At 33.5% G+C, this 72,089-nt stretch overlaps 5 protein-coding genes across 13 annotated transcripts; 2 read left to right on the top strand and 3 right to left on the bottom strand.

The window, feature by feature from the left end:
- The first annotated feature begins 8,237 nt into the window (after positions 1 to 8,237).
- Positions 8,238 to 14,956, top strand: LOC111406347 (potassium transporter 6-like). 6 transcript variants are annotated; one of them, XM_023035754.1, is made up of 8 exons: positions 8,238 to 8,470; positions 9,113 to 9,383; positions 9,472 to 9,525; positions 10,933 to 11,193; positions 11,308 to 11,360; positions 12,540 to 12,663; positions 12,755 to 13,009; positions 13,823 to 14,886. In XM_023035754.1, the coding sequence occupies exons 1-8, from the start codon at positions 8,435 to 8,437 to the stop codon at positions 14,884 to 14,886; spliced, it is 2,118 nt and encodes a 705-aa protein (XP_022891522.1). In that variant the 5' UTR covers positions 8,238 to 8,434. The 6 variants fall into 6 exon arrangements, with proteins under 6 accessions (XP_022891522.1, XP_022891520.1, XP_022891521.1 ...); XM_023035752.1 differs by lacking the exon at positions 8,238 to 8,470 and adding an exon at positions 8,477 to 8,809 and having other exon boundaries at positions 8,897 to 9,383; positions 12,800 to 13,009; positions 13,823 to 14,956; XM_023035753.1 differs by lacking the exon at positions 8,238 to 8,470 and adding an exon at positions 8,477 to 8,809.
- A 10,286-nt stretch (positions 14,957 to 25,242) lies between these two features.
- On the top strand, positions 25,243 to 48,522 carry LOC111406348 (AP-1 complex subunit gamma-2-like). Of its 2 annotated transcripts, none has more exons than XM_023035758.1 (18): positions 25,243 to 25,685; positions 29,540 to 29,842; positions 30,060 to 30,201; positions 31,077 to 31,250; positions 38,354 to 38,533; positions 39,435 to 39,589; positions 40,636 to 40,726; positions 41,312 to 41,475; positions 41,809 to 41,863; positions 42,750 to 42,872; positions 42,994 to 43,089; positions 44,003 to 44,130; positions 45,414 to 45,518; positions 45,612 to 45,871; positions 46,649 to 46,897; positions 46,977 to 47,152; positions 47,430 to 47,534; positions 48,088 to 48,522. In XM_023035758.1, exons 1-18 carry the CDS (start codon positions 25,654 to 25,656, stop codon positions 48,181 to 48,183), a joined length of 2,634 nt encoding a protein of 877 aa, XP_022891526.1. In that variant the 5' UTR covers positions 25,243 to 25,653; the 3' UTR covers positions 48,184 to 48,522. The 2 variants fall into 2 exon arrangements, with proteins under 2 accessions (XP_022891526.1, XP_022891525.1); XM_023035757.1 differs by having other exon boundaries at positions 25,244 to 25,685; positions 46,971 to 47,152.
- A 3,792-nt stretch (positions 48,523 to 52,314) lies between these two features.
- LOC111406349 (RING-H2 finger protein ATL46-like) lies at positions 52,315 to 54,075 on the bottom strand. 3 transcript variants are annotated; one of them, XM_023035761.1, is made up of 2 exons: positions 53,282 to 54,075; positions 52,315 to 53,176 (listed from the first exon to the last, which is right to left on the bottom strand). In XM_023035761.1, exons 1-2 carry the CDS (start codon positions 53,505 to 53,507, stop codon positions 52,554 to 52,556), a joined length of 849 nt encoding a protein of 282 aa, XP_022891529.1. In that variant the 5' UTR covers positions 53,508 to 54,075; the 3' UTR covers positions 52,315 to 52,553. The 3 variants fall into 3 exon arrangements, with proteins under 3 accessions (XP_022891529.1, XP_022891528.1, XP_022891527.1); XM_023035760.1 differs by having other exon boundaries at positions 52,315 to 53,686; positions 53,842 to 54,074; XM_023035759.1 differs by having other exon boundaries at positions 52,315 to 53,689; positions 53,842 to 54,074.
- A 3,230-nt stretch (positions 54,076 to 57,305) lies between these two features.
- LOC111406884 lies at positions 57,306 to 58,875 on the bottom strand. The gene is made up of 4 exons (XM_023036247.1): positions 58,318 to 58,875; positions 57,993 to 58,214; positions 57,630 to 57,848; positions 57,306 to 57,485 (listed from the first exon to the last, which is right to left on the bottom strand). Exons 1-4 carry the CDS (start codon positions 58,873 to 58,875, stop codon positions 57,306 to 57,308), a joined length of 1,179 nt encoding a protein of 392 aa, XP_022892015.1.
- A 6,570-nt stretch (positions 58,876 to 65,445) lies between these two features.
- On the bottom strand, positions 65,446 to 66,146 carry LOC111407064 (transcription factor IBH1). Its single transcript, XM_023036397.1, has one exon. The coding sequence runs from the start codon at positions 66,046 to 66,048 to the stop codon at positions 65,671 to 65,673; it is 378 nt and encodes a 125-aa protein (XP_022892165.1). The 5' UTR covers positions 66,049 to 66,146; the 3' UTR covers positions 65,446 to 65,670.
- Between the last annotated feature and the right edge of the window lie 5,943 nt (positions 66,147 to 72,089).

Genomic DNA, 72,089 nt, shown 5'->3' on the forward strand with positions numbered 1-72,089 from the left:
TCTCCTTTACACGCGGATGCGGAGCTTACGCTTTCAAAAGCCATTAACATTCCCAAATTATCAATTATTTGTTTGTTACAATAAATGTTCCTTCTATAAAATTCTCAAACAAACCTAATAAACCTATCAATAATCTCATTTGTAGGTTATTACATTATAATTTATAAGTATGTAAGGTACTCCCCAGTCGAAATATTTTAAGTCATTCTATATAGACAAACGACATATTTTTTTAATTCATTTTTTTTTTTGAAATGCCTTGTTAACTTAAAGATTGGACGATCTTTTTACAACAAATTCAGTACAAAGCATGATTCTCACGAATGTTATTTTGTTTTTATTTCATGCCCTTTTGGTGTAACTAAAAATCTGATTTTTTTAAAAAGATTTTGATAAAAGCTGATAAAATGCATAATTGAAAAATTAATAAAACTTTGTGAATCTCATGAAATATATGATTAAAATTAATTGTTGAGTTTGACTTTATTTTTTAACAACTTTTTAAACTGCGCCAAATAGGGGCCATATAGCAGCTCATAGGGGTCAAACTTTGTGTTCTTCAAAGATTATATTGTATTTTTATTTTTAATAAAATCTTGCCTAACATAAATTTGATTAAAAATAATAAAAATTTAACTAAAAAACGAGAGAAAAAAAAAAAAAAGCAAGTTGTCATATCTCGAAACTAATATCTGGTGTGGTACTTGTTGGAATCAACTTTTATATTTCACTTAAAAATTATAAATGAATTTTAGACATGGCTTCAACTTATTTCTTTTCATAAAGATGAATTATAAATTCTTTAATCGTGACCATAAATAGTTCCAAGTCCTAGTTGACATTATTAACACATCGAAACCAGGGCCGAAGTTAGGTGGAAAAAAAATTACTAGACCGATAGCTTAATAACCAAGATTTTGCTACTTTTACATAAAAAATGTACATAAACGATTATCGAAAATGACGTGGAGTGAAAAAATTAGATGAAAAAAGTTATTGTATTTTAAACTGACAAATGATAGAGTATCATATGAATATTATGTAATTTCTTATATAAAATCTTATTATACATATAACAAGGTCTGAATAAAAATTGTGCTTGGGGTAGGCCTGGGCCCCTCTATTCGTCCCTGCATCTAACCGAGTTTAAATCCAAACTAAAATTTCTAAAATATATATAAAAAAAGCCTTGATTAATACAATTGAATAATTTATCAATTGTGAAAAATAATTTAAGAGAGATTTTAGAGAAGATACTTATTGACTTGAAATTGTAATCAAAAGAGGAGAAGGTAGGCAAGGCAAGGCCTAAGTTGACTTTGGTAGGTAGTTCTTCGTAAGCTATTATTAGAAGGGGCGGAGCCAGAAAATTTGTTCAGTACTGGCATAATTTAACCCACGTTGACAATTGAGTTTCGATCATGAATTTAATGATGATAAAACTATAGAACAAAATCGCTATAATACTAAAAATAACATGGTTTCATAATAAAACGCGTTCCTTACTAGTTTTCATATTTTGATATTGTTGTATAATAACGTTATGATTAAGTAATTGAAAGTAAAAACAAGGAACTGAAAGTAAAAGTAAGTGAAGTCCAAATCAACATTGCCTGAAATCAAGTTGAATCATGGAGCATTGCTAATATTTAAAAAAAAAATAAAAATAAAAAATTATTGGGTTGAGTCTAAAAGTTCAGTTTAGGCATTGGACAAAAATAATTCGAGATTTTCTGTCCCTTCAAAAAGAGCCCTATGATGCAACAGTTTTTTTCCCCATAAAAACCTAATCATGGCTTAGCCTTGACAAATATGCTATCAAGTCCTAGAAAGCCTAACAAGTCTTCAAGAAAGTAAAAAAAATGAAGTTGACGAGATGAGTTCAGTAGTCCAAGTTTGGGGATGGATGGACTGAACCTTGGTAGAACCAAGGTGGGAAGGAAGATTCATAAAAAGAGAGAAGAGGGCCATCTGATGACAAATATTCGACCTCTCTATTTTTTTAATAATTAATTTAGACAGATTTTGAACATTTCGAATTTATTTGGATCAAACTCAATTGCAGTAAGATTCATTAATCAACTCGAATGGGGATTGGTGTGTGCTAGAGGTTCATCGGCCTCATCCAAATATTTTACTAACTAAATTGAAATGTGTTTCTTGAATTTGCTCTTCCCAATATAGAGTCTGTTTGGGAGTGATTTTGAGAATTGATTTTTTGACCGTTAGGAGAAAAGTGGGGTCTACCCGTAAGAGAAGAAATCAAATATGACAGTTGGAATAATGAAATAACGGTCAAAAAATTAATTTTTTTAGGGGGAAAAAATTACTCTTAAACAAACTGATATTTTCTACACATCAATATATCACATCTTCTTAGCAGATGAAAAGACATCAAAATATTCCTTTTGACACTGACATCTTCCCACTTGCTAAGAAAAAATTATACCTCGAAAACGTCAAAATACATTGAGAGACGGCTAAGGAAACAACAAATTCGAGATATCAAAGCCGGGGCATAATTATTTATGAAAGAAGTCATGGCTCTTGGGACAAGTCACTTTCTTGTACAAATGGAAGATATACTTGCAATTTGCAAATGTACAAAGGGCGTCTCTAAGTCTACATCTAAGATTTCATTTTCATGTATGTCAGTTGACAACCCATCACAGGTTGTTAGGTACATCAAAACAATGACCAATTCGAATGATCCTCTAAATTCACAAAAAACTCCCCTCATGTCAATTCAAATGATCCTCTAAATTCACAAAAAACTCCCCTCACATGAGGGGAGTAGACCCCGGCGCATTTAATGTGCGAACCCCGCCCCTTGTGTCAGAGGCATGTACATCGAGCTGTCAAGTTCGGTCAAGCTCGGTGTACATGTAACTTGATTCATTGTGATAATATAAAGACATAATGAATTCAAACGTGCGACTATAAATAAAGATGACTTATATATAAAAAATAGATGTGTATTTATTATTTAATTTAAGTAAAACCTAACAATTATTATTTAAAGAATTGGCCAGTATGTCGAGATCAATTCCCGCCTCTTCTTATATGTTGATTATTATTAAACGTTTAAGTGACATGAGATTTGATCCATAACAATCACACGGTCCGCATAACATGATTAATATGCTGAAATGATTAGTTTAATTAAGGAAAAATTGCAATCGAAGTACCAAACATTTCGTTTATTAGCAGACTTTGCCCAAATCTTTAGTTTGTGCCACCGAAAATACCAAACATTTAAAAAATGTGTGGGGTCAATCCAAAATGACGGTTTCCGTCTGTTTGACCGCCAAAACCGTCAATTGACCCCAAGAATTTTCCCCAAATAAGTGAAGGGCAACATGGCATTGCACACATTTCCCTCCTATTATATACTTTACTGTTTATTTCACTCCATTTCTTTATCACTATATATTACCTACCTTCTCTCTCACAGGTAGTAAAAAAAATTAGCACGCACATGGAGGGGAATGCATGCAGATGTGGTTCCCCAGTGCAGATGAAGACCCCGTGGACGAACTTGAACCCAGGAAGAAGATTTCTCACTTGTCCTCAAAGCCAAGATGTGGGTGGATGCACCTTCTTTATGTGGTGTGACCCTTCGATGTGTGAGAGATCGAAGGAACTGATTCCTGGTCTATTACGAGCTAGGAGGGAAATGTAAGTTGAAATCGACACCCTTCAAACAACAAAACCAAATGTGTGGAAGATCTGACTCTTCGGCTTTATGTGTGGAGTGTTTGCAAAATGAGATTGTTCCTATGTATGTAGGGTCAGATTGTAGGATTTTAATTTTTTGTTCTAGAAATTTGAGCTTAGGGTTTCGAAATGGAGCCATGTGCTAGATGTTGTGAAATGCATATGTAAAAAGGGAAAAATTGTGTTGTACCTTTTGACTTGAAATTTAACGATATTTTCCTGGCCTCTATATAAAATGCGAAATTAAAAGAGCAGATTACACTTCAAACTTATCTGAAGAAGGTGCAGCATAGGTACCAAACCTTATAACTATTCGCAGAATCAGTACTAAACATTTTCTAATGGTTTCAGACAGAGTATCAAACCTTTAAAAACATTGTAGTAAAGATACCAAATGTTTGATAATACTTTCATAGGAAGTATCAAACATTCTCATATATTTTATAATCGCCTGCACATCAGATATTACGAATACAATTTCAGAAACCAACGACAAACAACAGAAACATAATGCAAGATATTCGACCTCAACATTATCATCACATTGAACAATTTCATCAAAAATTTCAGTTACATCTACAAAATACACAACATTGGAAGCACATATTTCCAGTTCGATTTACAAAAAATCACAGCATTTTCCCAAAAAGGTAACTATACAAGAGAAACCACATGATGTTCATGATTGCGATCCTCTATGCTTGAACTTCTTTGTCTGTGACTTGGAGGTTTGCGTTGAATGTGCTTTTCTCTTCCCGTTCGCTGATCTGGTATGTGTATCTTCTTGTGTGGTTGGTTGAGATTGTCGCTGTAAACTATCTGCACTTCTGCTTCGGCATTATGTTCAGCAGCCTGCGCCTCTCGTTCAGCAGCATGCAACTCCTGCTGAGCTTGCTGCTGTGTTCAGCGTCATGCAACTTATGTTCAAACCTCAACTGTGGTTTCTTTGGTTCAGCAGTATGCACTTCTGATTCATGTGAGTCTATTTCAGCCCCTATAAAATCAACCTCTGTATACTCATGCTCTGTTCCATGCACTGTATAAACTTCTTCTTCATCTGCTTCCATGTCATCCACTTCATCAACTACATACACGTCATCACCTTCTACTGATTCGTCATAAATCTCAATAGCATAGCATGGTTGTTGCTCATTCAATGCTTCACCAGACTTTTGAACATTCACCAACTCCTCACCGGTCTCACAATCAAACACTTGAACATCCTTCTGTTCTGTTTCATCCCAAGGCAACTCCAAAACCTCAGCTACAGGCAAGCAATACAATTCAGCTGTCCTATTATCATTAAGCCACTTCACTAAATTCATGAAATCTAAGTCTTTAACCAACCAAAATGAACCTTCACTCATTCTTTTCTTCTCCATCTTGTACAGATATTTAATTCTATCAGAATATCCCAACATCTTCACGGCATTGTCCAAAAGAAATCTATTGAAGAAATCAGGGTCAATATAATCTATATAACTTATTTTCCCATACTCATACACAAAATTTCTCATCTTCTGAAATAAAATTCCACCATGATGAAACCGTATGCTGAAGTACTTTGAATTTTCCCCTAAAAAAACACCGAAAAAAGGAAGTTAAGCCCTAGCCCTTTTCAGTTCAAGCAACGAATATGTGCAGAAAAGATAGTACACAAGCATTACGTTCTAATACATCAAATCACTTAATTTTTTTGAATTTTCCAGTACGTGAATACAATCGAACAGGGGAACTTCATAATCATACAACTTCACACCGTAAACTGAAAACAGGGGAAGACACTTACCATACACGGGTTGAGAAAGAGAGTCTCGAATGTGGGCTGCAATGTCCACTGGATGTTCGTCTTCTTCTAAGTCTGTTTCGTCTTCTTCGTGGATTTTCGCAAGTTCCATAGTGAATGGTGAGTGGAAGGAAGTTGCAACTGACGTGTTTGATGTTGAGGAGGGAAATGTGTGTAATGACCATGTTGCCCTTCACTTATTTGGGAAGAATTCTTGAAATTATCATTAAAGGGATCAACTGACGGTTTTGGCGGTCAAATAGACGGAAACTTTCATTTTGGACCGGCCCCACACATTTTTTAAAGGTTTGGTATCTCCGGTGGCACAAATTTAAAATTTGGGCAAAATCTGCTAATAAACGAAAGATTTGGTACCTCGACTGCAATTTTCCCTTTAATTAAATATAAGATACACAATTTTGTTCATTGTTTTGTCAAGTTCCTACATCTAATTACATTTGAATTTGTGTCGTATTGTGAAAATATGAAGAGAATTTGAATTTTGACGTTCGGCTACACAAAATGATCAGTTGTATCTACAAAATAAACGTGTCCTTATTATTTAAGTAAAACCTAACTATTATTATTTAAATAATTGGTCGTTATATCACACTTAATTCATACCTCTTTAAATAAATTTGAAGTAATCTATAGTTAGATACTTCAAAATAATTAGGTTGGTAATATTCACACCACATATTTTTATAAATAGACCAAATTTTAATTAAATTAAATTAAATGTCATTAATCTTTATTCATTATTACAATTATATTCTTAACTTTTTTCTTCATCATATTTTTATTTTTAACATTTCATTGATTGAAAAAAATCTTATCCTTAATCATGATTTTCATCAAAAAATATTGTTAACGTGCATTAAAATGACGGCCAAATATTTAATTGCATTTTTCATCATTATTTGTTTTGTTGATTTAAAAATGCAATGACAAATGGGAATTTTTACTCAATCTTAAAGAAAATTCTAGAGAGAAACCATAATTAAGAACAATTTATGTTAATTTGAGAATAAGAATACGATGAATAAAGTTTCAGAAATAAATGTAATAATGTATAAAAATTATGAACCTTTCATGCAATTAAAATGTCATCTATAATTATTAAAATTATGGTATGAATATATTTATCTATGAAAAATTGTAATGAATTAGTATACTTCCATAATTACGAGAAAACACTTCTCAAGCTAAAATCAAGATCAAGAAAGATTTTATTTGGAAAAATAAAATTTAAATACATTAGTCTCTCTTTATTGAAGTTGCATCATCCAAGCCGATACAAACTTTGAATTCAAATTTCTTGTTGCTTATTGATTAAAATAAATTCATGTTTTGAACGTAATAAGATAATGACTAATAGATGTGTCGTGAGGGTTTTGAATTTTCAACTTAAAACTTCAATTTTTCTTAAACTTGTTAGAATTTGCATTTTATTGACAATTCTATAAAAGGACTAGCTTGAAAAGTTGTAAAAGTCAATAAGTCAGTTCGAATACTGTTTAGATAAAATAGGTCTCTTGGGGTTCTAGTTTGGAACAAGTAGGAAAAAGCTGCCTAGTTTACACTAGCTTATCGCTCATCTGATGTTTGAGCGGAAAAAACAGTAACCTTGTACCCTGACGCTCAAGTGACGGTGTTATGTGCAAAATCACAGTTCACATTTTTCAAGAGTTTCAACCGGTTCATGCTACCTAAATGCCTTTTACTATATGTAACAAATCCCTGACACGAATTTTTGGGTGGTTGTTCATTACATTGTCTCTTCATAACATTTTCCAATATTTAAGAACACATTCAAGTTTTTGATTTGTCAATTGATTCTTGAGTTCATACAACCACATATTTAGGAAAAAAACATCAAGTTCACATAATCCAAAACACCTCCTTCTTATAAACATACAAGAAGATATTTTCTCAATAACTTTTAGAGATTGTTAAAGATTGAGGGAGGTTGAACCAGAATACACAGGAAGAGTATAAAAACAAGGTGTTTTTGATGATCCACAGGAGATAGACAAATCTAAAAGATCAGAAACATGTGTAAGTGAAATACATTCCAATGGGCCTTGGGATCGATGGAAGTAGATCGACGAGTTTAGTGAATATTTTTAAACTGGATAATATTGTAGGTTCATCATTGTCTATAGTGGAGATACTGACTTTGTCCTGAAATTTTTACCTAGTTGGGTTTCTCTATCATTAATTCTTGTGTTATTTACTGCTTTATTATATTTGTAGCAATTCAACTTAGGATAATTTCACTTGTTTGGTTAACTATCTAGAAACAATTAAAAAGTGACTTGTTGCTTTTAATTATATATTTTTGTATGTTGGGTCAAAATAAATTGTCTGAATAGAATCTTCAAGTTGAACTAATAACCTTCAACTCATATCAAAGCTTTTCAAAACTAAACACGCACTAATAGTGTCTCATTTGAGATTACCAATTTTTAAAGTCTACTGCTCGTTCAATTTTGAGATAGAACTCCGTTTTCATTTTATAACTTAACATCATTAATAAGCACAATCCAAATTTTTATATATTTATTATTATTTTTATATTTAAGTAATGCGTGAAAAATATAAATATCAATTAATAAAGTTGATAAGTAAACGCATTGAATTAATCTTTATGAACAGAATCTGAATTCCAGATTGTCAAATCAAAATGCTAATCCATAATCAATAGCATAAATTTATAGCTTAATCATCTTATTGTCTGCTTGATTTCATAGCTTACATCGAACATTCATCTATTTTTCTTTGATAAGCCAAATGGAAAAATATGGAAGAAAAACAAACATCAGAAGGAAACTTAAAAGTAACTTGCTCTCATAAACGACAAATCTCATTCTTCTAAAATATTGTAAAAATAATATCTTAAGCTGTCACTAGCAAATTATTCGAGTCAATATGCTCAGATTCCAAGTTGTTACCTTTCTTTATCAGGTTTTTTAAAGCACTGTTTTTTGGGTTTTCTTTTGCTCTTTCGCCAGAGGTTGTTCAACTTCTTTGTCATTGTGTTGTTCAACTTCTATGTCATTGTGTAACATATGGATGCTGTCCAAATAAATTATAATATTTCTGGTATTATATAACTGGAATCTGTCATTTTGTTTGTGTGTGTGTCAGTATGTGTTTTTTTCTTGAAAGCTCTTTACTGGGAGGGTAATTTGGAAAATGGGTCATAGTTGAAATTCTTGAATTTGCACTGGAAATGTTTTTTTGGGGGTTTTAAGAGCTCTCACGATGGATCTTGAAACAGGGATTCATCAGAATCATTTTAAGGTGAGTTCTGCTTGAAATCATTGATGGATTTGAGCATTTTTTGGGGGGTTTTTTCTCTGATAAATTTTGTTTTTGAGGGGATTGCAGAAAGAATCTTGGAGAACAGTTTTGACGTTAGCTTATCAGAGTTTGGGTGTTGTGTATGGGGATTTGAGTACATCACCATTATATGTATACACGAGTACTTTTGCTGATGACATTGAACATTCTGAGACTAATGAAGAAATCTATGGGATCTTATCCTTTGTGTTTTGGACATTAACCATAGTTCCTCTTCTAAAGTATGTGTTCATTGTGCTAAAGGCTGATGATAATGGTGAAGGAGGCACATTTGCACTTTATTCACTTCTATGTAGACATGCCAGAGTGAATCCTTTGCCCAGTAGCCAGGTTGTAGATGAAGATTTGTCAATGTACAAGAATGATATTATTAATCCTGCACCATCTACTTTGAGTGCAAGGCTAAAATCTGCTCTGGAAAAACATAGAGTTCTGCAAAAGTTTTTGCTATTATTGGCTCTAATTGGTGCTTGTATGGTCATTGGTGATGGTGTACTTAGTCCTGCAATTTCGGGTATTCCGTTTGTTTCTGTGGTTTTACCTAATTTTTGATATTTTGGAGTCTGTTAATTTATGTTTAATGTACCCCGTGTTTTATGCAGTTTTCTCTGCAGTTTCTGGAATCGAACTAGCAATGTCGAAAGGGCATCACCAATGTAAGATTCTTAATCTCGTAACGTTTCATTTCCAGGTGTATTATTCTTCTAGTCGCCTTTGCCAGTTCCATCACAGACAAGTTTGCAGATAATAAAAGTAATTGCAAGACTTTGAACTAAATGAGTAATGACTTGTTTCACTATAGATTGAAGGATATAACTATAAAATCAGTTTAAAAAATCTAAGATTGTGTGCTCGGTCTTTACTTTTTGTCGAATATCACCGTCATTATGCCTGTAGGTATTTGGTACTCATGATGCTTCCAAGAGAAACTGGAAGAAAATGACTTTCTCCCAAAAGATTCAATTAATTTTGCAGAAAAAATTATTAGCACACTGTTGCATTGGTAATAATTTCATTTTGTTATCTTGCATTATGCATTTGTATCTTATATCATCCAGTGCAATACTCCAGTTGTGACATAGCTCATACTGCATAGGAATTAGGGGGATGTATAAGTAAAATAAAAGATTAAAAGTTTTGGTGTATTTAACATAATGATCATGTATGTGGCTCGATGCCTAAGACTATTCAGTTTATTATTTTTGGGGAAAATACCTAATATAGTCTTGCTTCTAGTTACTGGTGCTAGTTCATACGAACTTTATGTTGTTGCAATTTTTTGCTGAACTATCATATGCTTCAGAAGGCTCGCCATCATAAGGTCTTAAAGTTTGCCATCTAAGGCTCAGAAGGAAAGAAGTCTAAGGTTTTATTGTTCTGTTCTGCATCAAGTGGGTAAAGCTTTCTTAATTTGGATCGGAGTGTGAGTATTGCCTTCATGGATGGAAAGAAAGAGAGATTTTAAAGCAATGGTGTGCAAAATTGTCGCCTTTAGGCGATTGTGAAACAATTACATCATGCACTTATTAGAAAAGAGGAAACCAGGAGAAGTTTGAACAAATGCGTATCTCTGATTTTTTTTTTTTTTTTATTTGTGCCATTTTGAAGATAATTTTATGGCCATGCGTGAGGATATACGCAGAACGGGACAATGACTAAAGCCACATGAGGAGAATAACACCTGGCTATCTATGTAATATGCTCTAATATGATTCGAAAACATACAGTAATTATAAGTATTATGGATATGATTGTCCGAAATATATGAACAGTTAATTTCTCTTGTGCAAAATACATTATGGTACTTTGAGAATAAGTTTCAAGTTTAATTATAGTGTATATGATGAAGCTTCTTTTTGTATGTTGATCGGCATCTATACTATGTTTTATTATTATAACCTCATAATACATATTTTAGCAGAATTCATTTGGTATGGATCTCACAGATAAAATTTTTGGATTAGGTGATCTATAATTTCTCGTCATGGAATTTTATTTGTGCTTATAGTACATAACAGAATACTAATCTTGTAAAATTGCTTCTTAAAATGAAAATCTTGCAGATATAGAAGTCCCATTTGCTTGTATCATATTGATAGCCTTGTTTGCCCTTCAACACTATGGCACCCACAGGGTCGGTTTCTTGTTTGCACCTGTGGTCATAACATGGCTTTTGTGCATAAGTTCTATTGGCATATATAATATTTTCCATTGGAACCCTCGCGTGTATCGAGCTCTATCTCCATACTACATGTACAAATTTCTGAAAAAAACACAGAGGGGAGGTTGGATGTCTTTGGGTGGGATTCTGTTGTGCATAACAGGCAAGTTAATGTATTCAATATTTGGACGTTAGAATTACTTGTACAAACCTTCTTCTTTTCTTTTTTTTTTCCTTTACCCTCAAGAGTAGTTAATATATGTTTCTATTCTTTCAGGTTCAGAAGCAATGTTTGCCGATCTAGGACACTTTTCCCAATTGTCAATTAAGGTACAATACTTTCATATATAATAACTGTTCTAGGACACTTTTCCCAACTGCCATTAATCATAAAGAGAAGGTCGTATAGTAGATTACTCCCCATGTTATGAACCATATATCATCATGTTAAATTTCCTTCCTCCCGAAGTCATAGTTGATTGACAATTGATTGAACTAGTCCATCAGAAAGTAATTTTTTTTTTGGTTTAATATAGCTAGTTTCTCTCTTACAAAAGATATAGATGAGAATTGACCACTTTTAATGCCTTTATGCTTTAATGTTAACATCCGTTTCGGTGTACCTGAAGTTCTTTCAAGAGGGGCCATGTGATTTTATTGTCACGAAAGACATCATAATTTCTAATTAGATATAACAAACTGAGTGCTTCTTCGAGAGGTGTTTAATTTATTATTACTGTGGTCAAACTTACTTTAAATCTACAGATTTCGTAGGATTTACAATTACCACTCACTTATTATTCACACATTCTGTGGGACCCGCTACTTTAAATTATAATTTTAACACCCCTAGACAAGCATTAAGCCTTGTTCATAATAAATTTGGGTTAGCTACATGAATAATTTTCCCACACTTTTCTTTGTTGATTGCTTGAAGATTAGTCTCATTTCTTATGTTGCAGCTATGTGGAAGCCGCGCCTGATATGGGACGAAAACAAATGAATATAGAAGTAAAAAATGTAGCTTTCCATGTTTAAATCAAATAAAATAGGATGCTCCTATCATCTTCAGAATTTGGAAATTGGAGTCGTAGGGGTTTAGTTCAAGAATCTTGGTAACATCCAAAGATTTTTGTGGGCCATTTTAGGACCTGTTTACATTTTATACTGCTTTTATAGGAATTCCGAAGTTCTTCGACAAATTTCATGATATTTTACAATTCAAGTTGGCACCTGAATTGTGCACCTTGTGTATGCAAAATCGATATTTTTTCCATTTATAAATCAGCTGGTCTTCCTCCAGCAGTTTATAAGCTTATGGAAATTATTCCCTCATGCAATCTTAAATCAAGTTTTGCTAAAGTCAAGCTGTTAATCCCATCTGGTACTAAGAGACCCTCGACTCATAATTTTTCCACATCCATCACGGGATCAATCGATATGACAACTGTTCATTTCTTGATATCTAATGAAGCAGCACATTCATTTTATATACTTATTCTTTTGCAGATAGCCTTCACTTCTATTGTCTATCCGTCATTGATCCTTGCATATATGGGGCAGGCTGCTTACCTTTCCCAGAACCACGTTGTCGATAATAATTATCGTATTGGATTTTATGTTTCAGTACCTGGTATGTGTTTTCAATTGTTGTTTTTTAGATAGGAAGAATGCGAATTATTGGCAAATTAACACTCAACGGAAGAAATATTTGCTTGTGTCAGAGAGATTAAGATGGCCAGTTCTGATTCTTGCCATACTGGCTGCAGTAGTTGGAAGCCAAGCTATCATTACTGGAACTTTTTCTATTATAAAACAATGCTCTGCTCTGGGGTGCTTTCCTAGAGTCAAAATAGTACACATATCCTCAAAAACCCACGGCCAAATTTACATACCCGAGATCAACTGGATTTTGATGCTTTTATGTTTGGCCGTCACTATTGGTTTCAGAGACACCAAAAGCATGGGAAATGCCGCAGGTAATCCCCTCCCTCCCAACCAAAAAAAGGGAAGGAAGGAAGAAAAAATATCAATAATATAAAATAAAGGATTAAACTATTTGTACACAAAGATTTACACAATCTTTTACACACACAACACATGACGGCCCCCTATTGGAGGGGTGGCTGGTGGGCCATCCGCCCCTCCAATAGGGAGCCGCCATGTGTTGTGTGTGTAAAAGATTGTGTAAATCATTAGGTGAATGTAGCATGATCCTAAAATAAATCATGCATATACAGAAAATACTCAATATTAGTATTGCATTGGGCCATTGGTATGTTTGGGCTAAGCTTAAAAGTGTAAAGGTACTTAATTGAAAAGTAAGCAAAAACTTTCTTTTAAAGAAGCAAGCTTTTGAACTAAGAGTGTGTTTGATCGGTATGAAAAATATCATTTAGAGAAGAAAATGTTTTCCTTCTTTTGTGGAAAATAAAAATTACCTTCAACTAAGGAAAATGTTTTCTTTAAAAACAAGGAAGATTAGGCAAATTTTTAAAAGTTGGAAAATGTTTTCCATGGAAAAAATTAGCAATAAAACACCTCAAGTAGAAATTTGGATGAAAAACTGATATTTTTAATGGAAAATAAATATAATCAAACACACCCAAATGTGAATCAGAAAAAATAGCTCCTAAAAAGCTCCAGAATTCTAATTAATGCCTGTCCATGATATTTGAAGAATCTAATGTAGTTCTCAAGTAATCCCAATCGTCGAATTATGATGACATTTACTAACGCAAAGTTTGTTCTTCTTAATAATAATAATAATTATTATTATTATTATTTTTCAGGTTTGGTAGTTATTACCGTTATGTTGGTCACGACTTGCTTAATGTCCCTAGTTATTGTTTTATGCTGGCACCAGAGTGTCATCCTTGCAATTTGCTTCATCTTATTCTTTGGGACGCTTGAAGTGCTATATTTGTCTGCTGCTTTAATCAAGTTTTTGGAAGGAGCGTGGGTACCAATTGCCCTTTCATTCTTCTTCATGTCAGTGATGTGTGTTTGGCACTATGGTACATTGAGACAGTATGAGTTCGATCTCCAAAATACGGTTTCTGTTGACCGACTACTTAGCCTCGGTCCCGGTTTGGGCATTGTACGGGTCGGTGGCATTGGCCTCATTCACACAGACCTTGTATCTGGTATACCGTCAATTTTTTCCCACTTTGTCACCAATATTCCGGCCTTCCACCAGGTTCTTGTCTTTCTCTGTGTTAAAACAGTTTCAATCGCTCATGTTAAACATGAAGAACGGTTCCTCGTGGGACATATTGGTCTGAGGGAGCATCATATATATAGATGCGTTGTTCGCTATGGTTATCGTGATGCTCGTGTGGATGATGTGAAATTTGAGAATGATCTCATATGCAGTATAGCCGAATATATACGCACAGGAAGAGAAGGTTTAGACAATGCTGGTGAGGATTCTGTAAAGCAACGCGAGGAAATGATGGTGGTGGGAACGCCTTCGACACATTTAGACGGAATCCAAGTCTGCGAGGACAATGATGTGGCAAATACAGAATTGGCTAGCACTTCGGAGCTTAGAGAAATACAATCTCCACCTGTGATCAAACCGCGGAAAAGGGTTCGGTTTGTCATTCCCAAGAGCCCAGAGATCGACCGAAATGTTCAGGACGAGTTGCGAGCACTGATGGAAGCTAGGGTAGCTGGTGTGGCTTACATAATGGGACACTCATATGTGAGGGCAAAGCAGGGATCAAGTCTAATGAAGAAGATGGTTATAAATTTTGGATATGATTTTTTGAGAAGAAACTGTAGAACAAACACATATGTACTAAATGTGCCTCCAGCATCTACTTTAGAGGTGGGAATGGTGTGTCATATATGATGTTTATGATATGTGAAAATTATGTATTTTGTACATGTGTTGGTAATTTTACATAATAGAGTTTGATTGATTGATTTATTTTTTATTTTTGGCGTGACACTATGGAATTTTAATAATAGATGATGGTGGACCCAAACCCAACAAATGTAAGCACGAGCAAGCTTCAAGCGTAGGTGATGTATGGATGTGGCATTTCATAAAATTTAATTTTTACTTGTTTTCCAACATTTGATATCATAGTGGTCTAATTAATTACTTTTCCCGTTATAATTAATATGAAATATTTGATTGCATGGTTTTGTAGTCGGACATAATTCTTGAATCTTCTATATAATTTTCAGTAAGACAAATTATTTATCGAAGATGGATAAATATATGAACTCTTAGTTGTATACGATTTTTGATCTTGAACAAAAGCAATTATAAATAATTTACACAAAATTATAAAATCTGATAACAAGAATTTCTAAACATAAAAAATTGGTTAAATTCAGTGGAGGTCACCAAACTTTGTTTTCTTTGTGCCAAGTTAGTCCTCCTTGTCTAATATATGTTAATGGACGATCACATCAATTTTTTGGGGATTATATCAATTTTTTTAATATATAAAAGTTGATATTAAAAAGTTAAACCTTTAGCAAAATTTAATCAAACAAGCAATTAAAAACTTGTGTTTCTCAAAACAAGCACAACTATTTTATGTGTTTGGTAATTTTTGCACTATTTGACAAAAATTTTTGAGAAACATCAAGATGATAACTTTTCAGATTTTGCATTTAGCTTCCTTAATTATCCATTTTTACAATAATCAATTTTAATCCATGTGAATAAAATTAATTTATTTCTAATCCTTAATTTATTGTCGTTCTATATTTATTGATATTCTATTCTAGAATAACATAATCTCATCCATTCATTCACATTAAGGGTCTGTTCGATAGTAATTATGAAAATTGTTTTATTATAGTTAGAGAAAAAAATGGGTCTTATATGTCAGTGAAGAAATAAAAAATAACTGTCAAAAAATTAATTTTTCGGATGAAAAATTGCTATCTGATAAGTGTATTTTATACCCTTGTTCGGAGCTTCAAAATAGCAATATTTCATAATTCTTTTGACAAATTATATTCTCAATTGTCATATTTTATGTTTTATACGTAAACTCTATAAATGAAAAGAAATTGAAGGAAAGAAGCAAACAATGATGAAAAATGGTAAAATCCAAAGTATGGGAATTAAATTAACTATTGAATGCAAAGTTTGGAGATCAAAGTTTACACTAGAAATTGAAGAACTCAATGACTAAATTGCATTATTTTGAAAAGATAAAGTCTAGGTAAAAATATTATTTTGCTTGGGCCATGGAATTGCGATCAGAGTGGATTTCCTTTTTGGTGGACTAGGTTAATATGCATATATATACTTACTCATGCTGGAGAAAAGGAGATTATCGTATACATATACACATTAGACGGCAGAAATGAGAGTTTGGCTGGAGTAAAAAGGGAGGCTGCTGATTGCTGAAATATATATGTGATATACAAAAAGAGACGGGCAGCTGGGAGTCGAAAAATACAGGCAGAAAAGTTAGCCGACTGAAATTGAATTCTGGGAATTAACAGTAACAGAAATTTGGGCAGCTGCTTGGGGCTGAATTGATACATTCTATCAATAAAAAACGGAGAGAAAAAGAGGAGAAAACGAACTGCCTGCTGGAAATAGATAAAAATAGGAAACGACAGCTGTTGTTGTGCATTAGAATCCATGTAGGAGTAAAAATTGGGCTGAAAAGATTGTATACATACATGCACAAGCAAGTTGGCAGTCGAAAATTGTAAATAAGGAAAAGACGCACACGCTGAGAAAGCAGACACTGGATGGGGTACGCATAGGAAAATTTATTATGTTTCCTCAATTTTTTGTGATGTTTTTTATCCTTTATTTGTTTAATTTTAACATTATATTAGGCTAATTTTTCATATTTGCTAGGATGTGATGAACCTTTATTATGAATTTTTAATTTGAACAATTTAATAAACGTTAATTTGTTTAATTATTTGGATGTTTATTATCATTTTCATGCTTTTCAATTAATTGGCCACTAGTTGAATTGTTTGTGAATTTTGTTGTTATCGAGAGAGACAATAGGATCATTAGCACAAAATAATAAATATTGTGAGGTTCGATAGAAAACAGAGATATACCTCTATGCTTCATATGATTTTTATAAGATATTCTAGTTCGTTTAATGCATTTATAATGTTCGCATCTTTCATCGAGGGATAAGAATGTCGCATGAAGGGAATATATTTGATAATTATTGTGAGAGGTTTTCAATTAAAATAGGAACATTGATCAACAAGCATGATTTCAAATTGTCAATTTAAATTGTTGAACTAAAAATGGATTAGCAAGGGGGATTCCACATCTTAGCATTACTTCTCGCGAATTTGATAAATTTTTACTTTACTTTCAATTTAGTCGCCAGATTTAATATTGTTCAGTCACAACTTGATTTTGTTATTTGACTAAGGGTATTATTAATTTTAACTGTATCAAATACATAGTTTTCATGGGTTCGACACTCTATACATTGCTATATTACTTGTTTACGATCCAGTTCACTTGCGGGTAATCAAACGATCAAGTTTTTTGTGCCGTTGCCGGGGACTATAGTTTTGATAAGTTTTAACTAATTTACCTTTAATCTGAATTTTATTTTACTTTTTTTATTATTTATTTTTTAAGTTTAGTTCACTAATTTAGAAAAATACTACAGTGTTTTCTATTTTTCCTTTTTAGGACTTTGTATGCAAAGTTCAAGAACCAGAGATCTTGTTCAATTTAATCCGAAAATCAAGCAAACGTTCAAGTCAAGGAGAAGAGAACAATTATAAGCACACCAAAAACGACAAGTAGAGCTCATGGCAGAACAAAATCTGAATCAAATAGCCATCGAGGCTAATCTGCGTGTAGCGCAACCAAATGAAGTTGCAGCTAATGAACACGTTATGTTGATGGGAGAGTATATGGTTCCACCAAATGAAGTTGCAGCCAATGAACACGTGGAGAGCCAATCCAGTATAGTATATTCGGGATTTGGTCAACCAAATTCTCACTTGAGGAAAGAAGTGATCAACATATTCCAAAATGCACTACAATTTTTCGGGAAACCTACTGAAAATCCAAATGCTCATATCTCAAGATTCTTGGACATGCGTGCAACAATCGATTATCCAGGTGTTTCAAGCGAAGCAATTTGGCTGAGGCTTTTTCTTTACATTTTGAGAGATTCGGCTAGGGAATGGTTGGATACTTTTCCTCCACACGTCATCACCAATTGGAATAGTCTGAGTCAGAAGTTCTTGAACAAATATTTTCCACCTAAAAGGATTGCCAGGTTGAGGGACGAAGTCACCACATTCTCTCATCTTGACTCGGAATACTATTATGAAGCTTGGAAAAGGTACAAGGGGCTGCTCCGTCAGTGTCCACAGCATGGATTGCAAAAATCGCTCCAAGTACAATGTTTCTATATGGGGCTAAATCCTGACGAGCAGGGCTAATGTTGACCCGCATGCGATGGTTCCATCAAAAAGAGAATAGCGAATCAAGTTTATCAAATCATGGAGGATTTAGCATTTACTAGTGCACTGTGGCCTATGAAAAGAACGATTGTAAAGAAGGTAGATGGGATACATGAGATAGATCCAGCAATCTCAGCACAGTTGATAGCTTTAGCTAAAAAGGTGGATAAGATGAATGCCATTCAAACAGTCGGACAAAAATGCAAGCACTGTGGAGGAAATCATGAAAGTGTTGATTGCACCGTCGGTAGTCCTTTTGCACAATCACTAAAGGATGTAAATTATGCTCAAAATTTTCAAAGACAGCAACACAATCAGAATCCTAACACCTACTACCTAGGCTAGAGAAATCACCCAAATTTTCAATGAAGCAACAATCAAGGAGCTCAGATTGTGCCGTAGTAAACTACACCACCAGGTTTTCAGCAGGCTGAAAATAAGTCTTCATTGGAAGATCTTGTTACTAAATTGGCAGAGTTCTCTACTCAACATATGCAAAGAATAGATAAGACTTTACAAGTTTAGGGAGTTGCTATCAAGAATTTAGAAAATCAGATGGGACAAATAGCAAAAGCACTCTCAGAAAGACAGCAAGGAGAATTGGCAAGCGACACTGAGATAAATCCTAAGCAGCAAGTAATGGCAGTAAAAGTTGTAGAGAATGAGGAGGTTGGGACAATCACTATATGCAGCAGGGTTTAACTTCTAGAAATTACAGTTGAGAGACGGTTGACTGAATAAAAATGCACCTTTTATAGCTGAGGAGTAGGTGGATAAATCTGAACAACTAGACAAAGTAGTTCCATCTCAAGAGCTAGAAAATCTACAAGTCAAGGCAACCGTTCCTATCAAACCTTATGTGCCTCTGGTCACATTTCCACAGAGATTACAAAATAGGAAGTTGGAAGATCAATTTGCAAGGTTCTTAGACATCTTCAAGAAGCTTCATGTTAACATCCCACTGATTGAAGCTATATCTCAAATACCGAACGATGCAAAGTTTTTGAAGGAGATCCTATCCAAAAAGAGAAGGCTTATAGATTTTGAGACCATCAAGTTAAATACGAACTACACATCTTGCAGAATAAATTACCTCCTCAGCTACAAGATCTAAGGAGTCTCAAAATACCTTACTTAATAGGGAATGATTCGAATTTTAATTGTTTATGTGACTCAGGAGCAAGTATAAACCTAACGCATTTTTCAGGAAATTAGGATTGGAAGAGCTAAAGAACATATCCATCTCCCTTTAATTGGTAGACAGATCAATCAAATACCCGTGAGGAATGGTTGAGATCTTGCTCATTAAAGTGGGCAAATTCATAGTCCCCATTGATTTTGTTGTCCTAGATATAGAAGAGCCATGGGATACAGTGTTACTTATCTTGAGCAGATCCTTCCTATCAACAAGCTGCGCTGTCATGAACTTTGAAAGTGGTGAACTGACATTTACAGTGGAAGATAAGTAAGAGAAGTTCAATATCTATACTCATATCGAGAATCCAGTACATAGATAGATCAATAAAAAGGCTAAAGAAGAGTGCAAGTATATTACTGAGACAGAGTAATAAGGATCGAGGGAGTCAAAACCTAAAAACTTAAGAAGCCTTGGACGAGAGAGGAACGGAGGGTTCAAGGTTTGGAAGGCAAAACGAGGATGCAAAGTCGAAAATTGCAAAGAGTGCAAAAGCTCAAGATACATGTTTAAACCACCCTAATCAATTCCTCCGTACAGTCTAGCTAAAGACTATAAATTAAGGGCTTATTGGGAGGCAACCCAATCTTCTAATCCTTTTATTTATTTTGCTTTTTGTATCGCATAGATTGGGAGACAACCCAATCTTCTAACCTATTATTTATTTTACTTTTTGTATTGCATAGAATGTAGTTTTGTTTTGTTTACTAGGTTGTATTACATTTAGGCACATTTCAATTAGTAGGGTATCACCATCCTTAATGTTCCCCTTATGCCATTGAATTTATTGTTGGTACTTTGATTGTTTGGGCTAAGTAACACAAGTTCTAAGTTATTTGATTTTTAATGTTTGATTTGAATCGCTATATGCAAGAACATGATGTCGCGAAACACTCAAACCAACATAGACCAAGGAAAAAGCATAATTAAAAAAATTGCCTAGTCATCACACATTCAACAAAAAATTTGGGGAGTACGTTATTCCTTTTCTTCCCTACCATGTTATGTGCTTATTTGTACTTTATGATATTGAGGACTGTAGTGGTAAAAATTAATTGACTAGTCCAAGTGGCCCAAACATAGAACATGGTCAACATACGATTCAATCGCGCCATCATCAACCATACTCATTATAACAATCAACCCGAATACACAATCCATGACCTACATGTCAATTCGAAATCTCCGATAATCTATCTTCTAGATAGATCACGTTACGATCTATCCAGATCTGGTGAGAGTTATCTACAAACGGATCTAATATCTCAACTGAACAAATCAGATTAAATTTGGCTCTACCCAACCACGAAATCTCGGAGAATCCTCGCCAATCCCTCCTAGACAGTTATTCCACTCCTATAAATTCAGCAGTCGGTTAAGCATTCTGGTATCAGAATCTACTAGACTCTAATTCATTTCTTTTTTCTTCCATCTGGCATTTATCAAACTGTCAACAAGATTTACTGACTTGACCGTCGGAGGGTCTTCGGCCGACACCACATCGGTGTCTTTTTAAGATCTTTTTACGGTCATTTTTCTTTGTTCTATTTTTCTTGAGTTCCACAGGATTGCTGGTGGTCCAGTTGATCCGATTTCTTGACTGCAGAACCTAATATCTACAAGGACAATGTTGATTTTAAGTTTGGGGGTGAAAAAACTTTGAGCTTTTGGTTTTCGTGTGCTTATGTGTTTCCTTAAAAATAAGATAATTTAGGTTGTGTGCTTGTCTGGTTTAGACAGTTTGACTGACAATACTGATTTGAAATTGAGTTTAGGTAATAATTTATAAATAGTGGATAGGTTGCACGCTAGATTGATTGAAACTTAAACTTGCAAAACTTGATATTATACGCGCACAAGAATTAAGTTTGACATGGTGATGAAATGAGTTGTTTCATGCTCTTAATAGGTCGATGTAGTTGGACATAGAAACTTTACCTAAACCATACTAAACTAATTATTCTTAGACCAAATTTAACACGGTTTAGAGTGATTTTACTATTGTAGGTAGATGCGGATGTGACCAGGGATTCCTTGTGTGGAAAAAAAAAAGAAATTCTCTTTTGTGTGGATTGTCTGAGATGAACATTATAAATTTTGGTGAAAGTCTTGAGTTGGAGGTCAGTTTCGTTGAATATGTGTATGATAAGGGGCATTGTACTAATCAAGGTATATATTTTAAAATTTAAAAGTTTTATTTGAAGCCTTTATGATTAGAACAATTAAGCCTGTAAGTGTATCTTAAAACTTGATGCCCTAAAGTCGTTTGGTTTGGTAGTCATCGACCTAAAGTTTGCTACATGGGTAATTTAGAAAGCAATTAGAGATGAAGTTGCCCTTGAAAGTAAAAATAATAATTATTATCTTCGAAACCTTTTTGACTTGGGTTATTAAGTCTGTAAGGGTATTCAAAAATCTGGTGTCCTAAAGTCATCTGACTTGTAACTCATTGGCCTAAAGCTTGCTACATAGGCCATCTAAAACGTTTAAGGGAGAGTCAAAAAAACAAAAAAAAGGGAAAAAAAGCACTAAATGCCTTGTTAAGTCCCAACACTTGTTTGAGGAAATTTGACTTTCGATGAAGGATAATTAGTTTACTTGAGTACTGGCGGTCGAAGTAATCAAATAATTGGAAAATTCTTGTTCATTGATGTGTTTACTTGCAACTAGTGACGTCCACCTAAATTGGAGAGGGTAATGATGGTAATAAAAAAATTCAACTTTAGATTATACGTTGGGAAAAGAGTAAAAAAAGAATAAGTTTGGGGGTGTGTGAATCTTACGAGAGAATGTAAGGATAAATTTGACCATAGAGGGCTGGGAATGTGAACAACTTGTGAGATCATTAATGTCTACTTAATTCTTCACACACACATCGATCTTGCATTGAAAAAGTGGATATTGGTTCGATTTTGTAATTTTGAAGTGGTTTGTAAATTTAATATGATGATCTCCATCCCCGATATAAAAAGCTAGACTATCAAACCAAATATTTTTGCATGCTTGTGTATTTGTTACTATTTAGATTATAATTTTGTTTGAAGACAAACAAATGTTTAAGTTTGAGTGTGTTTGATAAGTGTATTTTATATACTTGTTCGGGGCCTTAAAATAACAATATTTGATAATTCTTTTGGCAAATTATATCCTAAATTGTCGTATTTTATGTTTTATAGGTAAACTCTATAAATGAAAAGGAATTGAAGAAAAGAAGCAAACAATGACGAAAAATGACAAAATCCGAAGTATGGGAATTAAATTGGCTATTGGATGCAAAGTTTGGAGATCAGAGTTTACACTACAGAAATTGAAGAACTCAATGACTAAATTGCATTATTTTGAAAAGATAAGGTCTAGGTAAAAATATTATTTTATTTGGGCTATGGAATTGCAATTAGAGTGGATTTCAAAGAAAAGAACTTTATTCCACATTTCAAAATTAATAAAACAAATTTCAAATTTCAAAAATAAGATTTTTATTAAAATTTATTTATGATTTAATTAAATATACTTAAGTTATAGATCTGTACAATTTGATCACAAATTAACGATTTAGTTAGTCACTTATTATTTTTTGGTCACAAAGTAGAAATTTTATGACTTTTTTTTTGGTGGGCTAGGTTAAATATGTATATATATACTTACAAATGCTGGAGGAGAGGAGATTATCATATACATATACACATTAGACAGCAGAAAAGAGAGTTTGGCTGGAGTAAAAAGGAAGGCTGCTGGTTGCTAAAATATATGCCCTTGTTTGAGCCCCATTTTGAAAGAGAAAATGAATTTTTGGATAGTATATTGATAGAAAATATATGGTTAAAAAATAAGAATTTTTTTATTTGCATATAATATTATTTTATTGAAAAATATGTGATCAAAATAATGTCAAATCACTGTTGAAAAATGTATTTTGGTGAAAAAGGGGTTCAAACAAGGGATACACACACACAAAGAGACGGGTCGCTGGGAGTCAAAAAATATAGGCAAAAAAGTTAGCCGTCTGAAATTGAATTATGGGAATTAAATTAACAGAAAATTGGGCAGCTGCTTGGGGCTGAATTGATACATTCTTTCAATAAAAAGCAGAGAGAAAAAGAAGAGAAAACGAGCTGCTTGCTGGAAATAGAATGAGCTGCCTATTGGAATTATATAAAAATAGGAAACGGCGGTGGTTGTTGTGCATTAGAATCCCTCTTGGAGTAAAAATTGGGCTAAAAAGATTATATACGCATACAAGCAAGTTGGCAGTCAAAAATTGTAAAAAAGGAAAAGACGCACACACAGAGAAAGCAGACACTAGACGACGCACACATAGGAAAATTTATTACGTTTCGTCAATTTTTGATGATGTCTTTTATCCTTGATTTGTTTAATTCCAACATTATGTTGGCTCATTTTTCATATTTGCTAGGATGTGATGAACCATTGTTATGAATTTTTAATTTGAATAATTCAATTGATGTTAATTTGTTTAATTGTTTAGATATTTATTATCGTTTTCATACTTTTCAATTAATTAGCCACTAGTTGAATTGTTTGTGAATTTTGTTGTTATCGAGAGAGATAATAGGATCATTAGCACAAAATAATAAATTTTGTGAGATTCGATAGAGGATAGATGTATACCTCTATACTTCATATGATTTTTATAATATGTTCTAGCTCATTTAATACATTTATCATGTTCGCATCTTTTATTGAGGGATATGATGATCGCATAAGGGGAATAGATTTGATAACTATCGAGAGAGGTTTTTAATAAAATAGGAATATTGACCAATGAGCATAATTTCAAATTGTCAATTTAAATTATCGAACTAAAAATGGATTAGCAAAGAGGATTCCACATTTTCGCAATACTTTTCGCGAATTTGATAAATTTTTACTTTGCTTTCAATTTAGTTGCCAGATTTAATATTGTTTAGTCATAACTTAATTTTGTTATTCGATTAAAGGTATTATTAATTTTAACTGGATCAAACACAAAGTACTTGTGGATTCGACACTCTATACACTACTATATTATTTGCTCACGATCATGTTCACTTGCGGGTAATCAAACGATCACTATCAAATGGGGGCTAAAAATATTCTTTTAATTTTTGTTTTTAGCTCTTACCCCTCAAGTTTATTTTCTAATTTAAAAAAAATTGAAATTTGATAAATATTAATTTTTTCCTTCCAAAAATAACTATGCTAAATATATTATAATAATTAAATATTTAATAGTATTAAGCATTTTCAAAGAGTAAAAATAATTTTTTATATTTATTTAATGGTATTACACTTTTTTATAAATTTGAAAATATATAACAATAATATTACATAAGACAACAATAAAACACTTTTGTGAGACGTACATTAATTTTGAAATAAAAGTTAACCAAAAACTTAATTAATTATTTTGCAACATTTTATTTTCCCAAAATAATAATATCAAACCTAAGCTGACTAGTCGTAATGTTCAAATTGAAACAAATGTTTTAAAGAATGAAGTTATTTCCATCTTAAAAAAAAAAAAAAAAAAACTTTAAAAAGTGAGTTAAAAATTGAAAATTTGGCCCAATTAGAAAATCTCCCGTGAGAAAAATTTCAGTTTGCGATCTCGCGTTTCATTTCGTAATCCATTGAATTACACGAATTTCACCATAAGTCGAATGAAAACCCAGAAAAAATTCTCACAAAATGATATAAGTGGAAATTGAATTGGTTACTTTTGAATTCTTGTTAGATGGAGCACCATCATCATTATAGAAATCGAGCCATTTTATTTTCCTACTACATATTCCAAGCCCAACTCTTCCTGTAAAATTTTGGACGCTTCCAAATTTTCCAACCCAGATCTCAGTTTCTTTGTCTTTTCACTTGATTATTCTATCTGGGTTTTGAATTTCGCAGTAAGTTATCATCTCAGCGTGAGCAAAATTGTCGTGACAGCTGGATCTAGTAGAGCTATCCCGGAGTTTCAAGACTGATCCAATCATGAATCCCTTTTCCTCTGGCACCCGCCTAAGGTAAGTCTTATTGCATCATTATGAATTATGCTTTTCGTAATTTTTTGATCATTTATTGAATCAAGTATTGGAATTTCCAATAGGGTTGTTTTGATTTCACGTATATGTGGTGATTCTGCTGGAATTTCGTATATAGTCCAAATATATAAGATAATGTGGCACTTGAATGTAGCTTTAGGTGGATTTATATCATTTCTACAGCCAAATTAAAAAAAAAAAAGAAAAAAAAAGACGAGAAAATTTATGTTCTTTGGGATTATGGAATGTACTGATGAAAGCCTGGAGCATTTACTCAGTGATTTAGTGGCTCAGTTTGTAGTTTTGCGAATATATTGATCTGGAGAATTAATTTTACAAGTGAGTGAATCAATTTACAAGTAAATTGAGGAGAATATAAACTGATATTGATCCAAGATTTCTGTAGTGTGAGAATACATCATAGTTAGAGGTTTTTGTTTTTCTATTTTATGACACAAAGTTGGAATGTTTAGAATGGTTGTATGCTCAATGCTATAAGCTGTGCATTTGAATTTGACCTACACAGTAATGTAGCGTTACTAGCTATTTTATAAATCAATTGGCAACTTAACATCAAGTGAAAAAGCATCCTATTTGTTCCTAAGCCCACAATGATGTATCCTTGGCTTCCATATAATTTCATCTCCAATTTAAATATAATTGGCTAGATTTAGCTTGCTTTGGTTGCCGGTGAGCAATTTGCCTTCTATGGATATCTAATAGGATTTTGACTTAGCTGAGTATTCAAACCTTTTATAGTTGCCTATCTTTTGGAGTTAACTTTCAAGGGTCATTTGAAAAGGACAGAAGGGCACGAATGAAGTGCTGTGATCATTCTTGCACTTATATTAATGTTTACATGCAATTTCTTAGCTTCCATTAACAGTGGCTTCCCTCGTCAAAATACAACTATACTTGCTTGATATGTCAATTTTTTCATTTAAGCATCCTGACCGTGAAGATTTTTGTTTTTACCGTTTAATTACACGTCGAGTCCTCCATTGGATGAGATTTGTTCAACTGTTTGTTATAAAGACTTCTATACTTGTGAATGATGGCCTTCATGGTAAAGTAAAGGATGTAAATATTTGTGCTCCACAATATTCATGGATTTTGATTTGTTCTTGAAAAGTACCATGAAAATGACTTGTGTGAATGACCATATATGAATGTCAACTTGTAAGGTATACTATGGACATAAATAACAAATTGAAGATTCAAAAAAGTGGCTTTATTTATGAGCTCTTCTATGTATATAATACATGAATAACTATTATTTGTCTTACAATATTTTCCGATAGATTATCACTAAATTGATATTACGACAATGATCATAATTTCCATGTTATTAATAGTTTAAGGAATCATGGAGATGGGGAACTTAGTTACATCACAATTATTTATTAGACACGTTACTTTTCTTTATCGTATTGTACTTTTTTCTGATTTAAATTTTTAGATCTTTAGATATGCACAAATATACCCAAGGAAAATAATATAACATTTCATTTCTACTAAAGTAGTCTTATTTATCAGATACAAATCTAGTAACTGCATTAATATCAAAATAATTCATAATTATTTGCTTTCATAGAAGAAGAAATTTACATTCTGAAGGAAATTTGAACTTAGCTTTTCCGCAGTAAATTACAGCTTATCGAATCCAAGATATGGTATATACATATAATATGTGCCTAAAATTCAATAAAACATTAAAAAATAATATCTTTTGTGTATGCTTGGGAGGTGTATGGTAAACTCTTTTTTTTTATTTTTTTCGTGTATTGTACATGCACAAAAGAAATAGACTTAGTTCCCATCTTCCATCTTAATCATCAACTTTACCCTCAGTTGAAATGATAAGCGGAAAAAAAAGAAAAAACTATTACGATCAAAGCTTCAAGAAAATATAGGGACATTGTTGGATTCAATGTTCATAATATGCAGTTAAAAGAATGTCACATGGTGAAANCGAACTAATATTTACAATGGAATACCTAATAATTGATGAAGTTTGAGAAAATTATCGAAGTTTTATGTAAAATAATCAAATCCATCTGACAATAAACTCTAGTCTTGGTATAAAGAGATCCTACAGCCCTAACTCTATATTATTATTAGGTATTACAAAGTGATGGCATAATGAACTGTTGACCTATTTTAATTATTCTAGACCATTACTTACATGAATGATGTATCATGTGTACCTTGGAAATTTATAAAAACTTCATAAATTCAAGCTTTCAACAAAAACACAATTCTCAAAATCATGAATAATAAAATTACTTAGTAATTAATTCCTACAATTAGGTTAGATATAACATAGCTTAAACCTTGCCCATGGCGGATCACAAGTCGAAAAAGATTTGGAACATAAACTGGGCTGAAAAACAAGACGAAGAAGGATGAATGCTTTGAATTATTATTTTTTTAATAAAATCGTGAGTGCTCTAATATGGAACATAAATGAGATGGAGTTTGGAACTGTTTTTGTGGCTATGTTGGGTTTTTTTGGCATATTTCTTTACTAAGTGTTAACAATGGTTGGGCTTTTGTAGAGCTAGACTTAAAAACAAAAAAACACTATCTGCCAAACGAAAGGCATGTATTTTTTTGCCTAGGTGTGTCGTAGGCTTTGGTGTTTTCTCTGATTCATGAGTCTAGGTGTGCCTTTTTAGAACGTCGAATATAATGCAAGACTCTACTTCACTAAAATAAGCAAAAGGCAAGACTGTAGGCTTAGGCCCAAACTATGTTCCATCTTCATAAATAGCCTTCTCTGTCTTGTATAAAAGCCAAGAAAACAATGTGTGCCCATGGCAAATTAATTTTCTCACATAGTATATTATTATGAAATTATTTCTTTTTCTTTCTAGATCTTCTACCTCCTCCCTAGGCCTAGGCATGGTTCGGGTTGGGTTGGTTTTGAGTCCAACCTGAAATCAACTTGATTGGTTTGGATAAATTCCAATCCAAACTGACCAATCCAGTTGTTGAAATCGAACCAAAGCAAACAAATCGGTTTGAGTCGGTTTGGTTTGGCTAATCAGTTTGGAATTTTTGCGAGTAAATAAAAAAAATTGTTCACCTATATTGGGTTAAAACATTGTTTTTTTATACATATAAATTTTTTTCTTATGTGATGCATATCAATAATATATATAATGTAAATGGTAAAGAATCGATTTTTCCAAAATCATCATATATATATAAATTCGATAGTTGCCAACAACCAATTACATCAAAATGAAAGTAAGGCTACGATCTAAATCCAAAGTTTACATTAAATGCTTCTTCTTCTTCTTGCTTTCTTTTTTTTAGACATTTAGAGTTTTGGTAGAAAAATATAGACAGTAAATAAATTATTTGAGATAAAATAACTTTTTTTTATTATTTCGTTTTTACGGTTTAAAAAGATGAATTAAAAAAAAAAATGTATTTGCGGTTTGGATCTGTTAATATATAGGTTGGTTGCTTTTTAATGGTCAAAATTAACCGAACCAAACTAATTTTTTGGTTCAAACCAACCCAAACTGACCCGACCCGGTTTGGTCGGTTTTTTGGTTCTTTGCCCAACCCTACTCCTCCCTCTAAAGGTCTGTCCTTGTTTGGTAGAATTTTGTGCTCACTTCAATTCTCAAGCAACTATAACGTCATACTTCATTATCTTTTCTCACAGTGCTGTTCATCACATCCTGATGTCTTCCATCAAATGCTCCTATTGATTGTAGCTTTATTATGATCCCTTTCGTGGTGTGCAATCTCTTTATTATCATCTGTTACTGCTAATTTTTGATTTAGCTTGAAGATATTATTGATTGTACCTACTGCTTCAGGGACATGATTCGGGCTATACGTGCTTGCAAAACTGCTGCAGAGGAGCGTGCTGTTGTGAGAAAAGAATGTGCTGCTATTCGTGCCGCAATTAGTGAAAATGACCAAGATTATAGGCATCGCAATCTTGCGAAACTCATGTTCATTCACATGCTTGGTTACCCCACACATTTTGGTCAAATGGAATGCCTGAAGTTAATTGCATCTCCTGGATTCCCTGAGAAGAGAATAGGATATCTTGGCCTCATGTTGCTACTAGATGAGAGACAGGAAGTTCTGATGTTAGTTACCAACTCAATAAAGCAGTATCCACTCTAAACTTAATTTTAGTTCTCTTTATGTTGTGTTCTTGAAATAATTAATGCTATTGGTACCCCCCATTCAACTAGAGCAAAAGAAGCAGTAAGTTAAAATAGAAAGGATGAGGTTACTGATCCTAACTATTCTATATAGATAGCTTGCTTTTTTAATGTAAAAAATTGAAGTTCATATATTCAATTGGATGCCTTAACTTGTGCAAAGAGATCTGATTCACACCAACCAATATATCGTTGGTCTGGCTCTTTGTGCATTGGGGAATATCTGTTCTGCAGAAATGGCACGTGATCTTGCACCAGAAGTTGAGCGATTACTTCAATTTAGGGATCCAAATATCAGGAAGAAAGTAAGCTTTCATAACATTGCTTGAATGCTTTTATAGAATTTTCTGATGTAACTAGTTATGGTTCAGTTAATGCTTCATGTTTTGAATTTCTACAAGATTATGCCATTCTATTTTTTATTTTTGTTGTCAGCAAATTAGAATTATAATGTAACTGTCGCAATATCACATTCCTCACTATTGGACTAAATCACGGTGTAAATTATATTATTTGTAAAAGCCATTATTTATATTAGCTGTAGTATCCCTGAGCCAGACATAACTTTAGCGAAATATGCATGCTTCTTACCATATTTCCCTTTCCTGGCAATAGTTGGATCTTGATGACGAGTTTCATTGGTGCTTCAAGCTATTATTTGCAGTACACATGATTTGACACTATGTCAACTTTTGCCCCTCTTTTTGGGAGACTTGCAAATTAATGTCCCCTTTGAGGAAATAAACAGCTATATAAAATATGGGACAGGAGTATATTCAAGCACTCCTTAGATCTATTTTTGTATGCTTTTTATGACACATTCTTTATCCTTTATGAGTAACATCTATGAAGTGCATTTTTTTTTGCCCTTTTTGGCAGTGATTTTTATGGTGCTTATTACTGATAGATACTACTAAAAAACTTATCAACAAGATTGAAAAAGGAATTCTGTTTTGACCTCCCACTTTTATTGTTATTAGGATATCAGTTTCAGCTTTGACCTATTTTTCTTTGATATTTTCTGTTCAGAACAGAAATATCCACGTAAAGTTTGGGGTTCTTAAAATGTCTAAAGCATCAGTAATACATCTTTCTATAATCAATTAATCTTATTTTCCTTTTTCTAAATGTTCCACTAGAGACGTGAAACTAATCTTGTTGACTATATTGTGTACTGTAGGCAGCATTGTGCTCTATAAGGATTATAAAGAAAGTTCCAGAACTGGCAGAAAACTTTATAAATCCTGCCGCTTCTTTATTGAAAGAAAAGCACCATGGAGTCTTAATAACAGGTATTCAGCTTTGTACAGATCTATGTAAAATCAGCACAGAGGCTCTTGAGTATTACAGAAAGGTAAATTGACAATCACATTCTCTATTATTTATTTTTATTTTTTTCAAAATATATTTCTGAAAACCAGAAGACAAAAAAATAGTGTCTAACTTAACTAGAAGACAATATTCCTCTGAAGTGTAAATAAGATGAAGATAACTTCTTGTTTCCATCAAATGTATTAGTTGTGTATCTAAATCATTTTCTAGTGCTGTTTACTTGTGTTAATTTCATACTCCTCATGATGATCTATGGGTAAATCATAAATAGCTGGAAAATTTTCATAGCTATGCCTGATGCTATAGAGGTTCAATCAATCATCTGATTTCTGTGCTAGTCATGGGAAATAATGGTTCATGGACTATAAACTAACCAGGCTGTTCACATCTTTCCCATCTTCTGTAGCTTATATAAGCTTATCAATTGGAACTGGAAATAGGGAACATCTTGCCCTGTCTTTAGCAAACTAACATAATCAAGATACCAAATGATAACCAGGCTCTCCTGAAACTGTATTCCTTGCTGTTGAGACAAGGGTTAGTGTAAACATTGTAGATAAGAAGGTATATTCTTCCTCACCTATACTTTCATTATATAGGGAAAATCAAGAGTACACATACAGAAGTAGACTACAAATATAGAAACACAATAAACCTATTGCAGTATTGCCTAATCTATATTATTCTAATTTATTTATTTCCTTGACACTCACTCTCAAGCTAGAACATATATATCATATAAGTCGAGTTTGGAATAAAGAAATCTCAATCGATTACCATTCAAAGACTTTGTAAACATATTAGCTGGTCTCTTGTTTTTACAAATGCTGTACATATATCACGGCTAACTATTTTGTCTGGAACAAAGTAACGATCTTCTTCTATGTGCCTGGTCCTCTCATGAAAGATTGGATTAGATGTAATATGTAGAGCAACATGATTATCACAAAACATCGGAATAGGGTTAAAAGGTTACATTGATATCTTGAAGAAAGTGCTGCAACCATTTCAACTCACTAGCAGTATGAGCCATGACCCTATGTTCTGCATCTGCAGTTGACCTTCTTGCTATAGTTTGTTTCTTACTTTTTCAAGAGACAAGATAACCACCGAGAAAACTATATAAACCAGTAGTGGATCATCTATTTGATGGAGATCCTGCCCAATCTGTATCTGTATCTATTTTGATATGCCCATTTGGTTTATACAATAATTTAATGCCTGTAGCCCTTTTCAAATATTGAACAATATGTATCACAACTTTAAAACTGGAGGAACATTTAAGAGTTGACTAATGACGCTAATTGCATAGGAAATATCTAGTTGGGTGATGGTAAGATAAATCAATTTTCCAATTAAATGACGATATTTTCATGGTTCTCCAAACAGTTCTCCTTCATCCTTCAAAAGCTTCACATCAGAATCCATGGTAGTATCAATTCGACGAGTTCCAATAAGACCTGTCTCATCTAATAGATCAAGTACATATTCTTTGAGATAAAGTGATACTCGTCTGAGAGTTAGCAACTTCAATACCTAAGAAATATCGGAGCTTGTCTGGATCTTTGGTCTGAAAATATTTTTTTGTAGAAACTTTGTTAATCAGGCAATCTTTTTTGCATTATCATCAATGATTACAATATCATCTACATAAACTATTAAGGATAACATAACCTATACCAGTTTGTAGATGAAATATTAAATGATCCGTCCGACACCTTTGAAGACCAAATTTCATAACATCCTCAGAAAATTTCTCAATCGATACCCTTGGTGATTGCTTTAACCCATATGAAGCTTTTTTTAACTTACAAACATGATTCCGGTACCCTCGTGAGCAACAAACTCCGGTGGTTGCTCCATCTAAACCTTTTCGTGCAAGTCATCATGAAGGAAGACATTTTTAATATCCAATTGAAACAATGTCCAACTAAGATTAGTAGCAATAGAAATTAAAATGGGAATAGAAGAGATCTTAGCAATCGAAGAGAATGCTTCATCATAATCTGTATTATAGGTCTGTGTGTAACCTTTAGCAACCAGTTAAGCTTTCAATCGATGAATAGTTCTATCAGAATTGAATTTTGGAACATAAATCCATCTGTTATCACCAGTATGTATTCCAGGATGGGAAGGAATGAGTTTCCAAGTCTTATTCTCGTGCAAGATTGTCATTTCTAATTCTATATCCTTACGCCCCTCCGTATCAAGTAAATCTCCTGTAACTGTCTTAGGTACAAAAACACTAGAAAGTTGACATGTGATATAGGAAAACGAAGGCGATAGCGAATCAAATGTGACATAGTAGCTGATAGGGTGTTTAGTTACACAAGTACGTTTATCTTTACGGAGAGTAGTGAACAATGATTCAGGATTAGAACAAATGACGTATGTGGGATCCATAGACATCGGGGTGATTGATGATGCCACATGCATTGGTAGCTTAAATCGTTGAGTATAACTTGTAAAGGAGGAGGTGGTTCCTTATGGGAACGGGACAACTCCGGTGCAGTAGATGGTGATGAGTTTAGTTCAAGAGAAATACCAATAAATAAATATGGTACGGGTAAGCTATCAGGGTCTTGAGTGGATTTGAGGGAAGTACTATGATCAAAGAAATAGGGTGTGAACTCATCGAAAGTGACATCTGCACTTACAAAGTAGCGTTGCACTTACAAAGTAGCGTTGTGAAGAAGAATTATAGCATCGATACCCCTTCTGTGTTTGAGAGTAACCAAGGAAAATACATTTCATAGAGCGAAAATCAAGTTTGTCACGATCAGGACCAAAGTGATGAACATAACAAATACACTCCAAAATCTTGAGAGGTAACGAGTACAATGGAGATGAGGAAAACAAAATAAAAAAAGGAGATGCATCGTTCAAAATAGAGGGTGTATGCGATTAATGAGATAGCATGTAGTGAGGATAATATCACTCCAAAAATATTTAGGGACATGCATATGTCAAAGAAGAGCACGGGTAACATCTAACAAATAACGATTTTTGCGTTAGGTGACTACATTTTGTTGTGGAGTATATGCTCAAGATGTTTAATGAATAGTACTTTTGGAAGAGACAGGATGCAAAAGAAACAGGCATATTCTTTACCATTATCAAATCGCAAAATATGATTTTTTTATTAAAGTACGAAAGACTCGAAAGATAGAAAGTAACTCTGAACTATTTTTCATTAAGAACAGCCAAGTCATATGAGAATAATTATCCACAAATGACAAAATATTGAAGTTTATTAGAGTTAATATTGATTGGTTCCCATAAATCAAAATGAATCATTTCAAATAAATTAGAAACACGTCTAATAGTTCTTAAACGAAAAGACACGGTGATGTTTTTTAAGCTGACAAGCTTCACATTAAGTGGAAAGTGAAGGGTGATCAATATGATAATGCAACTGTATGGGTGAAATAGAAAACTGGAGAGCTCGAGGAGAAGAGACAAGTGAAAGATCAAGATAATACAAGCTACCAACTTCATGCCTCTTCGTCTTGAGATCCTGAAAAACGTACAAGGAAGGATAAAAGTTTAAAGAACGATGAAGAGTTGTGGTAATTTTACTAATAGATAATAAACTAAAGGGAAAGTTAAGAACATGAAAGATAGCCGGCAAGTCAATATTAGGATTAAGATGGGCATTGCCCGAGTTTGCAACACTAGCTCAAGAACCGTTACCATGAATGACACATTTGGAAGAAATAACAAGATGATAATCAAGGAGAGAAGTAGACGAACCAGTCATGTGTTCAGTTGCTTCGGAATCTATAATTCATGGATTGTGAGAGGATGACAATAGACAGTGAGCAGATGTAGTATTTGATTGAGTGAGAGTGGTCTAGAAGTGGAAGTAGCCTGTTTATGAGCTAAAGACTCAACATACTCATTCTGTGGTACGGATAAGAAATCAGATTATGGTGTTGAATTAGAGTTAGCCACTGGTCCAGATAAATGGTTATGTGTCTCATCATATGAGACTTGATTGGCCAATTCAGATGGTTTGCCATGTAAGTCCCAACAATAATCAATGGAGTGACTTGTATGACTTCCTGAATGACCATGGCCTCTAGTGTCTTGTCTACCCCGAGGACTAAAACCAATCCACTCTGACTGCTACATCCCTAAATGAGCCACTCGAGCAACAAAAGTAGAACGATCTCCGTTAGGTGTACTTTTTGATAAAGTAGAACACTGAATATGAGAGAATGTCTCTATAACAGTAGGAAGCTCTTTTCCATATAATATTTGTTCCCGATTTGTCTCAAACTTTGGCAGAAGACCAATAAGGAATTTAACGTATCAATGTCTTCTCGTTGTTTTTCCATGAACTTTCAAATCTATAAGAGAGGTTGATGCACATTTTTATCCTGACACACAATCAAACGCTTATTATATTATTGAACGAGACTGAAGTAGCCCTTTTTAAGTCCAAAGTATTGTATACACGTCTCGTTGATTTGAGTAACCTTTCCAGTTCCAGAATGTATATGTTTGAGATGTTTCCAAATTTGCTTAGGCGTAGACATATAGAGAGATGAAGACCCAATATGAGGCTCAATACTACTGAACATAAATTCAATGTTTGCATTATACTCTTGATCCTATCGATTGTTGAGAGTATTATCAATCTTTTCAGAATCACTTTCTGAGGGCTTGTCCAAAATCAAGTATTTAAATAAATCATTGCCTCGCAAGATGACCTCGATACACCTAGCCTAGTAAGTGTAATTTCTTTCATTCAATTTTTCAGATACCATAGATCCTGTTAGATTGAACATCTCCATCTTGGATGACATGATATTGTCCACATAAATGACTACCATAATTCGAGGAACACAAATAGACCTACAAATAAAGTGACCAGCCTAACAATGAAACCGGAAATTAAACCAACCTTAATAGGGCCAAAATTAAAGAAGCCAATAAACCGACATAGCAACCAACAATAAAATCAATTGTAATTGAATCAACACCAATAGGCCCAACATCAACTGACCTAAAACTAAAGGGGCCTATAGAAAAAACAAAACAAAAATCAAATCAATCGGAACCGAAACCGAAACCGAAACCGAAACCACAGATGCTGCCAGAATCTAAAAATCCTGACTCCGAACAACTGCAGAACAAGTGCACACTCACGTCACAGTAAACCGCTATCAACACGCAAAATCACTAAACCATAGACCAAACCAACCAGTGCAGGCACATGCAATAGACGCAACCTCGATCGACACTAGTGAATATATTTTTGAAAGAAACCACACTCCTTACAATTGAAGATGAAGGAACGTGGTAAGAAAAAAAGAAAAGAAAAAGAAAAAAAGGAAACTAAAGAAGGAAAAAAGAAGGTAGCTTGCGTTGAAGACAAAGGTAGACTACCAAACCTTAGGAAAGATGCTCTGATACCAAGTTGAGACAAGGTTTGGGTAAACATTGTAGAGAGGAAGGTATATTTTTCATCTCCTACACTTTCATTATATAGGGAAGATCAGGATTACTCCTATGGAAGAAGACTACAAATATGGAATCATAATAAACCCATTGCACTCTTGCCTAATCTATATAATACTAATTTATTTATTTCCTTAACACTTGCATTATTGATGGGTTGTGTAAAATTGACAATATTATTGTTGGATTTTATGCCCAATATTAAAGAGATGAATGCCTACATCCACGAGAGTGAAGCGGAGATTTCTTTATTCAGCTAATAAAAATAGGGTTACAACATATTATTTATACTAACCCTAGCCTGGGTCCATATAAGACTTTAAGGCCCATACAGAAAATACCCCTGTATTGACGTCGGCCCATTTGATCCAGGGCCTGTGTTCTACTCTATATGAGTCATATGCACAACAATTATATTCAATGTGTAACCTATCTTTATATATTTTTCTGTTGATCTATAAATCAGCAGGATACACTTTCACCCTGAAGCGATAAAACTAAGATCAATGAATAATCTTGTCGCTTGATTAGATTAGATAAGTCAAAGAATTAAGCTTTGTACCTTTGCCAAAGATTTGATGTCTATGGACTATGATAATTCTATGGAGACTAAAACATGTAATTTCCTTGCTTTGATGTGTTAGAATTGGATTAGGGTAGATCATGCTGAATAGTATTACGATTATCTTTGATAATCCTACATTTTCTATTCCTCAGAAATTTACTAAGAAAACTGATTGTCTTTGTCCTCTGTGTAACAGTTGGAAAGGGTTAATGCTGATGAAAACGTAGTAATAGTTCACCATCTGGTAACTAGAAAAAAAATGCTAGTTATCAATACAGGAAGCCTAGGAGATCTCGGTTAACAAACCTCAGCACTACAGACCTGAGTTCATATTGATTTCAACATATCTTGGTTTGGTGTCTATAATCTTTAAAAAGATGTAAACGGGTACTAAATCGTTTTTCCTTCATGAGACCAGGCATTTTGACGTGTAAGCCTCACAATAAACCCAAAAAAATGTCAAAATTTTATTTAGAACACGAAGCAAGCTCGATAATACATCATAAAATTTTTCAAAACTCATAATAGAAGTAACTGTTATTTTAATTGTTGGGGACAATGGACTATTCCCAAAGGAGATCTATGAGAAACATAATTTTATAATATTTTAGTGGCAGCTCAAAATGGGTCGATTATGTTCTGTGGGGGCACAAGTCTTGAGGCGAACGCCTCAAAAAGTTGCCTCACAATCAGCGTCCTGAGACCTTTTCTGCACGCCTCACTCTAAGGCCGGCCTTAAGGTGGATTTCAATTGGGTTTTTTAAACCATGGGTGTCTACTGATGGATCTAGTTTTGTCTTATACAGCTATATATCTGATGTAATGGTTCAATTACAGCGATTCATTGTATTTTTGAGCAATTTACATCTAGGGTGCAGTCCCTTCGAACTGCAGCGTTTCTTATCTGTAACTCTGTTGCATATTAAACTTCTGAACTTGAAATAAGCATGGAGTTACTTTTCTAATTTCTTGATAAAATGATTTTTTTATTTTAATATATATTTAACATTGGATTTAAATGATTTGAAATGCGGTTTTCATTTTGACAAGATTTTCATCTTTTTCCCCCCTTCTCTTTTCCTCTATGATTCTAGAAATGTACAGATGGTCTAGTCAAAGTTCTAAAGGATGTTGCAAACAGTCCATATGCACCTGAGTACGATGTTTCGGGGATTGCAGATCCTTTTCTTCATATTAGATTGCTCAAGCTTTTGCGTGTGTTGGGCCAGGGAGATGCTGATGCCAGTGATAGTATGAATGATATTCTTGCTCAGGTAAGTTAATGTTTTCATGTTTATTAACTTGCTTTCTCTGATATGACAGGTAATTTTTTTTAATTTGTTTTCTTGTGTTTTGCAAAATCTAATGTTTGTTTCAATTCTTCTAACTATATTATTAGAGATCATTAACTTTTTAGATACTAATTACAGGTAATCTTTCTGTAGTCAACTCTTTGTATTCGAGATGGAATGGATTTCTTCTGTTTTTCTAATCTTAGATAGGAAATGATCTGCTATTTTATTTATTCATTTGGATTCTCTAGAAGTGTGTTTTCATAACTATCAAAAGATATTGCTACTTAGTGTTTCCCTTGTTGATATGAATTCAAGTGATACTGCAAGAATGAAAGGGACGAGAGTAATGAACTCTATCCTTGAAAAAATATAGCATTAGATGAAGAGCATGTTTGGAAAAGTCAAACATAGTTTTTATCCACATATTTTGTAGGATCCACAATTACTATCCACTTGTATTTCCATATTCCATAAGACCTACAACTCATAAGCACTAACGTACAAGCATGAAACTAAATTGTAACATATGGTAAAATAATTTTTCCAGAACCTGGTCTTAAAGACACACCTTGTATATCATTAATTTCTTATCTAGAACTGTCTTTTAAGGATGATTGGTGTCAATAATAGTACGAATTCGGCGATCAACATTCAAATTCTGTGAATTCATTTCAGTACTAGGGATACTATTTTTAGGAAAAGTCTTGGTGTACAAAATTTATGTACATAGGGGTGTCCAAACCCTTCACATGTGGTGGGACCCACCTTGTGTTGGCCCCACCCTATGTGATCCCTATATTATGTACACCAAGCACAACTCCTATTTTTATTGTAACCATTACTTGTTCTGTTTGCCTGATATGCTATATGCATTTTGCAGGTGGCAACCAAAACTGAGTCAAACAAAAATGCGGGGAATGCAATTCTCTATGAATGTGTTTCAACAATCATGACCATTGAAGAGAGCGGTGGTTTAAGAGTGCTAGCTGTCAATATATTGGGAAGATTTTTGTCCAGCCGTGATAACAATATCAGGTCGCCTTCATTGATTTGGCTTGAACAATTTCCTAGGTTGCAAGGGCATGTTTTGTTGTGGCTATGCCACTTGGGTTCTGGTCCATTGACTCCATTTGGATATAAATTCAGTCAAAGTGATTTTAACCACAAATTCATGACTACTAATCATTACTATTCACATATTTCGTGGGATCCGCTAGTATTCCTCATTATAAACCAATTATAAATTTGCCAAATGGAATCCTTTTTTGTATAGGATGTCATATGCTTAATTGTCGGATCCATCATGATTAAGGATTGAGTACATCAAAATCCCATCTTCAATAGTTGCCTCTAATGATTAAGGACATTGTTAAAAAAATTTTGACAACCACCTTGTAAAACTTATTTTTCTCTTATGTTTCACATCTAATTCTTGTGGATTGTGTTGTGTTTGTCTGGATATTGCCACTTCCCTCTAATGCTGAAAGCTGCTACATCTGTTTTCATAATGTATTTTCTGAACACTATCTAATTGGTGATCTAATGCTTTTATTATGGAGGAAAGAATTCTTGACATGCTTGTTGATGCTTGAGATGCATATTTGTTCTGTCAGATTCTAGCACCCATCAGATGGTTAACCTGCACTATTTACTTGAAATTTTAATAAAAGAAACTGATAATAGTGACAAGATCTTATGATATACGGTTGTGGCCACCCTTTCATATTCAATAGACTGAATTGCTTACTCAATGAGAAGGGCTGCTTAGCTTGGACTTAAGAGTGACTATATGAATTTTCAAGTTCTTGGAGTATGTACATATTATTAACTTGACCCCATGAACTAGATATTTACATGTTTTTCACTCTCCATCAATTTGCTGTCTAGACATTTTTTAGAACTTGAAATTGATAGTTGAACTTCTTATGTCTTTGTTTTGTTGCATAATTAATCCTTGCAGTTCCTTTCTCGCTGTTTACTGTAGTTTTCGTAGTCGTTACATTTGAATCCTACATGGTAAAAATTTAGTAGCTACTATCTCTTGCCTTTTCATCTTGTCGAGTTGAAATCCGTTGTGTCAGATATGTTGCGTTGAACATGCTGATGAAGGCTATTTCTCTAGACCGTCAAGCAGTGCAGAGGCATCTAACTACTATATTGGAATGTGTAAAGGTACCATGTGACCATATCTAATTCTTCCATCCCTGATATTAGAAAGATTCTAAATATTTGTGAAGTGTATCTTGTTTAATAGTCCATTTTTGGCATCTTTGAAGTCATAGATTTCTGAGCTGTTAGAATGTCGTGGTCTTTGATGGAGGAAAAAATAAGGGTGTTGGGTAAATTAGATCTTGGTAAAAAAATTGCTTATAAAATTATTGCTAACAAAAACTTTTAAGCGAGTGATCAGGTGTAATTTTTTCCCCTTCAACACAATAGGGCATCACTGGTGTTTTGTGTATAGTTCATTATCAGATTGTTCTAGCAACTTAATAGTGTTCATGGCTTCTAACCGTTGCTGCAATATTATTGAATTTGGGCCTTCTAGATTTAAGTTCTCTGATGAAATATGTGTAATAATTTAGTTGGGCTGTAGTTTAAAAATGCTATTTAATTTGCTCTCGGTTTAGGTAAGATGTTTGATTGGAATCTCATTTTTATGTGTTTCTCTCCCCCTTTCCCCCGTGGTAACATCTATATTAGTGAATAAATCTGCAGTAGCATCTTATAAATTCATGACTGCTATTTTGTTGTTAGGATTTAGATGCTTCTATCCGGAAAAGGGCCCTTGAGCTTGTATATCTTCTGGTGAATGAAAGCAATGTGAAGTCTTTGACGAAGGAGCTAATTGACTTTCTTGAGATAAGTGACCCAGAGTTTAAGGGAGATCTCACCGCCAAAATTTGCTCCATTGTGGAGAAGTAAGTTGAGTGGGATTATGTGTATCCAGAATTTTTCAATTCCTTGGTTCAAGAATTGCAGGGTAGTATTGCTTGTAGTATAATTGTGTTAGGCATATGATCTATGGAGTATGTGGCACTTATAATGCTCGACTGAATCCGTCCTAAATGTTCCATGGGGTTTGATCATCCTTTTCTTTGTCTCTTGTTTCTGTGCCCATCATATCAGTGATTAAATCCTCCGAGTGCAATATGATAAAGTTGAGAATGACAAAATCTTTATCAAACTATAATTAATATGTGTCTTCCAATTTATTTTGTGATTTACATCCCATCCTCTGTTGTGTGATGCAGATTTTCTCCTGAGAAAATATGGTACATTGATCAGATGCTTAAAGTTCTGCCCAAGGTATACGTCATGTTTTTTTGAAGTTTCAAACATATTGTTTGTCGGCTGTAATTTTGAGGCTTCTCTTGATAAATGTGTAGATCATTTTTAAATGCCAAAGACATTAATCATTTTTGTTACGCGAACACAGTATTTATCTTGTTCAATTAATCTGTTCTTGAAAAGGAACAACTGTCAGCTTTTTTATTTTTGTGTCATGGTGCTTTTGATTGAGACAACTTTGCCTCTTAAATTAGTGTTATATAAAGAACATGAGTGCTTTTATGGGGGAGATGGAAATGTGAGTGCAGTACGTCAGTAAGTCTATAAATTCATAACTGGAGGGAAGATTATTTTAAATATCTTAAAGCAAATGAGATGATCACTGTATCATGATGTGAAGGAGGATATTTATTTCTTCAACATGGTTACTATAACATATGCTTAATTGCACGAACATCCTGTGTGAGAATCTATCATTCATTATGAAATGGTTAACCCTGCCAAATCCTATAAGAGGATGTTGAATCTTTTGACGGTTATGCACATTTATTATTTCAGATTAATAATTCAAAATCTTTGTTTGACGTCAGTACATGCCGGCACATGTTATAAATGCTGTTTTCTTATTGTTCTTTATATATTCTTCTGGACTAGTTTTTTGGTACAAATGGCTTGTTTACCCCCCTTTTAATTGTTTACCACTCAGACTCACAAGTATCTGTATGTTTTCAATCAACTATATAAATTGCACTCATTTATTTCCTATGTCAGGATCTGTGAATGTTTGTTAAATGTCATATTCAAATTGAGCTCGACCAGACTTATTTTTCCATTAGTCCTTTTCGAATGTAATCGATCTTCTCTTTTTCTCATGGAGAGAATTGATTTTTACTGCATGATGCAGGCTGGAAATTACATGAAGGATGAAGTCTGGCATGCCCTTATTGTCGTGATTACCAATGCTTCAGACCTCCATGGATATACTGTTCGGTCTCTGTATAGAGAGCTACAAACAGCAGGTGAACAGGTACCATGTAGCTACACTATTATCCTAAATTGACGGCCTTCAGTCGGCAGAAGTAGTCTGATTTTGATTGGTATTTTTGCCTTCATTTATCCACATCTTGAAATTCTGTTGTTTCCTCCAGGAAACTCTTGTTAGAGTTTCTGTTTGGTGCATTGGAGAATATGGTGAGATGCTGGTTGGTAATGGTGGAATGCTCAATCAAGAGGATCCAATAACTGTGCGTTCTTGCCTCTTAAATTTCATATCTGTTTAATTTGTCATTAAATTTCCGTCAGATATTCATATGACTTGGGCACATCAGTGCAGTAGTGGAGTTCTTATTGTTATATTAATGTAATAAAAATGAAGAAGTTGGTTCTCTGATGAGTTATTACGAATTATGATTTATTTCTCTCCAGTAGTGACATTAGTTATTGTGAAACAACCAACTTATCATGCTACAGAACTAATATTGAGCGTTAACTGCATAAGAAAATCACCTTTGACGTGCCAATTCAAAATCTGAGGTTCTCTCTTCCTCTCTGCTTCTTCTCCCGCCGGTCTATTTCCTTTTCTACAATTTCTTTCATCTAGCATGCTCCCACTAGTGCAATGCTGTACTCAATTAGTGAAAAAAAAGGTCTAGTGACATATCTTCCACATGTCCCCTCTCTTGAGCTTGTCTTTAAGAGTTAAATATTGTTCCTTATGTTTTAGTGCTGCTACTACAATCTGTTTGACTCGAGCTTTAACCAGTTTGTCTCCTTTGAGTTGGATCAGTGGAAGATCAGAAATCAATAATCTGAATTTAGCTTTTTTCTTACTCTACAGCAGGATGCTTAAGGTATCTAGTTGCTAATAATGACATGGACCTTGGTCTTTCCTCGTGCTCTCTGCAACACTTAATAAATCAACATAGGTTGGGAATGAGGACATCTAATGAGTATATGACCGTGTCATTGGGCAGATTGATAATCTATCTTACAATTGATGAAATACCACATAACTCCATACGCATAATAAGTAATAACTAAGTTGCCAAGCAATAGCTGAATGATTGAGAGTAACAGTCAAATATCAGCATCATGAATCTCGTGATCTTTTTGAGCTTAATTATGGTGATAATCTTGAAAATATGTTGTCTGGAGCAGGTAACTGAGTCTGATGCTGTGGATGTTGTAGAAACTGCCATTAGACGCCATTCTTCAGACCTCACTACTCGGGCAATGTGTCTGATTGCTTTGTTAAAGCTGTCAAGCCGTTTCCCTTCCTGTTCGCAGTATGTTTTCATTGATTTTCTTTTCTTGCAAGTTGCAAATGTTAATAAACTTTGTTATGGGGAGCATATGGTTGTGCATTTCTGCAGTGGGCTTATGCTTTGCATCTTTGAAAATAGTTCTTTCTTCTACTGCTAATGTTTCTTTTGCTTATACCATTTAATTTTTTCTCAGCAAGGTGATATTATGTCTTCGTGGTGCTTCAAGAAAGCATTTTCACTCTCTACTTTTTAGTTGTCTCAAACAGATTCTAGCCATCACTTCATTCAGGATTGTTGTGCAACTTATTATAATCCAATTTTTCTAATCTTAGCATCTGTATGGTTCCAGTTCTAGTTTTTGCTCCAAAAAATTGTATCCCTGGATTCTTGAACAGCTTCTAGCCATCACTTCCCTCAGGATTGTTGTGCAACTTATTTTTAACCATTTATCTAATCTTAGCATCTATAGGGTTCCAGTTCTAGTTTTTGTTATAAAAACTTGTATTACTGGAATATTGATTCTCTTTTCTGAGGTTATTTCATCGTATCATTGGAATAATAAGATTAAACCATCACGTTTTACTTCCTGATCTGAACCATTGTACCGCATTAAGTGAATTACAGAGTTTGTTTATGATATAGACTATTTTATTGTATGTAATCCTTTAATAAAATTGCCAAACTTCCACTTGTCGCAGAGCGTCGATTTTATCTGTGTTTCTTTTGATAAACTAGTGTCTTTCTCTGTCCTTTCTGAATATGTCAGAATTTTGCACTTCTCCACGAGAAAACCAGCTGCTCTTCCTGTTGTGTTTGACCGTGTTTCTATTGTCTCATGGGAGAGGATTTTTTCTATTTATTTTTCCTTTCTGGACCTGCATACATAGCCCCTGTTTTGGGCTCCATCAAAAATAAATTTTGGGGAAAATGTTTTTTGAATAGTGTTTTTTTGGGAGAATATGTGGTTGAAAAATAAGGAAAAGTTTTAGGTTTATGTGTAGTATTATTTTATTGGAGAATGTGTGGTTGAAAATAAAAAAGAGAAAAATGCATTTTTTTCAAAAATGGAGCCCAGACAGGGGCATAATGTTATGTTGGAGTTCTTTATTTATTGTTTGTTTAAATTGGAAGTTGTTAGTTGTTTGCCTATATCTGCCTTCGGTAAATGTAATCCTTATCACTGCCAAGACCTGCAATTCGAACCTTTTTGTTTTATTTCTATTACATGACAACACGGTTGAATGTTTTCTTTACTAAAATTGTTTAAGTGAATCTGGTGCAATTTAATATCAAACTTACTACAGGAGGATAAATGATATTGTCATTCATTACAAAGGAAGCTTTGTACTTGAACTGCAACAGAGAGCCATGGAATTTAATTCTATTATCGAGAAGCACCAGAATATTAGGTATGAAAAGGGAGAAATACACTAAGCTTTTTAATTGTGCAGTTTTTATGTTATTTATATAGGTTAAAAAGCTGCTGGATTGCATTTGTTCAGGTCAGCATTGGTTGAAAGAATGCCGGTCCTTGATGAGGCAACCTATAGTGGAAGGAGGGCTGGTTCTGTGCCAGCAGCTGTTTCAACTTCCCAAGGAGCTCCATTGAATTTTCCAAATGGAGTTGCTAAACCCACTTCAACTCCACTTGTCGATTTGCTTGATTTTAGTTCAGACGATGTTCCGGAACCTGGCTCGTCTGGTGGAGATTTTCTTCAGGATCTTCTTGGTGTTGATCCATCGCCAGCTTCTTCACAACCAGGTTGATTTTGTTTATGCACAGATCTGAAATTATCTCATGTCTTCAGTTGTTAAAGACACAGTTGATCACTGAACTGTTAGAATTTGCTTTGGTCACTGAATCCTTTTTAGTGTTTCAAAAACTTTTGTTTTGTTTCAATTTAGGCACTCCATTTACCTCCATTTTTAAAAAGAAATAAATTGTTGACTTGTACAACGGAAATGACGATGTGTCTCTAAAGGTCCGTTAACGAATTGATTTTGATCCAGATTGCCAAAAATGCTCATTCTTCTTAGAAGTTGTGCTTCCTAAATTCATTGGTTTTTAGAAGAATAAATGTTTTTTCAATTTTGACAACAAATGAATGCTTTAATGGACTTTTAAAGCTGCATCGACATTTCCGTCATATGAGTAAGCAATTACATTTCTTTTAACATTGGTAGACGGAGTGCTTAAATTGAAAAAAATTACCAAAATGAAACAACACTAGGAATTTAGTGTCTAACAATGTTTTTAACCTGTTTATATTATATCAATGCGTCTCTGAAATAAAGGCTGCAAATGATTCTGATCCCTTGTACTTTTTATTATTGATGATCTGTTTGAAAAATTTATGAATAAATAAGAAATGACATTCATATGTACAGCACTTGGTTTAATTCTCTCTTAGGACATGAATCTTTGGTTGGATTGTTCTACGGTAGAGAGTCTCTATTGGATAGAAGAATAACATCTAAATTTTTACTCTATAAAACATGAATATTTAAGCATTCTGTTTTCCTGTATTATATATCTTAGGAGGTAATCAGGCTCAAAAGAGTGGTAACGACGTCTTACTTGATCTTTTATCAATTGGAACACCTCCGGCTCCAAGTAGCCCTTCCACAGTTGACATGTTATCTTCCGTTCAAGATGACAAAAGTCCGGTGGATATGTTAGACAAATTGGGTTCCGCTTCTGTGCCTCGCACACAAGCCTCTCCTATGGTTGGAAGTTCTTCTATGATGGATTTGTTGGATGAAGTTGGACCCATCTCATCAGCGCCTGGTACGTGTCATCAGTCTATCTACCTAGTCGGCACCATTATTTTCTCTCTGAAGTAATGTACCTTTGCTTTCAGTTGCAGAAAACAATGGCTCAACCTATCCATCTCTTGTAGCATTTGAAAGCGGCTCCTTAAGAGTCACGTTTAACTTCTCAAAGCAGCCCGGAAACCCACAGACAACACTTGTTGAGGCTCAATTTGTGAACAAGTCACCTAATGCATACTCAAATTTCATTTTCCAGGCAGCTGTCCCAAAGGTAATATCTGTAGTTTTTGATGTTTGTGGACATGAAAGTTACAACAAAAACGTCATATCTTGTCCCCAATTCAAGTTTCTTTTCATTGTTTTTTATTCTTTCTTACGTAAACATTAATTTCTTATTGTTCTGGCCATTCCTAATTTAATTGAGAACTATGACTAGTTATTATCATGGGGTTTTGCTAGCTTGTACAGACCCCCTCACAAGATGGTGGGGGGCGTTTTACACTTCCTTTCCAGGGCTTTTAAGATTATTTTGTTCTTTCAATCCACAGTTTCTTCAACTGCACTTGGATCCAGCTAGTAGTAATACTCTTCCTGCAAGTGGTAATGGATCAATCACACAGAAGCTTCAACTTACAAACAGCCAGCACGGGAAGGTGTGTGGATTCTTCTTGCAATTCATTTCACTTGATTTGGTGTGTTGATTAGTATATCATCTTTTGTTGTTCTTGTAGTAAACTATATAGATTATGCTTCAGATAAGCCAACCACCTTTGCGCTACCATTTCTCGGGAATATCATTTAAATGTTCCTTGGAATAGGTGCGTGAAAAAAAAAAAAAAGTGCCAACAGTTGAGCTTGTTATTACTCTATGAGCATGTTAGGCTAAGCTTGTAAGTTTTTGTTTCCATCATGCTTGGATGTGTTGATTTTTTCTCAGAAGTAAAAAAGTTACTTATTTTTGAAGTAATTCTTACTCGTCAAAGAAAGTAGTAATTATATTTATTTTGTAACTTATTTACTTAGAAATGAACATTTTAAGCTTAGCCTAACATACTCACACAGAAAAACATGCGCTCCAATATTTTTTCCCCTGATCAGAAGTGTGTATTATGTGAAGGCACGAAATTGGTACTTGCAGCTTTTGCTCAATCTGTTTACCTGATTGCTTGCTAGTTAAAGACTAAACATTAATTTCTCTCCTTTCAGAAATCCCTTGTAATGCGCATACGGATAGGTTATAAAATAAACGGCAAAGATGTTCTTGAAGAAGGGCAAGTCAATAACTTCCCTCGTGATTTGTGAGATCGAAGGCTCCCTTAAAATGTACGATCTCTTTTTCCTTTTTTTCACAAAAGAGAAGCATTTCCCGGCTGTTTGTAGATTCAGGTAAAATTTCATTTTATTGTCTCGTCGACTTGTGGTAGTTGGGGTTTCGAGCAGCAGCAGTATATCTCAGGATTACCCCTTTTTTCTTCTCTCCCTTAAAAGGGTGGTTGAATGTATATTTTGATGTTAGAAATTCATGAAAGTGGAATGAAATTTTGCCTTTGAAGCACATATATAGAATGAATTGGCGTGTCAAATTTTCCATTGTTGAGAACATTTGGTTTTTTGATTTTATAAGCTTCATTGGTTCTAGAATTTGAGGTATTTGTTAATCACGTGTTTAGTAAGGTGCATTGTACAATACTGAATAATATAAAATAAGAAGTTAAAATGTTATAATTTATTCTGTTCAGTACAATCTAGATTTTCAGCTTGTTTGGGAGCGATTTTTTGCCCCAAAAAATTGATTTTTTGACTGTTATTCACTATTCCAGTCGTTATATTTGACTTCTTCTCTCACAGGTGGACTTCATTTTTCTTCTAATGGTCAAAAAATCAATTCTCAAAATCACTCCCAAACAGACATTTTAATACATATATTAGCTTTAATTGCTAAAAGCTATTATATTAGCTTGCTAATTTTTGTTGATTTTTCCACCCTGATGAGGTGCAGTAAGTCTACCCTTTAAGGAATGTACTGACCACTATAAAATTTTGGAAAATTGGCACAGGAGGTGATTTCCCAGCTGGATGGAGAGGACCTATAATTAATTTCATACTTATTATTTACATATATTCTATATGATTCATAGTTTATAAGTACTATCAACAAACACGGGTATGTTTTATATATTAGATTGTAAGATTAGACAGTAGAAAGCAATTTACTTGAGTTCAATTTTCTATTGATGGTAACAAGGTGGGGCGAGGTCGGGACTGTGGTGGGTGTGGGTTCGACGGGAAATTTTGTCATCTGGGGATTTTGCTCCAGTGGAAACTATGCGAATAATGAAGTGTTTCAACGTGCATGACAAGACGTTATATGCTTACCAAAAATACAAATTTTGTACTATAAAAAATACGAAAAACCTTAGAACTTACTTTTTGTTCTTCTGTCTAGATTATAGTTTATAACTCAGAATTCAAGTTGTCGCTCAATTATATTGATGAATTCAAGTTTGATGAAACAATTGTTCAATGTTGTTAATAATGTGCACGCCACCCCAAGATCTAAACGAACATTTGAATTGTCCTAATTTTTCTTGTCAGTTTTCAATCTGTTCCATTTGGAAATTGCTGCTCAAACAGGGATAAAATCCCGAGTTTGGAGCCAGGGGTTGAGCTTTTGCCACCTCGGCCCCCGATGTGAATCGCTCGGGCTTCGCGCTTGGATTGAAATCTAAGGTTTAATCTCGGGTTCTGAAGCACTCATTGTCCCATATTTGGCAACGCATGACATGCGTGAACCTGTCACTTCCAAGTATTTTTTACCCCTTGAAATGCTTAGTATTTGTCCAAAAATTACCCACAAAATTGTACATTGATTAGACTTGAGTAACATGTGACATGCATGAACTTGTCACTTCCTAGTATTTTTTACTCCTTGAAATGCTAGTATTTGTCCAAAAATTAGACATGAGCAACATGTAACATGCATGAACTTGTCACTTCCAAGTATTTTTTACCCCTTGAAATGCTTAGTATTTGTCCAAAAATTAACCACAAAATTGTACATTGATTAGACATGAGCAACATGTGACATGCATGAACTTGTCAATTCCAAGTATTTTTTACTCTTTGAAATGCTTAGTATTTGTCCAAAAATTACCCACAAATGTATATTAAAAGGTTGAACTCCAATCTTAAGGGTCCCCCAGCGCCTTGCCTCTGGAATATCATGAGAATGGTTAATCACGGGATGTGCTCCAACAGGTCAGGGAACAAGAGCTGCCTGTACACTGGTGCCCACAAAAGTCTCAATCCATATTTCAAGAATTGAACCCTCACACTGCGACTGCTAGCAAAGTTGAATATACCTCACCCTTATTCTTTGCAACACTGAGATATGCTCCGGGGGCACCACAAAATTGTATATTGATTAGACATGAGATAGTAAGTAGATAAGAAGTTGAAATACTTTACTTAATAAACGATTTTTTATTTTTTGTGATGAAACTCGTAACAAGCGATATTATTACATGAACACTACGTCTAGATCTTATAGTATTTTTGTTAGGTGTCTTATAGTATTTTTGTTAGGTCCCACCTACTATTCTTTAGTACGATATGGTTGAAAAATGAACTGGCATGTGCGTGAAATATGGCTAAAGCATGTTGAACCATTAGGATCTAGACAACTTGACTCATTTTTACTCGATTGCCCATGCCCCGTGACATGAAATTTACATAAAAATTTTCCACCAAATTGCTTTCAATTAATGCTGCAGCAAAGAGTATATTTGTATGGGACATGATAAGGTAGAGAGAAACACTCCATGGCCCCATGCCCACTAACTTATAAGTCAACTTTTCAAATCAAAATTTCTCATCATAGCAAGAGTAACTTTTCACTCATCCCACCATTCTCATTTTCAACCCTCAAGCATGCTACCCAACTGGTTGGTGATTTTTCATATATACAAAAGTAGGATCCCATTTCCCTCTTTCACTTTTTCGTCTCCATGTACTACATATTAGTGATATTTCTATTGGTTAGTACAAGCCACCGGGACCCTTTTGCCCCGAGCCTTGATCAGATAAAGCTGCCCGCATTATGAACTATAGCTTAATGAGCCTCGCGACGAGACACAAACATTTTCCACGCTACAGTTCCTCAGATATTTTCCTAGGTTGGGTTAGGAAAACATCCTAGCGACCTTTAGTGTAGAAGTTCTCATGCTTCATGACATTGTAGAATAGACACCCCTTAACACACTAAAACATTAAAAACACCTCCAATCAGAAACCGAAACCTTAATTTGCATCAGAATCCATAAAAGCTAAAAGTTAGAGAATAAATTGCAATTTGAGCAAATTGCATCTTAGGCCATCTTCAATCCATGGCACCAATTTGATGTAACTTTCATGTCAATCTGATGCAGCTTTCGAACCATTTTGCAAAGTCATTTGCAACACGTTACACCATTTCATCAAGTGAACAGTTTTTGTTTATTTTCTTATTTTTTAATTCTCAATTCTCAATTTATTTTTTTAAAATTATTTAATCACAATTTATACTACTACAAATTAAAAATAAAAATTCACTAAAGAAACATATGATATTGTCATTTAATTATTAAATTGTAACTTTCGAATTTTAATGAATTATTTTATTTTAATATATTCAATAATTATTAGTTATATGTTGATTATGATTTGTGATAAATATTAATAAACTAAAATTAAATTATTCTTTAATAAAATAATATAATGAAAATTAAAATTTGTTGCCGTCTAAAATGTAGGCAAAAGGAGAATATGAAAGGGGATTTTTTGTACCAATTTGGTCCAAAAGTTCATCCTAATACAGCAAATTTCAGTTCCCAAGATTGATGTGGGAAAATTTGAGAACTGATATTTGCTGTATTAGGTTGAACTTTTGGACTTAAAGCATTTTAATTCACTATTTTGTGGGCTTGAGCGAGCAGAGTTATGACAATATTACACTTGTATATATTGACATCTCCCACAAAGTGTGGAGAAAAGAAGAATCATTCACTGTAAATTGCATAAAAATACTACAAGATTAAGCCAACCATGATATAATAAAATGGAAAACTCAAGTACGAAATCTTTTTGACAGATTTGTTACAAGACGACAACTGTTTGCTTTTGATTTATTGTTGCCAAAAACAGTTTTTCGCAATAGCCAATTACACGAAGATAGCTGTACTTGTAGCATTGTTCTAATAGAAATGACAAATTAAGTCTTGTTTCTTGTAAATTTGCACTTTGGCTAAGTAAATTTTATTTCTCCACTTTGTTCGCTTCATTGCTATTTCCACCAAAAGATCCAAAACTGAAAGCATCAACAGAAAAAAGGGGAAAAAGAAAGAAACAAAGAAGCCCTTTAACAATCGAATGGCTTTCCACAAATGAACAAAAGTATATGGCAAAAAAAAACTTTAAAAGGTTCGTCTGATAGACAATTTCTCCATCCACTCCTCTCCATTCGATTTATTGTAAGATCTTCAAAGAGAAAACAATTTGCATATAAAAGAAGAAGTCCTTTAGCTCTAAGAATTGAAGAACAAAACTAAGTAGAAGACAAAAAAAAGAAAAAAAAAAGGAACTTGTACTACAATTGCTATAACTAAATTGTCATCGTGTTGTATATCTGAACATAATCATCTCATGGCAAATTCACAGTCAGTACAAGGAGTACCTGTGGAACCGGGGAATTTACCTTTCTTGGACCACAGCCATATCTTAGAAACAGAAAAACTTTCACCTTTACTTTTAGTGTTAATTTTCTTCCCATCAAAAGCATCCTCATCAGTTGTGAAATTCCCACTTTCCCCTCCTTTCCCTTTCACAGGAGGGCACAGGGCCACTTGCAGGTCTGAATCAGCAACCACATATTGGAATGAACCCATTGAGAAACACCTCCTAGCATCAATATTGCTGTTGCTAGTCTCTCCCACTTCTCTTTTTTCACATTCTTGACTATAATTTGTGTTCTTGAATTTGCCAAGTCTCACTGAGAAAACCCTTCTGTCACTAATAATGCGACTATCTTCTTGATTTGTCTTTGGACCACAAGATACACTAATAAAACTTGAATTCCCTGAATTTCCATCTTCATCTTTTGAATCATTGAAGGTGAAAATGGGGTTCTCAAAAGAAAACCCAGGTTCCAAAATTACCCCTCTACAAAGTGGACATGTTGAGTTTGAGAGTAACCATGTGTCTATACAATCAATGTGAAAAGCATGGCTGCATAAGGGCAGAAGCCTCAAGTTGTCTTGTTCTGAGAATTCACACAAACAAACCGCACAATCAAATGGCTCTTTTGAGCCCACAATATCCTTGTATGGAAAAACAGGGAGTGCATCAATATAAGCTTGATCTAGACCTGAATCATGTAAATGGAAGAGGTGTTGTAACTCCCTTCGAAAAGCACCAGAAGTGGACATCTCTGGGTATGCATTAGACTGTGATGATGAATTTCTTTGCTTCATGAGAAATTTAACAAGCAGGTGGACAGCACCAGAGATGAAGAATATAGCAGCTAATATTACTATAATGAAAAGGATTATTGGGCTGATTTTACTTCCAAATGCTGACTGAATCCAAGACATTTTTGCACTTAGGCTGCATAATAAAGCACCATCTACTCAACTTGACAGAATCAAACAGGGAATCATAAGTTAATAATCCCAAGAACCCAATTTCTTTTGCTTGCTATGAGAACAAATCCAGCTCATAAATTGAGGTGCACAAGCAATAGGCAGATTCCTTCTTGTAGTTTCAAAGAGCCCTACTAATAAATTGGAAAAAAATCAAATCTTAAAGCATATTTGTGATGCACAAAGATCATGAATTGCTTCAAGATCATTCTTAGTGCAAAAAAAATGCTTGGACATAAATGGAGAAACCCAACAAACAGCTGTCTAAATGTCAATAGTAATGTACCTTATAGTTTGAACATTCGCCATAGCTTCTGCACTGCTATGCCAAAGTAGTGAAAAATGATAAGCAGTTTTACTTGATGATTTAGCCTAGGGAACCGTGCAATTTTACTGGGTTAGGGAAGAAAGGGAAATTCTTTTCGAGGGGGCATAAATTTCAGTGTGTGGGCGTGCACTTGAGAACTAGCATTTAGGATTTGTAGCTGCCTGAGGCTTTCATCTAGGGGCAAAGGTCAAGGTCCAAAGTCGCAAAAAGAGGAAAAAGAAAATATAATTTTTTTTTTTTAAATTTTTATTGAAAAGATAGTTTTGGTCATCTTAGATCATAAAGTCCATTAGAAGTTTCTTAAAGACGGAACAAATTAGAGAAATTGAAACAATAATTTCTTTTACTAACTTTTAAATTAAAAGACAATAGTAGATTATGCAGAATTTGTAGTTAAGATGATTGATACTGGCGGACTTACACTTGGTCGCGGTGTGTCATGTGACCCACCGACAAAAATGGATTATATATATATATATATATATATATAAAATAGAAAATGATGAAAATGGAGCGATAAAAAATTCCTTCTGGCTCCAATTCAAAGTACTCCAAACCGTCAAATTCCAATCCAAAGAATGCCATTACCAAATTGAAATTCAACGCAAGAAACCGTTCCACTCCCAATTCAATTCCATTTCCCAGCTCGACAGCTCCCAATTCCAAACATTGAAGCAAAACCAGCAATTCCATCCACCCTTGCTCACCGTTCCTAACCAAAAATTCCTTCTGGCTCCAACTCAAAGTATTCCAAACCGTCCAAATTCCAATCCAAAGAATGCCATTACCAAATTGAAATTCAACGCAAGAAACCGTTCCACTCCCAATTCAATTCCGCTTCCCAGCTCGACGGCTCCCAATTCCAAACATTGAAGCAAAACCCAGCAAGTCCATCCACCCTTACTGACCGTTCCTAACCCGACTCCCCCGTTGACGATTCAACGACCACAAACAGCAAAACTAGACATCAATACACCTGAGCATGTAAGGCGATTTTTCTTGTTTTGTGCAATTTTATATCGGGATTCAATTTCTTATTTCTGTTTTGTTTGTAGCTTCTTAAATTGGAATTATGGCATATATGCCTGGGCGTTTTCCACTATTGCTGCCTTTTGGTAATTTCATTCTTGGTCACTGCTATTTCTTGAAAGTTTCATTGTTATTTTCCTATGTTTTTGGTTTCAGAAATTATATGTGTGGGGATTGGAAAATATATCTGTGACTAATACCGTTATTTCATTCAAAAATGCAAATAATTGTTTCTATTAGTTGAAATATATATTTGACAGTATTGAAAATGATGTAATTATGGAACATTATCAAAGTATGAAAACGCGTTGAGAACAATTGTGATAAGATATTGAATATATAAAATTTTTCGTAACTTCTGTATAAGCTATATTGTATTTCACTAACTCCAAATGTTTACGTCTACCACTGCTCACTAGTAGCAAGGAAGATGGTGAAATCGGGAAAGGGCAAGTAAGGCATGAGCTGGGTAGGGACTAGGAAGAAGGTTATTAGGAATAAAAAATTATTCTTTGGAATTAAAATTAGTAAAAAAATTATACAAAATTTTATATTATTGAGTTATTTTGCCTTAACCATTAAAATAGGGTAATTGAAAATAATTCACCTTCAATTAGGGATGTCAATTTGATTCGTTGACTTGGGCTGCTCGTGACTCGACTCAAAAAAAGCTCGAGCCTCAAGGCTTTGTAGGCTCGTATAAAAAAAAAACTAGAAAAAAAATGAAGTTGCAAGTAACTACACAGTTGCCTATGTTTTATTAATGGGAAAAAATGTGAGCAGGCTCAACTCGAATTTTTTGTTGAGCAAAAGCTTGACTCAGCTCTGGTCTAAAAAAATCTCGCACCATTTTACTTGAGCTGAGTTTGAGCCTCGAGTTTTGGCTGGCGAGCTAGCTCGATTCGTTGATATTCCTAAATTTAATTGGCTTGTAAAATTAAAGAATTATATTCTATTTAATATTTTAGTTTTAACATGTCATCTCACGTTTTTTATTGACAATATAAGAATTTAAAAAATAAATAAATTATATCTTAGTTTATTTATAAATTATCTACAACTAAATTATATCTTAGTTTATTTATTCGCCGATTTAGTTCTAGATTTCTGGTTCTTTTATTGATAAGATCTTCCATTTTCTTGAATGAAAGCTGGCTGAGTTCCAGTAAAAAGGTAAAGCAAAAGAGAACATAAAAAGTAAAAGCAAAGAATAAATTCTCTTACCTTTTACTTTTTATTTACTTCCAATATACAAAACGTGTCAAAAAATCAAGAAAAGCAAAAAATCTCAAGCCCATTAAAGGAGCCTAATCAGTTGAATTAAGACCCTATTAGAAATTTAAAATGAAACTGAAAAAAGGAACCTTATTGGCTATCGAGGAATGTATATATATTTATTTATTTGTTCATTTAAGCCGTTAAATTAGATAGTTCGATACTAATATTTCTAGATTCAGAGCCGGCCCTGATATTTTGGGGGCCTTATGCCAATTTCAAATATGAAGCCCCTATATATATATATATATGTGTGTGTGTGTGTGTGTGTTCAAAATTGCAAAAACAATAATTTAAAACTTCCAAATGTCTAAATTAAATTTACTCTTCTAGAATTTTTTAATAGAAAGTCAGCAATTATACTATTACAATCAATTTGTTTTAGAACTTCTTTTTCAATAGATACCATGGCCAAGCCATTCAATCTTTCTTGTGACATTGTTGATCGAAGATAGGATTTTATCAATTTCAACTTTGAGAAGCTCCTTTTCGCAGATGCAACCGTAACTGGTATAGTCAATAATATTCTGTAAGCAATCCATACGTTTGGAAAACAATCCATCATTTTTATGTAGTCCAACACTTCAATCACCTTTTTTGTCTCTTCTGGCAAACTATTTCTCACAATTTGTAGCTCAGAAAATAACTCTGATCCATCAATGTCAGAATCCATGTCGTGTTTCAAAAATTCTTCAAGCTTATAACACCAACACTTTCAAACAACTATTATCTGCATTCTGCAATTTTTTTAAATCAAACAAAAACCCAAAAGTATTTTCATATTTTTGAAATTGTTCAAATCTTAACTTAAGCGAAGAAAGAGCTTGATCAACTATGTACAAGAAATAATCAACTTTTAATGATTCTTCAGGTGAATGTGTTATCTCATCATTAACATTTTCATCGAAGTGCTTCTTTCTATGAATAATACGTTTTTCATGAAATGTGGGTTCAACTTCCATTTGATCAACAATTTCTTTAGCAGTAATTTTGTTGGATTCAAATCCAGTTTCTCCATATGCTTCAAAAAATGAAATAAGTGCTTTCATGTGACTAATCGCAGCATCAATAGACATGTCTTCACTTTACAATATTTTGCTTACTCTATTAATAGCAGACTATGTATTGTACCATGTAACCATGCCAAACAAGAATTCAAAATCCATAATGTCAAAAAGTAAGCTTTGAGCATCTCTATATGTCTTATGAGCATCACATGTTTCCACCAAGTGTTTTAAAGCAGCGTTTATTTCTAGTGCTTGAAATCTTATTGCTTTAACACTTTCAACTTGACTTTCCTAACGTGTTTGTGATAGTGGCTTAAGCGTCAGACCCTTCACATTGTCTTGAAAAATTTTCTATCGCTTCGTAGAAGATGAAAACAATATATATATGCATTGTATAATTCCAAAAAAAGATTTAGCCTTTATACAAGAATTTACCATATCACAAAGTGCAAGATTAAGGCTATGACAACCACATGGTGTGTAAAATGCCCTTGGATTTATTTCTAATACTTTTTTTTGTAAACCTTTATGCTTCCCTTTCATGTTAGAACCATTATCATAACCCTGTCCTCTTAGATCCCCAATATTCAGTTCAAGTTTTTTCAAAATATCTAATAATTCAACAAATAGTCCTTGCCCCGAAGTATCATCCACCTTAAGGAATCCCAAAAAATACTCTTGTACTTTCACTGGAGTTGCTATGACATCTACATACCGTATTATGAGAGACATTTGTTCTTCATGACTCATATCTGGTGTACAATCAATTATAATTGAAAAATATTTTGCTTCTCTAACGTTTTTAATAATTTCAGTTTTGATTTCTCCAGCCAACATGAATATGAATTCATTTTGAATTTTGTGACTAAGGTAATGATAATGAATTTCTTTTTCTTGAATACGACGAATGTGTTCTCTCAAAATTGGATCGAACTCTGCAATCATTTCAATTAAACCTAAAAAATTCCCATTATCTTTTTCGTAAATTTTCTCATTAGTCCCCTGAAATGCTAGATTGTTCTTACATAAAAAGCTAACAATAGAAACTATCCTCACAAAAACTTCTCTCCAATGTTCTCTATCTTTGTTTGATTAGATCTTGCACAGCTTTATCAATAGTTACATTCTGTTGCAATCTCCTTTCTAACTCAATCCATCTTCTCATGTTATGACTAGTTTCATGACTTTTAAGCCTAAAACTAAGATTTTTCCAATCATTGATCCCTTCATTGGCTAATTGAATATTGTTTCCTTCTTGCTTAAACAACTTACAACAAAAGCAAAATACTTTATCCAACGAAATTGAGTAGACCAACCATTTTCTATCACTCTTCTCACCATTTGCCAAATGTTGAATATAATATGTAGAAGAGAAATGTCTATTTTTTGAATCTTTCGAAAAAGTAAAACTATCCTCCCTAAGTGGACCTCTTTTCACTAACAAATCTATCAAGTTTTGATCAACATTTTTCCAATTCCCTGGATCACTAATGTTGTAATGCAACGGTACACATTTTTCAAATTCCTCCATATTTTCTTGCTCATGATCCACTAAAATTTCCTGCTCTTTGGTCATATTATCTTCACTTTGAACCTTTTCATTTTCAAATTCCTCAACAACCAAATCTTTCATCAGACTTTCTCTTTTATTATTAATATTACTACCAAAAAACTTGTCCATAGCTCCTACTTGAGATCGAATAAATTCTTCAGTTTTATTTTTCTTTTTTCATGTCCAGACAAATACTTTCTAGTAGACATATTAAAGCAATACAAAACACAAAATCAATACAAGATTAAATTTTAAATTAGTAGAGGAACAATAAAACCTGGTGAGAGGTTTTCACTTAGAGGAAGTATAAGAACTCCATTTATTTCAAGTTTTCGGTTTTCCACGCCATTTTTGCTAAGTACTTGACTGCTTGTACGAGCATCAAAGTATTGCTGACTGCAAAATAATGTTGAGTTGAAGAATGTTAATATGATTATAAACCAATAATAATGATGACTTATGAGAAGCTAAATTAAATATGGGGGACTACAAGTCTACAAACCGTAATTAAATATGTTCAAATCGAGAACGGGGTACTGAGGCTACTGCTGCACAAACAACCTATAAACCACTAATCCACTATGTCAGTTTTTTGGTTTCGGTCCTCCTTCCTTTGGTTTGTAAACAATAAAACAAATAGCAGTGAAAGATTTTTTTTATTTTTTTTTATTTTTTTGTCTTTTTATGCATCATTGGCCAAATAGCGGTTAAATATTTGACCGGCAAAAGAGGCAAAAAAAACAGATGCAAACTTGCGAACTTCCCGCTCGTGGCTCGTCCCCGATCATAATTTTTCAAACCCACTTTCCGGTCATATCGTTCTTAGTTGGGTTCACTCGGCTGGGATGGTCAAGCTCAAGCAATTGTCTGACAGACTCAACAAATCTAACAAAAAAAAAAAAAATAATAAAACTAAATATAATAGCCTACCTTTGGATTGTCATGTGATCTATTATAGGACCCGATTCTTTGAAGATAATGGAATTGGAGAAGAAAACATGTCAAGCAATGCCATGGCAGACTGACAGTGAGTCCAGCGACTGAGTGTGAGAAAACTGAACAGTCAAGAGACTTGTTTGCCAATTGTTATTTTCATCCTTCCAAAAGTTTACTTCAAAGAAAGAGAAAATTTATTTTGTGTTGGGTTTAACAAAAAAATAATGGTAGGTGACAGTTGAAGTGGAATTTGAAGAGACAAAAAAAATCCAAGATTTTTTGTTTGATTAACAAAAAGAAAAATGATGTTTGAAAGATGAATAAATATAAATTTTATGTCATTTGTAAATTTTTTTTAAGATTTTTGTATTCTTAATTTTTATTAATATCTTTTATTTGCATATGACAATTCTCTTTTAAATAATTTCATTAATATAATTTTCATTTTTTTTTTCTATTAGCTAATTAATTTTATAGAATTCGGGGCCCTCGTCAAAATGGGGTCTTAGGCGATCGCCTACCTCGCCTATAGTTAGGGTCACCTCTGTCTAGATTATTATCCAAATACATTCAAAAATAGTTCTTTAATATCAAAAGTAGCTTTTGATTGTTCAAAAGCCCTGTCAATTGGGCCAATAAAGTCTTTGGTGGGTCAAATGTACTTGATAAGCAAATATACATTTGAAACTCTACTATTTTTTTCGCATCGTATAATTGATCAATTATATTTAACTCATTCATTTATGTCATGCCAACTACTGAGACATTTATTTTACTTATTAGCCTAACAAATTTAGATAGATTTGATATGTCAAAAGAAAATAATAAATTGGTTTAATGACTCGACTTTGACAAAATGAATACAAATGAAAATTTTCAAATTGAAATTAACGTTGCTAAAAGAAGACATTGAGTATCATGTTTCATTATTTTCATGTTTTTGTTTACTCTATTAATGAATGCATCTTTTTATTGGTATATAAGCAAATGAAAGAAAAATAATGGTTTAATTTAAAGCTATTTGTACGTCAAAATGGAATTTTATTTTTCGTCTTTGTAACGCTCACCTGTTAAGAGGTGCATAAAAGTGAGCCATTTTATCCTAATCTGACCTGTAGAGGCCAATCTCATTGCTAGTTCTGCTACTACACGGTTCAGACATGGTTGTTAAAAGTCGAGATAGTGGCACGACATGTGCCATGGTTAACTCATGCCTTGAGCCGGGGAGTACTAGCCCTGCTCTAGGGACCTTATACTTGCCCAGATCGTAGTGTTTGGTACTGGTCCATATGACAACATGATGTGGAAGTGTTGAAAATATGATATGATGTGCTCATTATCTAATAACTCGAATTAAACAAAAAAATATGAATTTATTAATTGGACATATCATTTAATGCCATGTTGACCCAGAAAAGTGGAAGTGTTGAAAATGTTCGAAAGGTTCCATCGAACTCTATTATGCCAATTGGCCCAATTTTGCATTTTGCATTGGACTTTGCACTAATGAGTCTAAAACACTTCCACATTGGCCCATCTCAAGCTAGGGCTTTAGACAACTTTCTTTACACTCCTACACATGGATGTGTTCTTTCTCAAGTTTGTTGACTTGAATAGGAAAATTAGCCCTTGTTTAAGCCACATTATTGGAATGAAAATGTATTTTTGAATGGTATATCAATAAAAAATATGTGGTTAATAAATAAGAAAATGTTTTGAATTTGCGTGTAATACTATTTTATTAAAGAATGTGGGGGTTGAAATAATATCAAACCACTTTTGAAGAATGTTTTTTTTTTTTTCAAATAATGTGGCTCAAACAAAGCATTAATTTTTTTTTTATTAAAATATAGATTCTATATATTTAAAAAATAGCTTGTGCATGGCTGGTGAAGAAGAAAATGGCACAATGAAACTCTAGGATTCATTTATTTCAATCAAAGTTTTCTCCTTGTTAAATATTGTTTCAAAAATAAATAAAGGTTTTCATGGTTATTATGAAAAGAGAAAAAATAGAAGAAAATAGAGAGAAGTCAATAGATTTCTGTGTATTTTATTAAGAACCAAGCTCCTATATTTATAAGGCAGAATCATGGATACGACGGTAATATTTTCTAAGGTTGTAGGAGTATTATTGTCATTTACTAATAAACTTATCTTTTATAACACTCCCCTTTAAAATCTTGTTTTATAAAGATATCTGTTACATTAAAACTTTATTTGATAAAAATTCAATGGGACAAAATAATCAAATGAAAGAAAAGGAGTACATTTATTTTGATGTTGATCACTGAAAATTTTTGAGTCGGTACATTCCAATATTGTGAACCAATTTCTTGAATGTAGATATTGGTAGTGATTTTGTGAATAAATCGGTTATATTGTCATTTGAAACTTATGTGTATGAAAGAATTTTGGAGAAATATGCTTTGTCCTGTCACCTTTAAGTTTTGCAATACAAGCTGTATTGTCTTCATACAGAATTGTTGAACAATCCTTTGTTGGAGTTAATCGGCATGATGCTTGGATATGATGGGTCATGTCCTCAACCATACACATTCTCGGTCTATTTCATGGATTACAATAATTTCATAATGGTTTGAGGAAGTTGCTGTCAAATACTACTTCACAGATCTCCATAATATAATTGTTCATCTACGTGTAAACACATATCCTTTTGTGATTTAGCTTATATGGGCCAGAGAGATAACATGCATATGCACATCCTACTAAAGCGGATCTCAACTTTTGAGAATAAAATAATCTCAAATCAGTAGTACCGTTTAGGTAACGAAAAATGTGTTTAACATCATTCCAATTTCTTTGAGTTGGTGTAGAGTTATATTTAGTAAGGAATTTTACAAAAAAAGTTACATCGAGTGCAATTTGCAAGATAAGTTAGTGTTCCAATTGCATTAAAATATGATACTTCAGGACCAAGAACATTTTCTCCATCTTCAAGTGGATGAATTTTTTTTTATTTTTTATTTTTGCATTAAGTGATCGAACAACCATAGGTGATGCCAATAGATGTGCATTATCTATAAAAATATTTTAAGACTTTTTTATATATATATAGATTGATGAACAAATAATTATTCTACGAAATGTTCATCTGCAACCCGAGACAAAATTTGTTTTTTCCCAAATCTTTCATTTCAAGTTTATTTTCTAAATAATCAGCAGTTTTGTTAAACTCTTTAGGAGTTTCAATTAAATTTAAATTATAAACATAAACTGTCATAATTGCAAATCCAATATTTGTTTTCTTTATAAAAACATATGAGAAGATATCATCATTTCTATAGCATTCATTCAACAACTATTTTTTTAGTCGATTATACCACATGCATTTGGATTATTTCAATCAATATAATCATATGAGAAAATGGTTCTCAGGCATGTATCTTTGAGTTATGCTTCGAACATATTAAGGCCCCGTTTGATACACATTAATGTAAAAATGAGAATGAAAAATATAACCGTTACGGACCCCACACAAGAAATGAAAAGTCAAATATGGTGACTTGATGTGATGGATAATGGTCATATTTTTCATTTTAATGGGCAAACAATGGGAAACAAACGAGAGCTAAATTTTTCAAAGATAACATTAATAGTCATGCTAGATGAGCTGACTATCACAAATTTTAAATCTCATGTATCGTCAAGATAATATGATATAGACTTGTTATTTCATCCACGACGATCTTTGCAAAATTCACTTTGTTGAAAGTCCTGCACTACACATTATGACTTCATTTTTCTCATTTTCTTTTCGTATAAGTATATACCTTCTGATTTTTGGACTACAAGTTCAAAAATTTCATGTTTTTCTAGTAAATTCAATTTAGGATTGTGTCCATTTTATTTGGCCAAACATTACTTCGATCAATATATTTTGACGCATTTATTTTGATTCTTCGCTATTTATAATATGATGCAGTACATCAGGTGTAAAAATGTTGTCGGCAATTTTTTTATTTTCCTATTCGATTCTATTTCTTTTTCCATATTGACATAACTTATTTAGATATCTTAATTTTCAACATATCGGGCACCCGAAACTCTTCTGAAATTTTATAATTTGTTATGTCTAAATACTCATCAAAATGTATATGTATATCAAAAGAATTCACATGCCACCAAATTAATTTTGGTATACATGATAAATATTTATACTTACAAAAAAATTACTAAATTTACTAAACTTTGAAAAATTAAGCTATCGTGCTAATAACTTATTATGAAAAGAGAAAAAATAATAGAAAATAGAGAGAAATCAATAAACTTTTGTGTATTTTATTAAAAACCAAACCCCTATAATTCATAGGGTTGAATTAAGGATACAACGATAATATTTTCTAGGATTGCGGGGCATTATTGTCATTCACTAATAAACTCTAATAAACTTACATTTTAGAGCAATGATAACCTCTTTTCTCATTATTTCTAATAATTCAATATCGTATAAACTAATTTGTCATTATTTTTGCAATTTATAAAAAGAAAAGTTATATATGTGTTCTTTTAACGGTTTCAGTATCTGCGGGATTATTAACATCACCTTTTTTTAGAGAATGCTAATAAATTCCAAAATTCATTTCATCGTCCAATAGCGACAATCATTTTTTTGATTGGAACTGCAGCCACTCTTTGGTTGGGTATTAGCGTACCATTACCTATTGATAAGTCCCTAAGTTTAGGGTTTGTTTTTATTCATTTGTGAAATAACACGACTTGTGTATCTAGAGAATAGTTGCTTGAAAGCGAATTCTCTCTAGATACATCTATTTAATTTTGAATTTCTTTCAAATATATGATTAGTACTAAATATTCAAAATTTATTTTCATCTTAATGAAAAAAGAAGACGAAAAAAATCCAATAGATTGGAAACTTTTTTTGGTAAATCAATTGCGAAATGTTTTTCTAGAATGGCCAATGTCTATTTTATATCTTCTAGACACAAATGTTCATTTTTCATGAGCTTCTTGACTACTATTCAAAAGGTCCAATAATATATATATATATATATATATATATATATGTATATATATATATATATATATTGGACCTCTTGAGGCAATTATAGACCTTGGGAGAGAACTTTGATTGGGCATACAAATCGATTTCGATGCTACTTTTTTTTTTGTTTTGTTTTTTTTCTAAGTTGACTAGGTACTCTTATTTTTTGTGACTTATAAAAGTTATTTTTGTAATTTATAAAAGAAAAGTTATTTTTGTAGTCTCTTATTCTTTTTTCACCTTTTCTATCTTGTTTATATATGACTAATTTAAGTTGAAACGTGATTTTTTTGAAGAACGTATAGTTAAAATATAAGAAAAAGTTACTTGAATAATGTGTGATTGAAAATGGATTTTAAAAGAATAAGTTTCGTAGAATCTTTATCAAACAGAGACTTAGTGCTTTACTATAGTGTAACGATGGATGATTAAAAATCAAACATACATGGGTCTAGTCGAGAAGTCAAATATCAATAGCAAATCCCTTTTACTTTGTGAGAATAAGAATTCAGTTCTACAAAAATGAAAGAGTTTCGCATCGTCTTAATAAGGAATATCCAACTTTTGGGGTCAGCTTCGATCAAGAGGAGAGAAGAGAGAACCATTGAAAGTCTCAATTCTTATCTGCCCACAACCATCTCAACATAATTTAGGTCATAAAGTACATTGTAGATAATGAAAGTGAAAGAAAATATACATGTATGCATCAATAAATGTAACTATATATTTAGTGCTCGTAAACTCAAATAATATCAACACCATTTTATTGAAACATAATAAAAAATACTTGAAAAGAATAGATCCGGTCGAGAAGACAAATCAATAGAAAATGCCATTTGGTCCACGAGAATAAAAATTCACTTCTATCAAACAAAAGAGTTTCACGAGAATTGTCTCGATATAGAACTAATTAGACAATATAATAATCACCCTTATAGGAAAATGTAAGTAGTAATGCATGGTCAAGGTGTATACACCTTTGAAAGACATTGCAACATATTAATTTGCAACCTCAAAAACAAGATATAATCAGCTGTCCTGAGTAAAAGGTTGTCTGGTTTCAAGCCTTGTCCTCCAGGAATAATTTTCTGCAACTTCTTCACCTTCTTATGAACCAACCCACCTCCCATTTCCCTTTTTCCTTCTCTCATCTTCTTCTTTCCATGCATAATTTCGCTTCTTCTGCAAACCATTTTACTCCACCGAAGAAATATAAAGAGACTCGATATGCCAGAGAAGAAAAGCTGAATTCGATTAATACGTTTGAAGTTTTGAGCTGTATGCATATAGAATGAGAGGTGAGGAGTAGGGGTGAGGTGGGGGTGGTGGACACGGGCCATGTGAGTTAGACAGAGGTGGTTTTGGGGGGTTTTGGACACTTGAGCTGTTGAAATTAATGAAGGGATTTGTCGTTTTTTGAAGCCGCCCGTGTTGTGCTGTGACAGCTCTTACGATAGCCATAACTACGAGTAGTTTCTACTGTTTCAAACTGTAATATATATCTCTTCTTAGTATTTTGCAAATCCCGCCAGTTGCTGTCTCGCACGTGCTCAGGTTAGATTTTATTACGTCATAAAATTTTTCTGATGAAATCGAAAACAGAAAGAAATTTCATGTATCAGTCTGCAGAGTTAATATATATATTTTTTAAACTACGTAATAGCAATAAAATATTTCAATACTTTACTTTGAAAAAATCATATAATTCTTTTATCTGTGTCAAAAATAGTCAGGTTGGCAGTGACTCTATGCTTGCAAAAGTCGTGGGTAGAAGAGATGTGACCTCGACTCTGATGGTTGAAAATTTGTGGTTGATGCTGATGCCAATGTCAACGAATGGGAAAATGTTAGATTTTGGTGGCATTAGCAAAGTCCTAGAAGATATTAGGGAGGAATGTGAAATTAATTCGTGATTCGAGCCTTTGAGGGAAAATCCGTGGAGTAATTAAAAAAAAATGGAATTGAAATGACCTAATGTGACTCCACCATTGTAAGTAACGATCATCCATTGTAAACTTATTGAATTATAAGAGCAATACATTTCAAAATTTATCAGTTATCTTGTCGAATTTAATTCATTGTACCAATAAACCCATCAATGTCTAAATCAACTAGGTATGAATGTAACTGATGGCTTGAATTCAAAAAGGGGCCAATCATTCTGCATGGGTGGCAAAATCTCACGTCACAGCTTATTTTTATGGTCTTAATTGTTTTTTAAAAATCTAAGGCCATGTTTGTTGCATCAAATTAGGCTTATCGAAATCCTAGTATGAAATTATAGGAATAGTACTATCAACCATGTACAATAATGTGGAAGTTGGATGTGAGTTTGGGACAAATAAGAAATGATGTAGTAGATAACATTATTTTGAATTAAAAATCGAAGAAATATTAAACTATCTTAATCCTCAACTAGTAACATTTATTATAATTTTATACTAAATTTTTAGTATAGGCTAAATCGATGGCCAAAAGCAACCTAAAAGTATAAGCATATGAAAAATCCTAGTAAATCTTGGAAGCCTATCATATATTTCATTAGAATGGTTCATAATCTCAGTGCATTTTCATATCAAGTAAGCCCGCCTAAATAACGGTTTAAAACTGTCATAAGTTTTTTAAAGACGAATGAAAACCGTTATAAATGTGTATATATATATGTTAACCTTGATAAGCATTTTAAAGGTTGGGGACTGAAGTGCAACACGTTTCAAAGGTTAGGGACCTCTATTACTATTTTTCCAAAATTGGTGTTAGAAGATAAGGCAATTGAAACGAAAAATTCTCTCATCTTGTTGCTCTCGATACTAGAAAATACTTATTGTACGTGCTTGTTGAAGATACGATTAAATGAAGGCATACAATAATTTTCTAGTCGTTTAAACTTTTAAATATGGTGATAAGAAGGTATTAGAGCTAGCAACATGACTTCAAATTTCACCATAACTTCATTTATCAAATTGTACGTGTATAAAACTTTTTATCAAAAAATGAATTTGTTATGCAAGCACAATATGCGTGATCTCTTACAATTCAAACTTTAAGAACATCTATAGTTAATAATGCTCAATGAAATTTGTTAAACGATATAAGATCAAGTATATCAAATATGTCCGATCAAACATGTTGACTTTTGGAGAAGGTTGCGTCTGCCGTCTGTCTAGCAGTTTGTTTAAGTGTGCAGGAGCCTTACATGTGGACGTGAGTAAGCCAGAATTTGTCAGCCACATTACCCAATCAAAAATTGAGATCAACCAGAACATCTTTACCTTTAATTTAAAGGAAGTAATGCGAACTATAGGTACAAATAACTTGTAAAATGAACTGAGAAATTTTATTTTTTCCCCATAAATCATCTACCTATATAACTTTTTGGTGATTAGAAAAGATGCACATGGCTTTGCCTAGTGTGTGGTCATCACTATAATTCAGCGCCTGAAGATCACATAAAAATGCAAAATCAAATACCTCTGCATGTGTGTGTGTATGTAACATATGGGAAGTGGCAAACAACTATACAACCGACCATTTCATGGAAATTAAATGCAAAAGATTGGTAGACCCACAACCATTTTTTTTTTTTTTTTTTTACAAGGTGTCCAATTCATGACTAATCCTTGGGTCTGTGATCCGGCCCCTCTTCACACAGTTCAGTTAATCGCGGGATGTGCCTCCAACTAGCCAGGGTCCGAGCCCTCCCCAACTTGATCTGCCAAAGTGCCTAGCAAGCCAATCCAAGTTGCACCTTGCCTTCCAAGAATAATCCTTGCCTTCCAAGAGTTCTCTTGCCTTCCAAGAATAAATCCTTGCCTTCCAAGAACCCCATGAATCGAACTCACGACCTCTGATCTGCCAGCATTGAAAGAGCCCGTCCTTTGCCAGTGGAAAAGTGCCCCGGGGGGCAGTAGACCCACAACTTTGTTGGACGAGTGGATACAACATTAGTAAAAACAATAACACAATTTTTTTTTTTTTTTTTTTTTTATGCTTTGATTTTGATAAAACATTTGTAAAAAAAAAAAACAAATTTTTTTTTTTTTTTTTTTTGTTATATGCTTAGATTTGGATACAACATTAGTAAAAACAATAACACAATTTTTTTTTTATTTTTTTTAAAATATGCTTAGATTTGGTATAGTACCATAAATAGTAAGTATGCAAGAATGTTTTCAAAATCTTTAATCAAAGATAGTAGTGATAATTTTTCTTGACGTCAAATTTTACCAACTGTTGATATGACTTGTCGTAAAACATAACATTGCACCTGGAAGGTGACAAAAATTTCCTAATTTTGCTAGTTTAATTATATGGATTTTCAGGTAACATTGAATTTTACAGGAGATAGATAATCTTTGAAGTCGTTTTGATTTTCTAATTAGAAAGACTTTAGTAATTAGTAATTATAGGTGTACATAGAGCTTTCTGTGAGTACTCATAGAAAATAATTAGTGTTGGGACTAAAATAGTTTCTAATGAAAGTATTTTCCTAAATCCATTTGTGTTGACAATTATTCAATAAAATAGCCCCTATTTTTATTATTAACAACAACAAATGAAATTTTATTTTCTATGAATATACGATTGTATATATTAAAATATTTTCACTTCTTCAATGTTACATTTATTTAAAGTTCAAAAACAACTTCATTGTTGGCGATTCTAAATCAATGAAATTTGAAATAGCAGTTGGGGATGTGAAGGTCCCGATCCTGATTTAAATTCTTTTCTTATTTTAATAAAATTAGGATGTTTTGTTAATTTTAAGAGGTAATTTATAGTTTCAATATTAGACTATTTCGTTAAGAGCAAGAACTAGTGTTCATTGTTGGCGGTTTTAAATCAAAAAAAATATGTAGTTGAAAGTTTTTTAAATAATCAGTCAAATGCTCGGTTACTAAAGTTGAGAATCAACGAGTTATTGATTCTACATTTTCAGATATTTTGTTAAAAAAAAAAACAAATTGCAATTTTTTGTTTTTTTTAAAATTTTTTTTTTTTTTCAGCATCCCAAATAGACAACTGGAAAACCCATAATGAAATGTCGGAGGATTATGAAATGTCAACCCAATCGGATAACAATTAAAGAATGGTCCCCTACTTTGGGTTCGATGGTTCACGAGGGCACCATGTGACTCTTTATCATGACCTAAATTGGATTTGGTGGTTGGACCAATCAATATAAATTATAATGTGAGTTTAATTCGCATTTAAATTTTTTGATTGATTAAATAATATTTTGGATCACGAAACTCACGAAAAAAAATAAAGAAAATGAATTATCATTTAACCGAATCGAGATCTAGCTATGAAATAACCTATGTTTCATTCTAGTTTAGTGTATTTTCTGTCCTGATTTACATGTGCACAAAATTCTCAATTGAAAATCCATAAACTCAAAAAAATACAAGCATATTTTCACTCATTTCACTTAGGAGACTCCTAACATTCAGTACCTAAAACCCAAGTTATCACAAAGTGTCGAAGTTAAAAATTCGGAGAGATTTTACGGATCTTGAAACAGAGAGAAACTTTTGTTAGAGCCTTTGAGGGATAAAGTGATCCTAAATTTTTTCATGGTTACATTTAGTGACTTGATTGAAACAAAAGTATAAGTGACATAATTGTGACACTGAAAGTTTAGCAACTCATTTAAAATTGTAAATATAAATTATGTTAAGTTTCATATGAATGAAGCAATTTTCATTGATTTGATATACGGTACATTGGTGTATATATAATACACCAAGAATATGATATCTAAGGAAATACAATTATGTTTGGGCAAAATATTCTGTAAAGGGAAATAGATTGCATAATTATAGATGAACTCCTTTATCATAGCTAATACTCTCCCTCAAGTTGGAGCATGAAGGTCTGTAATGCCCAACTTGCGAGTGAAATGCTGAAAAAGGTCCTTTCCAAGAGCCTTTGTGAAGATGTTTACCAGTTGAAGTTTGCTAGATACGTGTGTAGGAAGAATGAGCCCAGATAGGTATTTTTCACGAACAAAATGGCAATCTATCTCAATGGGCTTGGTGCGCTCATGGAAGACAGGATTGCGAGTGATGTGAAGAGCGGCTTCATTATCACAATAGAGCAATATATGTTCCGGATGGACAACAGCAAGATCACGCAAAACAGATTTGAGCGAAACAAGTTCACAGGTGGCCATTGCCATAGCACGGTACGCAGCTTCCGCAAAGGAGCGGGAAACAACAGTCTGTTTCTTTGTACGCCAAGAGATGGGGCTAGTGCCAAGAGTAACAAAGAAACCAGTCATGGAATGACGAGTGGTAGGGCAACTGGCCCAATCAGAGTCGGACTATGCAAAGAGCTTGAGATCACTCTGGGAGGAATAAAATAGTCCATGACCCGGAGAGCCTTTCAGATAACGAAGGACATGAAGTGCAGCTCGATGATGAGAATCTCAAGGGCTTTGCATGAATTGGCTCAACATATGAACAGAGAATGAGATGTCTGGATGAGTAATAGTGAGATACAGAAGTTGACCCACTAATCGTCGATAAGAACTGTGATCAGAAAGCAGAGTGCCATCATTAGGAGTAAGCTTCAAATTCTGATCCATAGGAAAAGATGCATGCCGTGAACCCAAATTACCAATATCTACAAGTATGTCGAGGGTGTATTTTCGCCGATTAATGAAAATACCAAGCGGTGATCGGGCAATTTCAAGCCCAAAGAAGTATTTCATGGTACCCAAATCCTTGATTTTGAACCTGTCATCGATAGATTTTTTGAGGGTAGTGATAGCAGAAAGATCATTTCCTGCAACCAAGATGTCATCAACATACACCAGAACAACAGTGAAAGAAGAGCCAATAGTCCGAGTAAAAAGTGAGTGATCAGCTGTAGATTGAGAAAATCCATCAGACAATAATACAGAAGACAGCTTTGAGTACCAATTACGAGAGGCTTGCTTAAGACTGTAAAGAGATTTAAGGAGACGACAAACACGAGTCTCCCCCTCTCGACCATATCCCGGAGGAAGTGTCATGTAGACTTCCTCCTGTAAATCGCCATGGAGAAATGCATTATTGACATCAAGTTGATGGAGGTGCCAATTACGAGCAGCTGCAATAGCTAAAACACATCAGACAGTAACAAGTTTAGTAACAGGAGCAAAAGTGTCATGATAATCAAGGCCCTCAACCTGAGTGTAACCCTTAGCTACCAACCGAGCCTTATACCGTTCAATGGAACCATCTACATGTAGTTTAGTTTTGAAGACCCACTTACAGTCGATGGGTTTCTTATCGGGAGGACGGTGTGTGAGAACCCAAGTATTATTGGACTCAAGTGCTCGAATCTCAGCTTACATGGCATCACGCCAATGGGGATGTTTAACAGCTTGAGAGTA

The sequence above is a fragment of the Olea europaea genome, chromosome 12, assembly GCF_002742605.1.
Source record: "Olea europaea var. sylvestris chromosome 12, O_europaea_v1, whole genome shotgun sequence".
In the NCBI taxonomy this organism is placed as follows: Eukaryota; Viridiplantae; Streptophyta; class Magnoliopsida; order Lamiales; family Oleaceae; genus Olea; species Olea europaea.

Coding starts and splice junctions, on each gene's coding strand:
- LOC111406347 (XM_023035751.1), top strand. CDS start 8,771: ATGGATCTTGAAACAGGGATTCATCAGAATCATTTTAAG. Junction 11,194..11,307: donor GATTCTGTTGTGCATAACAG/GCAAGTTAATGT, acceptor CTATTCTTTCAG/GTTCAGAAGCAATGTTTGCC. Junction 12,664..12,754: donor ATTTTATGTTTCAGTACCTG/GTATGTGTTTTC, acceptor TGCTTGTGTCAG/AGAGATTAAGATGGCCAGTT.
- LOC111406348 (XM_023035757.1), top strand. CDS start 25,654: ATGAATCCCTTTTCCTCTGGCACCCGCCTAAG. Junction 41,476..41,808: donor ATTTGCTCCATTGTGGAGAA/GTAAGTTGAGTG, acceptor TGTGTGATGCAG/ATTTTCTCCTGAGAAAATAT. Junction 47,153..47,429: donor TCCAGGCAGCTGTCCCAAAG/GTAATATCTGTA, acceptor TTCAATCCACAG/TTTCTTCAACTGCACTTGGA.
- LOC111406349 (XM_023035760.1), bottom strand. CDS start 53,507: ATGTCTTGGATTCAGTCAGCATTTGGAAGTAAAATCAGCCCAATAATC.
- LOC111406884 (XM_023036247.1), bottom strand. CDS start 58,875: ATGGACAAGTTTTTTGGTAGTAATATTAATAATAAAAGAGAAAGTCTG. Junction 57,849..57,992: donor AAACTGAAATTATTAAAAAC/GTTAGAGAAGCA, acceptor GGATTCCTTAAG/GTGGATGATACTTCGGGGCA. Junction 57,486..57,629: donor ATCTTGCACTTTGTGATATG/GTAAATTCTTGT, acceptor CAAACACGTTAG/GAAAGTCAAGTTGAAAGTGT.
- LOC111407064 (XM_023036397.1), bottom strand. CDS start 66,048: ATGGCCCGTGTCCACCACCCCCACCTCACCCCTACTCCTCACCTCTCA.